We start from the raw sequence: 72,089 nt of genomic DNA, 5'->3' as shown, positions 1-72,089 counted from the left end.
GGTTGCTTGATCCGTTCGATCATTGATTTGATTCTTAAAACCTTGGTCAGAATATTTCATATTGATATATGCTAATATTTGGATAATGAAAAATTATAAAATTAATAAAAAATATTCAAAATCAAGTATTTTTTTTATAGTTAGACCAGTGGTTGAGCCGATCAGGCTGCTGGTTTGCCAGTTCGACAGTTCAATCTAGTCTAATTAAATAAAACATAAAAAGATTTTAAAAAGTTGGTTCAACCACCCGGTTCCTAGGTCAATCAATCTAATGGTTTTCTCTAGACTGATAACCTTGTTGAATTCGATCTAACTAGTCCGACCGACTGATTCGGTTCAGCTTAAGTTTTTAATTTTTTTTTATAAATTTATGTAAATTTAAATATTTTTTATAAGTTTTTAAGATTTTTTATACATTTTTTTGTTAATTGTAAATAATTTTTATAATTTGTTATATTTATAAGTTTATATTACTTTTAATAAATTATAAATTATTTTTATGAAATTGTAATATTTTGTATGGGAAAATATTGGATTAAACTAGAAGCTGCCAAGTGTCACTTTTTGACAAAAACCGTTAACGAAAGGGTTTTTTTCTATTGACAGCGGGGACTTAATTGAGTGTAAATTTAATGTAGGAGTTTAATTGATTTTTTAGTATTCTTTTAAAAGCTTTTTTTTTAATATAAATGGATTGACAGATTTTCAAACATAATGATGAATAATATTACAAAAACAGTGTTTTATTTCCATATCTAAATAATTTTAGAACTTTGGTCAACCAATTTACATAATCATTTTTTAGTTATGGGGATTCAACATAATTATGATCTTTATGAATTTTTCCAACCACAAGATAAGTAATTTCTCTTCTAAAATAAAAACCAAATGAGAATGGTAGTTCTAAAAGGTTTCCAAATGCAATTTGTGACAAAATTGTACTTCTAATCATTCATCTCATTTCTCACATAATACGTACAAGAATGGTTAAATGATCACAAACAAACAAAACTTTGATGAAGCTTCTTGTTTCGACTCACTAACCCTCATCTTCATCCTCACCAATGTATCTATCTTCTAGCAACAGGTAAGAGATTCCAAATGAGCACATACTCATATCTTTAAATTATTCAAAAATGAATCTAAAACTAACATCACAATCAATCAGTACAAGTATTGGCTAAATAAATTGGATCTCACCCACTCATGATTTACACTGACGATATTGAAGAAATGTTTTGCTCACCATAATTCAATCCAATTTTTTATATTCCTAGATATAGCCCAAAGAAAGTTTTACTGAAACCTAACCTCAACAATTGAAAAACCAACTCGTCTTACCTCGAAACCCTTCTAAGGAGAAGGCGAACCAGTTACAATTCTTAAATGGGACTTAATTTTTAACACTCAAAATTTTCAAAACATCAACTTTACCATTAAACCAAAATTCCATTTACCTAACAAAAAATTATGTTTAAAACAAATTAATTAACATATATTTTCATCTAAATTCTTATATCTTCTAACCCTCCATAATATATAAATATTGCAGCCATCTTTCATGAATATTATATATTTTAAAACCCTAGTCTCGGATAAGAGTGGCATGAAAATTAAAAAAAGGGAAAGAAAAGAGAATTGGCACCATTAGAGGGTACAAGAGAAGAATAAAATAGGTTTCACATTGATTATTATATCTTAAACCAGATATTAAAGTACAGGTTAAAGGAGCAAGCTTTTGCTTTTAAAGCAGAAACATAGGCTAATTGGGTGATAGACCAAATAAATGATCCTTAAAAACACATTAAAAAACAAGGACAAGAAATCTATGCACGTTTAAGATATTAGGGACTGAAAGAGTGGGGAAAGAAGATCATTGCTCACAAACAGAAGCATAGAGCTACACCATTGGACAGTTGGATTTGAGATAGCCCACCTCTGAAGATTAAAAAAGAATCTTAAAGTTTTTTTGGGGTTTTTTTTTTTTTTTTTAATTTTAATGAGTTATAAGGTTAGGTGGTGAAAAGGATGGCCACTAGGTGAAAGGGGGAACCCATGGTTGAAGAGGAGTTGGAATCCACTTGAAGTGCTTTGAGTTGAAGACGTGGGACTTGGATTTTTAATGGGGACATCCAACACATGCTTTCAAGCCATGAAACCTCTCTCTCTATATCTCTGGCTCTTTCATATGTGTAAAGAAAGGTACCACTAGATTCAACCCATCATTAGGTCCTTAAACTCAATTAAACTAAGTAGCCGAAGCCTCCAATTATTGGAGGAAAAGAAACCACTTCCCTTCCACAATCGAGTCTCACTTAATGGTCCCATTTGATTAAACAGCTCTCACTTGGAACAGTTCAGGACAATAGTTACATATTTCTCGTAAATAAAACATGTTGAATTTCTTATAAAAGTATGTTTTCAAGTATAAATGTAGGCACATTTTGTTTGTTCAAATGATTTTATCTAAATTACAATGACAATTATTTCGGCATTAGTTCAATGGGATATTAAAAATTATTATGTTCAAATGATTTGATCTTGTTGATGTTTCTCTGTGCTGCGTTGGCTTGATGGAGGTTGCCTACAAGACAAAAGAAATTAAGAGGTGCCGAAGCTTGTGTACACTCCGAAGGGTTTTTTTACAAAATTATTATAAAAAAATAAAAAATAACCAAAATATTATAACTTTTTTTTTATTTATCAAAATATTATAATTTTTTTATTTACCAAAATATACCAAAAAAATAAAAAACAGAAAAAAAAAACCTGACACAGCCTGATCAGGCCAATCACATTGGCGGCACTAAAGGTGCCAATGTGATTGGCGGCACCAATGGTGCCAAAGGACTAAAATGTTAGTTAAGGGTAGTTTCAAGGACCTGACATGCAAATTTACCATTTTGAATTTTGAAACTAAAATTGAAATATGGCTAATTGCCTTCTAAGCCCTCCTTATTTATTATTTTCTTTTTATTCCCCTTCAACTCACTTTTTATTTAATAACTCTATTTTAATTTATTAAATTTAATAGTTTATGTTTATAGATAAAATAGTTTATGTTTCCATTATTTTTTCCTTTTGATTTAATATTAGTTAAGGAATATATTAAATTTATAAAATTAAAATAGTTTAATTTAATAACTCTATTTTAATGTAATAAACTATTCTATTTAATAACTCTATTTTAATTTAAAAAATTAAATTAAACTATTTTAATTTTAATCCTCTGAATTTAATATATTCCTTAACTAATATTAAATCAAAAGGAAAAAATAACGGAAACATAAACTATTTTATCTATTTATAAATTTAATATATTCTTAATAGACTTATAATATAAATATGTTAGACTAAATAATGGAAACATAAACTATTTTATCTATTTATAAATTTAATATATTATAAACTATTTTATCTATTTATAAATTTAATATATTCTTAATAGACTTATAACATAAACATGTTAGACTATTTTAATTAAAATAGTCTCTTAAGATATTATGAAGCAACAAATTTTATATTTTAGTAAATTTTATATTTTAAATGAAAATAGAGTTATTAAATGAGAATAGTTTATTAAATTAAAATAGAGTTATTACTGAATTAGAATTCTAAGTATCTTAATTATCACTTAACTAATATTAGATTTAATTAAAAAATTAATAGAAATACTGGCATGCCTTCTTGAAAACCGAAGTAATAATAAAACTGATCACCCATAAATGTAACCCAAATAGAAAAATAAATTATAATTATATTATATACTCTTAATAACTCTATTTAGTAAATTTTTAAATAAACTATTCTCATCAAATTATCAAAATAATACATAAAATGCGAACTAGTTTATACTTTTTAAATAGCTTTATTTTAGGTAAAATATATTTACTTTAATAATAAAATAAAGGGCTTTTATGAGTAAAATCATAGATTAATAGCTTATTTAACTACAAAAATAAGTTGAGGCCTTGTTTATTAAATAAAAAAGTGAGTTGAAGGGAAATAAAAAGAAAATAATAAATAAGGAGGGCTTAGAAGGCAATTAGCCACATTTCAATTTTAGTGTGCCCCAGCATCAATTCACTTTCAAAATTTAAAATGGTAAATTTGCATATCAGGTCCTTGAAACTACCCTTAACTAACATTTTAGTCCTTTGGCACCATTGGTGCCGCCAATCACATTGGCACCTTTGGTGCCGCCAATGTGATTGGCCTGATCAGGCTGTGTCAGGTTTTTTTTTCTTTTGTTTTTTGTTTTTTTTTGTATATTTTGGTAAATAAATTTTTTTTATAAAATTTTGGTAAATAAAAAAAAAGTTATAATATTTTGGTTATTTTTTATTTTTTTATAATAATTCAACGTTTCAACAGGGTGTCAGGTTGAAGATGATCATGGATCAAATATAAAACAGAGAGAAATCATACCGGAAATGAGGTCAATGTTTGGTATTTGCAGTTGATTCTTGAGCTTGTATGTTTGTTGCCTAGATCTATCTCTTGGTTAACGTGATGTCTCCTATTTGTTTAGGTACGTTATTAGCTCATTCTTCTGTTACAGGGAGATGAATCCTTTTTGCGCCATGTGACCTTACTACGCTAGTTGGTGATCTTGTGAGCCTTAAGGGGTTTGAGTTCATATCGGCATTATGCATATTTGAGCCAAAGCTCTCCTAAGCTTCTTCTTGGGTCGTATTTAAATGACAATTATTTCGGGATAAGTTCATTAGATGATTAAATAATGATTATGTCTATTCAAGATTTTTCAATTATGAAAAGTTGTACAATAATTGGAAGTGCCGATGTGTTTATTTAAGTAGTTTTCTTGTTACATTGTACTTGAATATATATTATTTAATATTTTTGATATAATAATTTACAATCATATCAATAATTATGATTATAATTGTGGACTTGAACTAGTTGTTGAAGTTACAAGAAACAAAATATGAGAAGTGACAGTAGAAGTGGTCATATGTTGTGTCATGATTGTGATAACCACAATAAAATAAGAGAGAATAAATTGTTTACGCAGTTTGGTTTCTTTATATTTGGAGAGTCTAATTCAATGGGATAAATCTATTGTCTTTGAAACAAATGCAACAAGTGAACCTAGTTCTAACAAACTCCAGTGAAAAGTTCTCACTCTTGTACTCAAAAGACTAAATCTCTCACCACTAAATCCTCTCCCAAGAACTTAGCTCGTAAAACTAACAACAAAAGGTTTTACTTTCTCAAATACACTCTAAAATATAACATTCCTCAATAAACTGATAAGTGCTCTCAATATTCAATACATCAACCTACACGAGTCTCTCCAATATATATATTTACGAGACTTGGTAGCATACTAAAAGGTCAATCACAATCTCTTTTAAACAGTAGTTCAAATAACTAAATATAATATAATAATGACCACAGCAAGGTGAATTGTTGGTAGATAAGTCTTCAAAAAAATCTTCCCAATCCAACATCCTTGATCCAAAGGAGTTAATTAGTATAATCTATCCAATCAATTTCAATCCTCAAAATATGATTTTTCAAGTGAATTAATCGCTTGAATCACTCAACAACTACAATATTAAATTAGCACAAAGATTTATTTCTATAAATCCTGTAAAAAAGACAATTGATCATTTGCACATACAACAAACTTCAAATATTTCAAAACCTTTTTTTTTCGAATTGTTTAAACCAGCCAAGGTGCCTGCCTGGTTTCCACTATTTCCGTATTGACCTAATATATATAGACCGTGAAAAGGTTCCCACTTCTATTTAAAAAGTTTATCTTTTCTATTAATTATATACAAAACATAGGGGCACCTGGACTTAGATAAGGTGAGATAATTGGTACATGAAAATCCAGATGGTTCTGTCTTAAACCTTGCAGTGTATCTTTTGTAGTGCTTCCTTATTATCTTGTACCTAAAAAACAGATCACAGAGAGAGAGAGATGGACATATTTACAAAAAGGAAGTCATATTAATATAATTAGACAGGGAAGCACACACCAAACAGGCTGAGATTTCTGTGCCCGTACAATTTTTTTACGAAGGTTCGGGCTATAAGTGATGAGGAGCCGTGGAGATAAGAGGAGGAGGACGGTGGTATTTTACGATCAATAGGGTAATAACTGAGGTGGCGGTGGCCTTGCATGCATGGAAAGGTGGTGCATGCAGCTCATGAATTGCGTGCATGAGACAATAATAATAATTATAATAATGGAGGAATTTGTCTCATCGTTTTTGTTGATTGAAATATCAAAAGGGTAAATTAAACCATTAGTTACTAAACTATGGGTAAGTTTTTGTTTTAATCATTTAACTAAAAAAATTATAATTTGGTCACTGAACTACTTAAAAGTTTCATTTAAGTCACTAGGTTGTTAAAATCGATGCTATATGGCTTTCTCTTTGCACTGTCTATACCTATCAAAAGCTCTCTTTCCCTTCTCTACTACAGTTCAATTTTTTTTTATGAAACAGCTTTAGACGTCACGAATCTGCGAATCAAAGTTCAAATAGCTTTTTCTTCAATCTTCAACATTGACCGTCAGATTGAATTGGATCTAAGGTATATTCTTCTACCTGTCAATGGGTACTAATACACTATATCGATCATCAAATCGTCGCTTGGAGCTCACTAACAGAACCTTCTTTTTTGAAAGAAAAAAAAACCTTAACAGCCTAGTGACTTAAATAAAAACTTTTGAATAGTTTAGTGACCTTAAATGGGAATTTCAAATAGTTCAATGACCAACTTGTAACTTTTTTTAGTTAAGCGACCAAAGCGAAAACTTACCTATTTAGTGATTAATGGTGTAATTTACCCATATGAAAATAGGTTTTTACAGTAACATTATATGCCAACAAATAAATAATTTAAATATGAAGATGTATAGAATTTTGTTTAGAAGTTATAAATACAAATATTGTAAAATACCAAGTAACAACAACATATAGTCAAATATACAAATAGATAAAGCGAAAAAAATAAGCCCAAGCTTAAAAGCTCGTCCTTCCAATCTGAGCCCGTAACGATCTAAGTCCGAGAAAACCCAAGCACGTGGCATATATGAACTCAAGAAAATTTGAGTCCGACATAACCTAAGCTCGAGAAAGCCCAAGCCCATAAAAATCTGAGTTTAAGTATCTGGCCCGAGCCTGAGATAAATCTGACACACAACCCAAATTTATAATTGAACAATCATAATAGACATTAATAATTAATTTAATTTTATGATATTACTTGAAATAAAAATAAATAATAATTATTTATTTTATGAAGTCGGGGTTCATAAGCATTACATATTTATATTAAAATTTTATTAATAGCAAAAATAATCAATAATAATTTTTATGTTAAATTATAAAGTAAATTTTAAAAACATTAATTGAATAAAAATGGTTTAATACTATAACTATATATGTACAATAAATAGATGAAATTAATAATTATTAAAATCTATAAAATTTAAATTTAACGATAATATAAAATATATATAATAACATAATACATTAATTTAATAATACAATAACTAGTGTTATACTTATCACAAATGATAGAACATGATTTATTATGCAATATTAATAACATTACTAATAAATTTAATTTTAATAATTTTTTATAAATATTTAATTTTTATTAATATTATTATCTTTATATTATATTTTAATTTGGAACGAGTTTATTTTTATTTAGGTTGGGTTTTAAATAAAGTTTAAATTGGGCTTAGGCTTCGGTTTAGGTTTGGATTTGGATTTGGAATTGGGTTTAAATATATATTACATGTACAAAGTTGATTAATTTGGTTTAAACGGTTTTAAATTTTTAAAACCGAAACCGAATCAACAACATTAAATCAATCGGTTACCTAACCCGACCATAGTGCAAATACATAAAGTATTAATATATTAACTGATTATATTTAATCATTAATGCATATATATAAATTGTTAATATATGATATAGCATTATATAATATAGTAGGAGGGCTAATTTATAAATGGACAAAGTATATATAGAGGGACTTAAAGCATATTTCAACCAATATAATAATAAACAAGAATATATAATAATTACTATATTATGTACTACTATTATAGTATGTGATATAGTATTACACAATGTAGTTTTAAAACTATTGATACATATATATAACTATTAATTGGTCCAAAATCAAATTTACCAATCAATTTGTTTAAATTGCCTTAATTTAGTCAGTTAAATCGGTTTTAATAACTAACCATAATAGATGATAGACTATTACATAATATAATAATATATAGTATATAATTACGACTAAATCTATTAATACATATAGATAACAATCATCACATTATAGATTATAAGAAAAGAAATTTAGAGTTTTCGGTAACATTAAACAAGTACAATTTGATAAATTAGTATATTACAATACATGCCTATAACTAGTAATAGATAAAATATTATTAAAAATTAATATCTTAATAAAATAGTATTTTTATTAAATTAGATTTTAAATTGGATGTTAACTTTTACAAATTGTATTTGGATATTGAACTTAATTTTTATTTTGGACTTGAGATCTTATAATTAGTTTATAAGACACATTTGAATGTGTTTTTCATTATATAAAAGTAAAATGGGTTATTACATTTGGAATTAAAATATTTATAACTTGGAAAATTTAAAATTATTTGAATCCGTCAAAGCCTACCCAACTTGATCTGAGCTCGAATTTAAAAAAATTCGAACCCAAAAAATTTAATTTTGAAAGGGCCCGAGCTTGAGAAAATCTAAGCCCAAATTGATCCGAGTTCGAGAAAATCCGAACATAAAAAAATTCAAATAAAAAAAAAGCCGAGTCTGAGCCTACCCATTTTCCACCTCTACAAATAATTAAGAATCGAAATAGAATCCAACATATTCCACACATAACAACTATGAGAAAGTAGACAAAGGGGTTTAAATTTTATGAAATTATAATTTAATATAATGTATTTTAATCCTTCTAAAATTTGATTCATTTACAACTCCCAAAAAGTTTTTTTTTTTTTTTAGCTTCCTCTCTCCTAAAGACTCCGAATGGCAGTTACCTATGATAATCAAAACCGAATACTGAAGGACTCAACCTCACTTTCTTCTAGCAATGCTAAGATCTCGATGGAAATGATCTAATATATATGTAGTTTGAATAAAAAAATAATCTTTTTCATCAAATAATTCCTTTGCATTAAAAAAATTAAAATCAGTGGACCATGCATTAAAACTGCAGAAACTACCAAGAAATAAATGCTTGGTGGTAGGCAATTTCCAAGGCCTAGTAAATCAGATTTGGTGTCTAAATCAGCCCAATTGGTTCTTTCCATTGTGCCTTTAATGATTAGGTGTTGCAATTGTGCAATATCAAAAGAAATGTTGGATTATGAAGTCAAGAACTGGATTGGACTATTTCGAAGCTTAAAACCAAAGCTCTCATTCTTCCTATACACAAATTGGAAATATCTTGAAGAAAATTAAGGAGATTGTACATGTTAGAGTGAGAGGAAACATGTTAATAGGATTGATTCTCTTGATATATATATTTAAAATGGGATCTGATCAATTAATTTCCCTAAAGACAAAGTCAATAGTTTTAAGCTAGAGTGTAAGAAAATGAGGACTGAGTCAATGGTGTTTAATGATATTCTTGGATATGGTTGGAGTTTTAGAAAATCAATTACCCTTTAAACTAATCTACAAGATACTGTCTATTATTTAATACATAACTTCCATCCAACTAAACAATTATTTTTTTCCTGATTGGACAATCTTAACAACTTGCCGGGTAGCCTTTAATTATTTATTTATGTATACTATGAAATTCATCTCCAGAAATAATTTATATTGAAGCCGAGTATTTATTTTAGAGTGTCTCACTTCTTCAACCATGCAAGTATTGTTCTTGGGGTGGCTAAGAGAGTCCAAAAGACTTCACCAAATTTAGGCTTTGGTAGAGTTCGAAAGTAAAAAAAGGTCCAAAGAAGGTCGGTCGAGTGGTATCAAGTATGTTAAGTTAAGGCATTTAAGCCTTGGTTGATGGTTCTATCTCCCGCAAACACAATAAGCATAATTAATATTTCACATAATATTCGCACATCTTTTGTGAGTTTATAGGTCATATCTACATCAACCGATATGCTTCTTATAATTTGAGACAAAACCCCAACGCGGAAACAATACCTTCCGTTGAGGGTCCAAGACCAACCTCTCCTCAATAGTGTAATCTTTATTAAAGATACATAACATTTTCCAATTATATCTGCTCTATCTTATTTTATTTGAATTTAATATTTTTTTAAACATTACCCATTTATATAAACCAAAAATTGGTTGATTTGATCATGATTTCAGAAATTTCTTAGCCAAAATATTGTTTTCAATAGCCCTGTTTCAAAGTCGTGATCAAAGAAAATCTTTTAAATTCAACATAAATAAATTATAATCTTAATCGAAAAATAAAATCAAATGAGAGAATCAATGGGATAACTAAAACGACACCGCTACGTTTTTTGATCATGACGCATTACCCGCCAAAATTTATTAGGGGCCCAACTGTTTTACAGGTCAACGGTCAAACGTACTCCACCACTATTTAATGCCTTTTTATTTTTGTCTAATTATGATATAGTCCCTGTATTCTTATACAGTTAAATATTGGTCCCTTAAAATTCAATTTCAAGAGTTTAGTCCTTACTCGTTTGATTTTAAAATTAAAATTTAATTGATAATATTATTAATTGAATTCGGTTAAATTTGAATAAATGAACTTTAATTTTCACAATACAGTTAAATATTGGTCCTTAAAATTCAATTTCAAGAGTTTAGTCCCTTACTCGTTTGATTTTAATATTAAAATTTAATTGATAATATTATTAATTGAATTCGTTAAATTTGAATAAATGAACTTTAATTTTCACATTACAGTTAAATATTGGTCCCTTAAAATTCAATTTCAAGAGTTTAGTCCCTTACTCGTTTGATTTTAATATTAAAATTTAATTGATAATATTATTAATTGAATTCGGTTAAATTTGAATAAATGAACTTTAATTTTCACATTAGGCAATTAAAAGATTAAATTTCTAGAAATAAAAAAATATAGGGACTAAGTTTCAAAACTCTGAAGAGTACAGAGACTGAGAGCAATTTAAACCTTTTGTTTTTATTTCTTTTATCATTAACTTCAAAGCTTTTTTCTTTTTTCTTTTTTTTTTTCCAATTTGTATAAATATCGAAGTGCCAAGCATGAACCAAAAACTGAAGAAAAGAAAATGGACGGCTTTGATCAGCTACCGGATTCTCTGATCCTCCTGATCTTCAACTCAGTCTCCGACGTCAAAAGCCTGATACGTTGCCGTTCCGTCTCCAAACGATTCAACTCTCTCGTACCGCAAACTGATTCGATCCTCTTGAAAATCGACCGCGTCATCTCGTCGGAGTCAGACTCCGACTCGTTGTTCCTCACCCTCCTCAAGTCCTTTTTCAACTTCATCCTACCCAAGCCTACACAGAGTCCACTCCCGAGCCGGACGCACACTTACCCGGCTCAAATCCTCTCCCGGTTCCAACGAATCAGGGAACTCCACGTGGAATTACCGGCCGGGGATCTTCAATTAGAGAAAGGCACGGTGGTTAAGTGGAGAGCGGAGTTCGGCGAGGCGTTGAAAACCTGCGTCATATTCGGGTTCCGTTTGGGTCATGACGGGAATTACGAAACGGAGTTCGCGGGAGGGTTGAAGAGGCGCGTGATGTGGACGATAAGCGCGTTGATGGCTGCTTCCGTTAGGCATTTCCTGTTACGGGAAGTGGTTAGGGAACACAAGGGGATGGAAGAGTTAGTTATAACGGACAGGGAAGGGGAAGGGGAGGTGCTAATGGAGGAACAAGGGCTGAGGGAGTGGAGGGAGGCACGTGAGAGTCACGTGAGGGTGGAGGAAGAAGAGGAGGAGAGAGGGAGGACAGTGGTCCCGAGTGTAAGGATGAGGATGAGGCATGAGCCAAGGTTGGGGGCGACGCTGGTGGTGGTAAGGGCGGTGAAAGATGGGACCCACAATGGGAGGGAAGCAGACGTGGAAGATGCTGATTTGGCAGTGAGGGCTTTCGGGAATGGCGTATATGGGGATGCTGTCAGGGAATTGCTTAAGGCGAGGAGCTATCTTCTGGAAATGAACTCGTTTTAGTATTTGTATTTGTATGTATATACTCCACTGTATGTAGCTTTGTTTATATACCAAAATGGAAAAAAAAATACGATTGGACAATGCAATTCTTGTGTAATAAGTGCCCTCTGCCATCATTCTTCCCAAAGTTAAAATTTGCTACTTTATTTTTGTTTCTTCTTAAAAATATTCTGTTTAGCAAAAATAGTATTTTCAGATATGGATATTTTTGTAAAGAACAATGAAATGGTGGAAGCAATACAAATCTAGAAAGTTGGAAGGAAGGAGGGTACCATTAGTCTCAAGAGATTGGATGCAAGGACAATAATACACCAATATGCCACAGGTTATGCCTAAAGAAAATTGAGGGCCAAAAGAGTGCCGGCATGACTAATTCACCTTTTAGAAGGCTAGCCAGATTGGCCAATTGCCCACACCCCATGATAGGTACCTTTGAATGTGTGGTGAAAAGTACATGGTTATGTGATTTTTTTAGTCTTAGCTTTCACCCATACCAGAATGGGTTTTAAATATCATACTCTGTTTTTATTTTTTATTTTTAATAACTTCTTTCTTTATACAAATTTAAATATCCAAAAACGTCTCTTATCACAACTTTTAATATCCCCTCGCTCACAAAATTCCAGCTCAACCATGCCCAATCCATCATCACCATCCTATTAGAGCATCAACATACAGAAATATTCAACATTAATTTCCTACTGAAACCCTTTTGGTGCTACTTATTACTTCGCTCCTAAAATGACAGTTTTTCATGGATTTACTTCACACTTTCTCTTCGTACCATGTGTAAGATTGGAAAAAGGGGTTACTAGAACCAACATTTTTGGCCCAAATTTGTTTTCTAGCACGCAAACAATTAGTAAAAGAGAATATTGAATGCACGGGTATGAGAATTCAACTTCAACAGCTCTAAAAAGGAAACCAAAAAGAAAAAAAAGTCATTGATGAATTTAAAGCAAGACAGGGTCAGCCATGGCCAAACCTTTTCCAAAACTTTAATATCAACTTGGCGGTAAGCAAAGTTACATGAAATTATATATACACAAAATACGAATCTCTATACTTTCAAACAAACAAACAAACAAAATTACTCTCTCCCATTCATAATCAATTAATCATGTTTTAACAATGGTTTTGGATTATGAAATAAAGGGTGTCAGGTTAGATATAACCTTCGCCACTTTCCTTAAAAGCACATGTAGTTCAAAAGATTTGTTCAGCTTCAATCATGTATTTTCAATCATAAGTTAAAAAAGAGGTTTTTATGATACTTTTTTTTTTGTGTATTAAGAACTTTAATTAAATTAATCTTATGGTCGCCTAAGCAAGTGGGCTATCATCACCAATGACCATACTTCGGTCACCATCATTGGCTCTCCACCTTGTCTTAAATGGGATGAGCCGACCAACCTCACGTCAACCAAACCTTGTATGAACATATTTATTGGAAAAATCTTATAGCAATCATAAAAGGGTCTCAAAGTATAAGTAAAATAAAAATGAATGCAATTTCTAATGAATTTTTTTATCATGAAACTGAGTTCGACGTTCATCAATCTATAGCATACATGATGATGTAGATCAATTGGTGCCTTTGGAGTTTGCAGTTTTGAGTGCCATAGATTAATAGTCAATAAGAGTTGCTAGCATATCTTTGAAATCTTCAAACAAATTTGAAAACTATTACACGAAATCTGCAGCATTTTGGTTTTTTTTTTCTTTTCCTTTCCCTTTCAGCATTGAAACTATAGTTTTGGTAACAGGGCAAAGCCAGAACAATTTTCTTAAAAGGGGCAGGATGAAATTTTATTTTTTTATAGTTTATATCTTTATAATTTTTAAAAGATTAAATCAAAATTTTATAACTTTAAGGGTGAAAGTATAATTTTATCTTTATTAATTTTAAAAAGATTTAAGAGAACAATTTTTTATTTGAGGGGGCCCGCGCAATGCCACCCCTAGAATCGCCTCTGCCTGGTACCTATTAATTAGGATGCACCTAATTTCTTTTCCAGTTTTGACAAAATGCTCTATTAGTACCGTATGCAATAGAAAATAAAAAAAGTAGGGACGTGGGAGATCTAGGGTTATTTGCTATGATGGTTATGGAATTACAAAATAAAAAATCAGCACTTCAAGGATTCACATATCATAAATTAGTAAAAATTGAGAAGTTTGAGCTTAACATGAAATATAGAAGCTAAATTTTGATTAACTTTCTAGAATCAAATCTTAATCTTGTCGGCGGAGGCATCAATCTCCTAGTTAGTTGTCGGTAGGGGATTTTTCAACTCTATTCTTTCTTAAAATATTGTGTCGGTTTTTATTTCAATCCATTTTGTTTCTATGAAAGCAGTTGTTGTTTTTATTTTTGTTTATTACTCCATTTTTTTTAAAATTTATTGCGGTTGTTGCCTACTATGCATATATATATATATATATATATATATATATATAAGATTTGTCAAGACAAATTGGAAACCATTCTCAAATGTTCTTGTAGTATTGGATACTTAGCTCTTTGTTCATCATTGATGTATTGACAATAAATTTTTAATTGATCGGAGTTCATCATCAAATTAATCTTATAATAGTAGATTAGAATGTAATTTTTGATGTATTAATTAAGGTAAATCTTGCTTAAGTGAAGATGATTTAAGGGGAGGCATAGAAAAACCCTTTGGAGGGGCTCCTCTCTATCATATTATCCGCAAGCAAGGAGCTTCTTTTGTCTGTTTTCTTCATATTCCTCACCATCTCCGATCGAACAAATTAGTCAGAACAGGTATTTATTGGATTTCAGTTTTTTTATTATTTTTTCGAAGTTGATAAACTATCTGGGAAAATAAGTAATAAGAAGAAAGTATTGAATTAAATTTTATTTTTCTTTATATTTATATATATTAATTCTCTACCATTTCTTCCGATCCTAAACTATGTCAATGATAATTATATCGGGTATTAATATTGAAGAATCAGATGTTGTTGGGAAGAGTAGTCACAAACTCTAAAAATATAGTCTATCCTTTCTATAACGGTCATTTGATATAATAACATTTCGCTTTAAACAGCTAAGTTTCTAGTAGATTCGATTTTTATGTTTTATTCTAACACTCTATAACAACTTTTCACTTATAATAGCAATAATAATGGTTAAGAAGTACATTCTTTATGGCCTAAAATTTTAACTAAAATTATAGTTATTTCATATAAGCAAGTCTATTAATCATAATTTATTGAATAAAATGTTATTTCAATAATTTGTTTAAATTTCACATGAAAAGATATTAATTAATCATATTTTATTAAGTGAAAATAATATTCAATTAGTGAAATTAAAGATATCAATTTAATAAACTATTAAATTCACTAATTAAATATTCTATTATGAATTTGGAACATTATAAAAATATAAATTGATTACTTGAATTTGATAACTCGTGATATTTTAATTTGAAAACTCGTACTGATTAATTGAACTCGTGATAAATATAAAGGAAGTACGAATAAAATTCTTCAAACTTTCACAAAGTTCCCAATGTCCATGAAAGGAAGAAGAAACAACAGTTTGCACTTTATGCAATTTAGTCTTTTTTCCATGAAATCCACCATTTCATCCAAAATTCATGAAAATTTCTAAAGCCACCAAAAAGGAAAAGTGAAGTAGAGATCCTAGAGAGTTTGATTATCAATTTGAAACTAAGACATTGGAGTTGGAAGTGAAAGAAGTTAAGAGAAAATAGGAAACCAATGTATTCAGGCTTGAAAATGAAGATGGAACTGTGAAAAAGCACAGGTATGTAAAGAAATTAGTTAAATTGTAATAATTAATTTTGTATAATTATATATTTTCAATGTTCTAAGTAAAGATAATATTATGTTTATGTATGAACAGAACGATGGATGATTTTAAGTGAATAATTAAAAGAAAGTAAGTGTGAGTGGTTTAATTATGAAAATTTGTAATTCAAAGTTTATTAGTGCGGATGATGAATTGTGTCTTTATGATGTTCAAAGTGGTAAATAATTATTTTGAATATTATTTGGATGAGTAAATTGAAAATATTTTTGTTAGACGACAAAGCACAATACACAGGACATAGGCGGGTGCCTGATATGGCTATAGTCTTGGGTGCGGTAGAGAATGTCATTTTTTGCATCAGTGAGTCACCAAACACGTCTTCCCACTTGTAAATAGGTGATAAAAATTTAAGCATTACATCAAGAATTTTGCTTTTTTTAATTAAAATTTGCTTTTTTATTTTATATATTAAGGAGTTATTAATTTTCAAATATTTTTAACATAATGATATATATAAAATATATATTTCTATTATATAATTACATATTTATTATTTGATTTTATAAATAAAAGAGACATTAATTAAAAAGATGAATAAAAATAAAAAGACTTGAAAATATATTTATTAATTAAAAGTAAAAAAACTTAAAACAAGATGAAATAAAATTACAAATGTGTTTAAAAGAGAAATTGAACCTAAGACTTAAGAATGAAATAATTATTGTTAAACCATTTAACCAATGGAGTTTATGTATTAAAATATTAATTAAAAAAAACTTAGAACAACATAAAATAAAAAAAATACAATTGTGTGTAAGAGAGGAATCAAATCTAAGGCTCAAGGATAAAACAACTAACATTTAACCATATGACTTGCTTTATTTTATTTTAAAAGTCAAAAAATGCGTTTAAAGGGAAAATAAGTCCCGTTGGGCCCACTTTTCTGCCAATTGTGCAAAAAACATGTTCCCACACTCTCTCCAAAATTGATTTATTTCTCTAATTTTTCAAAATTTCAACCTATTTTCAATATTATTTCTTTTCCTGACTAAGTTAGCCTAGTACCTACTTTCCAATGAACAAAAGAATATTAAGTAAAATAAAGGTAAATTATTTGTTAGTATTTCTCATAAACATATATTCTTTATTACAACTAAGCTACAAAATGATTTTACTTTGAAACTTGAAACGAATATAAACAAATAAATATAAGATACATCTTATCTTATCTTATCTTATCTAATCTAGACTTGATCATAAATCTGACCTATAACACCCTAAATCTAGCCTAAATGTTATGGCCAGATCAGAAAGTGTTACCTAATTTTTTTTGGAATATTCCAGTTTTCATAAATTTGAACAATTAGCATAATCCCTTAAAATTCCAAATTATTCGAAAACGTATCATGTCTGATTTTATTACGGAAAACGTTGTTGGTTTATTTTTCTAAGAACTTATTATTTTGCAGCGAAGACTCCTTAAAAGGGTGACCTTTTGGAAAACACAGTTTATTGTTGGAAAACCATTAATTTTGCAGAAAAACGAATTTTGTTGACTAAATGTTATTAAGCAAAATATGGAATTAAAGTTCTAAAATCCAAAACAGTCTAAAGAGTCCAAAAGTTACAAAACTCTCAAACCAAAATTTTAAGTAAGTCAAATTTAAGAAAAGATTATTTTTATCCGAGCTCCCAATTGCACTGATCTGCCTAAGTCTGAGGATTACCTGGAAATATCAGTCAAACAGAAAGTGAGTTTTTGAAACCCAATGTATAACGAATAACTTAAAATAGTTGATGCATATTAGACAAATTAACAGAATCAGATTCATATAAGAGCAATTCAGGTACAGACATGAAATCTTACCTCCACCTACTACACACCAACTCCGACCATCCAACACACCATGTAGGGTATGAAACACCCACCCAGCCCTACTCACCGCTTAGTGTCGATAAGACACTTTACAGAAATTTGAAGCTGAGCTGCCAGATAAATAGGCGAATTATCGCCTTTTACAAAAACATTTCCTCCACATAATATATAACCCGTCCCAGATGCAAATATAGAATGTAATAGATATTAGACATATTTTCAGTATATACACATAGCATAGTAAATACAAAACATACATAGCATTTTCTGGTTTTCTTTTAATATATTACGTAGTTTACTCATCATATGACATTTCAATTTTCTGAGCAACTATCGAGATTCATGCAAACGTACGATTGGATTTCATATTATACAATCTATTTGAACACATACCGACCTACGGAAGGTCCACGGTCGATCAAAACAAGGTGTATGGCCTTAGAAAAAAATTTAGAATTTTTGGCCCACACGGTCCAAATGGCCATCCCGTATGACCCACACGCTTATGTGGTCCACATGACCCAAATAGCCTAAACCGTGTGTCACACATGGTCCAATACACGGTCTGTCACATGACACACGGCCTGGCACACGGAAAATTTTTCAGCTTTCGTCGTTTGCTGTTTTTTTGTGATTAGCGTTACACACCTAAATTGATTTTTACACAAATGCACATACGACACTCCCGAAACCTAAAAACAAAATTTAATTCATCAATTTAGCGATGATTCACGATATTAAAACAAGTAACTGTATAACACACAACGCCCTCAAACAATTCCCAAAACACAATCGAACCCTTACCGAAAAATGTACAACACCAAACGATTCAAGTTGCTGGAGGGACACCAACCTTCTCACCACCTTCTCCTAAAACGATTCAATTACTTTAGTACAATACACAAAAACCCGAAACAACAGTTTTCCCAAGAAACTACTCACAACAATTCTAATTTAAAGAACAAAGAAGGACAAACGACTATTTACCTTCACAACCTGAAAACCAAATAAAACGAGTAGGCTCAAGCACAACCGTAATAATCGTAAGCGAGCAAGAAGGCCGCAAGAACAAAAGGAGAAATAATGGCAGAATGGGGAACCAAAAGATTAAAAGTCAAGACAAACAAAGAAAAGAATGAGCAAAGATTTGAGACAAAATAACCATATCAGGCTTATTTACTAAACATAGGCAGCAAAATAAACCCCACTTGCTTGCGCACACGAAGACTCAAACACAAAACTTTAAGTAGATACACCAAGTGTTTAACCACCCAATCAGTACACATCTAAACTTTAACGTTTTGGGCTAAGTTTCAACTATCTTAGTATTATTTAAGTATAAACATTTTTAATATATTTTCAATTTGTTGGTAAATATTTATTTTAATATTTTTAAATGTATTTAATATATTATATTTTAAAATTTATTTTATATAAAATTTTAATTTGGGCTCGAGTTTAACATTTTTATTTAGACAAAGGTTTGGACAAAATCAAAGTTAATTTGTTGGTCAAGTTCTTTATTTGATGTTTGACACAATAAAAGATTGCAATGTGTTAACATGTTTTACCATGTAATTTACAATTTTTATGGAAGCTTTTGTATTCTATATTTGATTGAATTTCATCATTAATTATTAAATTTAAATTATTTGTTACCTTTTTAATTTGACTATTCAAAACTATGTGTTTCGGTTGCATTTGAACGTATTCAATTATTAATATAAATTGCACAATTGCATTTGATGTCTTTATTTCTTTAATTACGTAAGATGTAATAGTGATATGAAAGGGGCGCTAACCTTCCTTCAGAACAAAAATATATCACAAATATCTTTGGATCGATAAGGAACAGTGATGGCAGATTGATGCTCTGCAGCTGCATCAATCCCTCCCTGCTCGTTGCACCACATATTAAATCTTATGTACTCAAAACTCATCGTTATAGTTGACCCAACGCAAAATACACTTGCCATTGCCCAAACCAAACAGAGTGCCACTCCTTGGTGGATCCACTGAAAATTCTGATGACCATTTGACCGGCAAATGTTTCTTATCAAGCAAATTATATGCCTCCAAAGAACAGAACTCACCAGAATAATTATACATGACAGTATACAGCACATCGTCCACGATTGACGCTGGGTCAGACCAGTAACAAAATTTTGGTTCGAGGCAAACCCATGATTTACGATCATAGTAATAAGCGTAAAGAGAACCAAAATCTGAGATCGGGGAGAATCTAGGAGAACAGGACCACATAGAGCGATAGCTTCCGGAGGGGGCGACAATGGTTCCCAAATATCCCCACTTATATCGTAAACGTCGCCAAAAGATTCAAAACCCAATAGTTCGAAGACGTAAATCTTTCCTTCAGCAGCAAGAACCAGGGGAAAAAGCCCTAGGGAACAACATAGAAGCAGTTTTTCTCCACCCACGTTCAAGGTCCTTCCAATCTAATTGGAAAACATCGTTTACATCATCATAACCACCAAAAGTAGCATCATTTTTGCGTATTCCCCCAAGAACGTAAACGTGGTTGCCACAGGCAACGGCAGTGGAGATAAAGGAGCATCAGGTGGCATCGCCCTAATAAAGACTTCATCGCTTTCCAGATCCAAAAAGTGCAAACCGAGCGTCATTTTACCATCGGTACCCGGCCATTTCTGGACGTGGGTCCTGATCAGTTCACCAATGTAACTGGAGGAATCACTAGTATCGCTGCTCATGGTTCACCCTCAGCTTCGCCTTTCCAGATCCAAAATCGCTTTTAGTTTTAGGTTTATATATATTTTGGGTTATCCCCTTTTATTCTGTTTGAGTTTAGTTTAGTGGTGTCTATGGCAGGGCGGCCCGGCCCGAATTTGTAAATTTTTTTTCCTGACTATTTCTGTCTTACTTTCATCTATTATGATGATGCTATTAATTTGTTTTTAATATTTAGATATTGTATAACTTTTATCTTATTATTAATTTTTTTATTTTAAAGGTATTTAGTTGTTAAGTTTATTTTTAATTTATTGAAAAATATTTATTTTAATATTTTTTGTGTATTTGATATATTACATTTTAAAAAAATTATTTAAAAAAATAAAAATTAATATGGGCGGTCTAGACCCGATTTTAACATTTTTATTTGGGCTGGGCTAGGTCAAAAATTAGGCCCATTTTTCGGTTGGGGTGAGCCTGAACCTATTAATTGAGTCTAGATTTTTGTTAGGGCCTAGCCCGACTCATGGACACATCTAGTTTAATTTATTTGGGATTTAATAATAAAGGGACTAATTTGATGAGATTCCACCTCCTAGGTACTTTACCGTATATAATTTAAAAAACTTATATTTGGCAACTCCCTTTTTTTCTAAAAAAAATTGTTCAAAATGAATGACAGGTATGGAGGAGAAAGTGAGTAGCATGTTGAAAATCATGGATTATGATGGGGACTCATTTGCAAAAATGGTAGAAATTTATTTTAAAGAAAAGACCAGAACATGTAATTTAATACGTCAAATTAGGCTCTCCATTACACTTAAGGAGATTATTCTTGAACAATTTATGTGTCTTTTATTATTTTTGCTTAGTTTAAAGTTCTTGCTTTAATAAATGTTTAGTGTGTTTTCATGTTATTTCCGTAATAATCTCGTTCAAAAATTATACTAACGCGATCTTCACTAAAACAATCATAACTTGAGCTCCTAAATTCGAAATCAAGTGATTTAAAGTGCAATACTAAGCTTAGAGGTAGATATTCAAACATTATGAAGGCAACTCAACCCAGAAATATTTGGACCCCATCCAAAAATTCGTTGCAAGTGGATTGATTTTTCCAAACTTAAAAACTAGTGCTTCGGTGAATGCAATTTAATAAATTTCACTTCATTCGTGCATGTATCAAATTTTATATTTAATGTGTGAAATTAATGATTTTCCTAATCGAATTTATCGAACGTAACTAAAGGCGACGCCGAGATGTCCAAAAACAAGGGAAAAACGAAAGTCGTTGACAAATAGTAATTCCCGTTTGCACTCTCATAATTTTATTTCAATTTATGCTTAAATAGGTAGTTTAATATAATCGAATAATATCGATGTTAAGCATGACTCGAGGTATGTATAAACTTGATTGATTGAGTCGATTAGATTACGCTTGAAATATGTGTATGTATGGTTGTGACAATGAGATTTTATTATGATAATATCATATAATCTTGAATTATAATGTGTTTCAATGATTAATAACGATGAATGATGCCTATTAACAATATCAGATAGAGTTTCAAGTATAGTTGACATGTCATACAGTCTATTTTGTAGGTGAGAGATCTAGCGTAGAACATGTATTACTATCTGATAGTTCTCCAATACCCTGGGAGTAGGAGTGTATTCTGGTGTGATTGGTGGAACCAGTGCATTACACCCGATTAGCAATTATGTTCGTATTATGGTGTTTGTTGGTGGTTCAATCTGTGCATCCATCCTTGAGTCAAAGTCATTTGATAGGGTCTGAAATGAGAAAATAAATGTGAATTATAATTGATAATTAGATATGTTTAAAATATTTTTAATGAGTTTATATTTTTTCTATACGAAACGAGACGTTAATACTCTGAGGGGTTGTTGATATTTTTATATTCGTTAATGTAATACGAATACCTTGAGGCTACCCTAAAAATGCACGATGTCTTGAACAATAATAATAATGAACAATAATAATACAAATATATGGCACATAGTACAAACCAATGCACAAATGTCTTGTCTACAAAATAATCTCAAAAATAGATAATGACAAATTAAATTAAAATTTTAAATAAATTATTAAATTTTAAATAAAATGTTATTATATTTTTATGGTTTTATAAAAGTTTACAATTTTTATATTTTTATGATTTTTATATATTTTTTCTAATTTTAATAAAAATAGGGTTTTTTGAAAAAGTTTGAGAGTGTTTTTGATGCATTTTGAAAGTTCAAATATCCAATTAAGTGCAAAAAAGAAGGGTTTAATTATTTTTTTAAAAGGTTTGAGGGACTTTTGATGCATTTTGAAAGTTCAAGTATCCAATTAAGTGCAAAAAAGGAAAAAAAAGAGGGGCTTAATTGTTTTTTTTTTGGAAATAATTTGAGGACTTTTTACACCCTTAAACCTTTAATTAAATAGATTAATTTTTAATTTAAAAACAAATAAATATATTACATTTAGTTATTATTTACCTTGAATACATCCCAATGAAAATGATATCGAGTAATAAATCTATTGTTACCTTTCATAATTCTAGTATTGTATTTTTAAATGGGTTATATAGGCAGTCAAGAGCAATACACGTGTCTAGAATGCATAGAGTCTACTAAGAGCGCCAATTCTATGAACATTAGTTATGTATATATATAAATATTCGGTTGTCCCCTCTAATGAGACAGACGAAAAATTTCTAAACAAAATGATGTTTTAAACTCAGATTATTTTTTAAAAAAGCACACACCTAATCAATAAATCATAATTTGAGAATCAAATGTATTATTAAATTAGTTGTTCTTTTATGCATTTAATTTATCATTATTTAAGTTTTGATAGGGTCTGGGTTGCCTACCCGCAACCTAGCTAGAGCCCACCAGATGGATACATGCAAGCCTTATAGTATGAAGCTCGCAAGGGGAGCTCACGCACTCAACTTGCACATGTCAGGGGGTGTTCATAAGGGGAGCTCATAGTCTCGGCTTGCAGATGCCCAAGGAGTGTCCAGCAGGCAGCCTAGAGCAATACACGTGTCTAGAATGCATAGAGTCTACTAAGAGCGTCAATTCTATGAACATTAATTATGTATACACATATAAATATTCAATTATCCCTCTAATGAGACAGACAAAAAATTACTCAACAAAATGATGTTTTAAACTCAAATTATTTTTTAAAAAAGCACACACCTAATCAATAAATCATAATTTGAGATTCAAATGTATTATTAAATTAGTTGTTCTTTTATGCGCTTAATTTATCATTATTTAAGTTTTAAATAAAAATAATTTGAAAATTGAAATATTAATATTGTAGTTTTAAGTTATTTAACAAAATTTATTATAATAATATTATTTTACTTAACAATAGTAATATAATATTAAATTTGTATACTTTTAATAACATAATTAAAATTTTCACAATTTACTCTAGTTGTAACTTTTAAAATGTAAGTCCATTTTTCCTGACATTATTGAAATTTTCTTTTATATAATTACAAAAATTATATATATTTTTACCCTAAAAAATTATATATTTATTTAATACAACATTTAAATAATTAAAATGTAATGAAACCGATTTAAAATTTTAAACTTGAAATTAAATTTTAAAATATGTAATAGATTAATGAGATTAAACTGTTTAAATAAATTAAAATAGAGATTTAAAAAAAATTAAAAACAGATCTAAAAGACACTATTTTAAAAACATCTCTTATATAGATTTCATAATTAGTTTTTAAAACCAATCAATAAAATCGAAATTTTGTAATTTTGAAAATATTTTAAAAACATTTAAATAAATTTACAATTTCAAAGATCAAACTATATTAAATCAAATCTTAAAAATAAATATTGAAAACATTTTTTAATTTAAAATATCATAACTTTTTTAAGCATCGATAAAATATGTACATTAATTGGATGGGGATAACTTTCGAGAATAGAAATGAAACTTACTAATAGTTCTCAACTGTAAGAAACAAAAATTCGTTCTTGATGAAACATGCCCTCCTGAAGCTTAGCCCAAAGCGAGAAATCGCTGGAGAGATTCTAACTCAATTGATCAATGTTATATGTTAGCGAGCATGAGTAACGTGTTGCAAAAGCAACACAAGAATTTTTGTATTGCCAAAGAGATCATGATAAATTTGGAGGATTTGCTCGGAGGCCAAGTTGCATTGGCTCGACAATTCGCTATTACAAATTTGATGAACTTTCAGCAGAAACCCGACACTCCGATCAAAGAACATATGCTTAAGCTTATGTGATTTTTTTGTGAAAACGGAGGACAATGGGGCTGAACTAGATGTGAACACTCAGATTGAAATAGTGTTCAAATCCTTAACCTAGGAGTTTTTTGGCTTTAAGGCCGCTTACAACTTGGGGAACAAGGCGCTTACCTTGATTCAACTCATGAAGGAATTACAATATTATGAGTTGATGTTGAATGGTGGTAAACTGGTTCAGGAGAAACCTAAGGCAAACTTAGTTGTAAGCCTCTAATCCTCTAAGAGGAAGCTGGAAGCTAAGGGAAAGAAGAAACCGACTAAGTTTTTTGTTCCACCTCGTGTGGATAGGAAGAAGACTAAGAAGTCAAAAGATACTAAAAGGATCAAATGGTTCTTCTACAATAGGAAAGAGCATTTCAGATCAAACTGCACGAAATATTTGGATTACCTAGCCGAAAAAGACAAAGGTATGGAATTCTTTGTGGTTGAAGCTTACTTAGTGGAAGAATCAATTAATAACTGGGTTATTGAGTCTGGAGCCACTAACCGTGTGTGTGTTTCTTTACAGGGGTTCAGCGAAACGAGAATTTTGTGTGACAAATGCCTCTTGTTGCGGATCGGAGATGAGAGCTATGTTTCAGCCAAAACAGTGGGAGAAGTTATTTTACGTTTTGATAATTTTAGGAAGATTATTTTAAAGAATGTGTTTTATGTACCTTATTGTAAGATGAATTTAAATTTTGTAGCATGTTTATTTTATGACAGTTATACTGTGACATTCAATAAATGGATTGCTATTCATAGATATCATTCATTAATTTATAATGGATGGATGAAAAACAATCTCTACTTGGAAGTTAATCTTCCACAATGTGAATATTGCTTGGAAGGTAAAATGACTAAGAGGTCTTTTAATGCAAAAGGTATAAAGGTCAACCAACCTTTAGAATTTGTGCACACTGATGTATGTGGTCCCATGAGCATCAGTGTCCGAGGGGTTATGATTATTATGTGACTTTTATCGACGACTATTCTCAATATAGATATGTGTATCTAATGCACTGCAACAACGAAATGTTTGATAAAATTTGAGAGTTTCGTACAAAAGTGAAAAATCAATTAGGTTTATCCATAAAGAATCTTCGGACTGACCGAGGTGGGGAATACTTGTCTGACGAGTTCTTAGGATACCTTATAGAGAATGAGATTTTATCCCAGTTGACTACACCGGACACTCCACAGTAGAATGACGTAGTTGAGAGAAGGAATAGAACCTTACTTGACATGGTTCGTTCAATATTAAGATATTCACAACTCTCTACTTCCTTTTGGGATTATGCAATACAAATGACTTACTATATTTTAAATGTTGTGCCAACCAAGTCTACTTGCAAGACACCTTATGAATTATCGCATGGAAAGAAACCCGCTTTAAATTACTTTAGAATATGAGGTTGTCCAACACACGTTCTAAATAAGGATGCAAAGAAGTTGGGTGTACGGACAGAATTATGCATATTTGTAAGATATCTGAAAGAAACAAAGGGTGGATTATTCTACAATCTGAAAGATAATACGATCGAAGTTTCTACTTGTACTACTTTCCTCGAGGAAAGCTACATGGATAACTTTAAGCCTCGAAGTAAAGTGATACTTGAAGAACTTTTGAGAGTTGTAGAATAATCACCAAGTTCAATTCTCAACTTAAGTAAATAAATCCCAACTTAACTAACAAAATTTTCTTGCTAAAGCATCTGGGTGGCTTACACTTAACAAAAGAGTCTGTCAAACCATAGATCTACACCAAAGGTAAAAGTTCGTCAAGTGACGCATACAAAGAATCCTATACTTAGACAAAATAAAACTATACTTACTCATATCTACACTTATTTTACCAAGACTCCAAATAGTAACTAGATACCATGACTTCGCCAGACAGGCTGTTACATGATACATGTGTTTCAAAGTTTCGATACATGAAGACTTTGAAGCTAAAAATGAATAGTAATCTAGTACATGTTCTAAAACTTATGAATAAGATATTGATACCTTTGTTTTTTAAATCATAATTTGGCGTGAAAATATTCTAAAAAAAGAAATTAAGGTTCTCTAATCAAAACTTGATAAATGATGGACTTTTGAAAGAGATTATGGAGTTAGAAAAGTAAATTAGGGTTAGAGATTAGAATTGTATATTTTAATGTGACACACTTTTTCTGTAACTGTTAACAGGTAGGATAAAGGGTTCTACACTGACAATGTAGTCTAAGATTGCCCAATCATTAGTAATATAACACTTTATTCCCGGCCTGATCGCCAGGTCTAGGTATCAGATGATACAATAACCAAAATAACTTAACGATGTTTTTGATTTTGCTTAATTTACATACGTAAACGACATAAATTTTACAAAATCTAACTATTATTAAAGCTTATATAGAACCAATGGCGTGGCCTCTAGGGATGCCCCTCTATATAAATGAATCAACAACCACACCCATCTCTTGAAATAAGCAATGTCTAGCTTGGTCCCTCCACTAAAATTTCCCAGACATAACTTAACCTACGTAGAAGCAGAAAACGTTATAAGTTCAAGAGAACTTAGTGAGATCCTATACTTTGATTTTCGTGGAAGATTTCCTTTAAAATTAAGGAACATGAAACTTAAAGCACAAATAAGAAAGTCCTTAGAATGTGTAGGAAGACCCGAAATTTTATCCATCGTAGCCATTAGCTTGTTTTCTCCGAACGTGTAACACCCCTATACCCGGTTCAACCCAAGGAACCTGATATAGAAATATTACATTTGGTGCCAAAGTGATTTTAGCTAAACACTAATAAAATTAAATGTTAAGAAAAAAATAAAATTTTCATTAAATTAATTTTATATTATCATTCTCAATGTTCAGGGACATTACCAGATATTATTCTATGCCTAGAAATGTTTAAAATATGACTTTTGCACAAAACATGGGCAAAATATCGATACCTTTGTCTTAAGTATCGATACTTTTCCTTCATTATCGAGACCAACCTAAAAATCGATACCACAAGTGCATTCTGTTTTGGAAATTTTCAAAATCAAGCTCTAGGTATCAATACCTTAGGTAATTTTTGTTGGAAAAAACACTTGGAAAAATTGCTAAAAATCCCCTGCACAGTTTTCGAGCTGTTTCAAAGTTTAAAAACCAATTCAAAACAATCCCAAATCAACCTTATTTAACATGTATCCCATCAATTATGCATGTATGCATTTAGATTTTTATTAATCAATGCAAATATTACCAAAGTTCATCTTTAGACTCCAAAATAAGTAAGGTTTTTATAACTATATTTTAGTCCCTACTACTTGGAATACACTTGGTCTTCCAAATTATGAAATATACCCTCTTGGCACTTAGAGATGTGATGAGATGGATGTCCATGACCTCAACTACGACACTTCAAAATCACTGTACCTACGTGTTGAAAGTAAACTCGTTAAGTCGGTGAAGACTTAGTAAGTACCCATGAAATTCAAAATCTATTAAAATCCTTAGTTCCCAATATCTCTTTTCTTTGTTTATTTACCATATTACATCCAATTTCTTATTATCATATTCATTTGTAAATTTTTACTTATTTCACATTTTAGTCCTTAAAACCTCAATTCAACCCATAGATATTACTACTTTTTTTTAATACATGTATCATGTTTCACCGCTTAGTATAATTTTTCATAATTCAATCACTATTTCTTTCACAATTTATTTTTACATATTTAACTTACTAGTTATTGTCTTTCTTATACTCCCTCAAATACATTTGATTTGCTTATATCTTTTCTTTACTGATTCAATATTTCGAACATTAATCGAAGATATACCTTTACCTTGTAACAAAAATTGTTTATTTGTTTTTAGCAGAGGCCCAGTAGACTAAACAGAACACTTAGGATATATGAAATTGATATAGAGCTGCACTAATAGAACTGTAGCACCCCAAACCTGGCCTAGACGTTATGGCCGAATTTGGCGATGTCACATGGAATGAGATTTGAAGACAAGATTGTCGAGTTAAAACCGTTACAGTTAGTTAGCTTTTATTTAATTCAGAAAAATAAGTACTAGTTGATTTGCTATAAAACTTGTCTCTTAGTGGAAGCTTTTGCCACCAATTAATTTAGGGAAAATCGTTTCTATTTACAAAAACCTTAGTTTTTAGAAAAACCATGTTTTTGTTGAGTTACAGTTAAAAAAAACCCATAAAAACAGTATAAAGTCCCAAATTTAAAGCCAACCATTCCATAGTCCAAAAGTTACATAAAAAACCCTAAATAAGTAATAAATTCTAGACATTAATGAAAAATAGTCTAAAATTTACGTGTGACCGCCGTCGAGTCCTCCGCTACACCGACCTGTCAAGTCTGGGGATTACCTGTATAGATCAAACAGAAAAAAGGGTGAGTTTTCGCAAATTCAGTTTGTAATCTCCACAGAAAACATGCATACAGATATTCAACAGAATTTAGTTAGATACAATCTGGGGCCTGGGTCCATCACAGAATCAATTTGGGCCTTACCTCGTTCAGATACAGTCTCAGAAATACATTAGGGCCTTGGCCCATATCAGATACAGAATGCAGATACAGTAAATTAGAATCCTACCCACTAGCCTCTACACACCATCTCCGTGCAACCCTACACACATAGTGGGGATTAAATCAACCCACCCATCCTTACACACCATGCTGTACTGAAATGCGGCACATAATCAATAGGTTGCAGCTGAGTTGCCAGATAATAGGCTTAATAGCCTTTCAGATACTTTCTCCAAATATTATCAACCCACCTCGATGCAATGCAACATACAAAATATGACATGCCATTATGCAATTAATAGTACATACATTCATATATCATAAGTCATGCTCGGTATAGAAATCAGACCGATAGATCACATATATAGGAGTCTAAGTAAAGCTTACCGACCCTACAATAGGTCCACAGTCGACTTGGGCGACTCGTGAAACCTTACAAAACTTTTCAAAAAATGGGCTCACACGCTAATGTGGCCCACACGATCCAAGTTGGCCTTGGCCTCGTGATCCATTTTTAATGTAACCCGTGCTAGCTAAATATTCATATATGTTTTCACTATTTGCTTGTGTGTTCCTTCAAAGTTGTCTACTTGAGTCACTGTTACTAAATTATTTATATATTGAGCTACAAAATTCCAAATTTAAACCTGCTTGATGTCTTTGAAACTAGACTCAAATACCTTTCTACAAAAAAAAATTTAGATTTTTTAGTTCAGCCAATAAGTACAGTAAAATCTTCAAACTTACCCCTGTTTTGCTGTCTGACAGCTTCAACCCTTCTTTGCTAAAATTTAATTATCTCTTAGTAAAAAATTTGGATGAAATTTCCATTTGTTTCTATTGAAAATAGACTCATTAATAATTTAAAATTTTAAATTTTAACCCCTAATTATTTTTCTCCAATTTTTGATGATTTTCCAAAGTCAGAACAAGGGAACCCAAATTCATTCTGACCTTGTCTCACAAAGTTTATTATATCTCACGATTTACAATTTCATTACTTACACTGTTTCTTCTATGAGAAATTAGACTCAATAAGCTTTAATTACATATTCTTTTCATCCTATAATTCGATTTCCATAATTTATGGTGATTTTTCAAAGTTAGCCTACTGCTGCCGTCCAAAACTATTTTAGTGCCGCAAGCAATTTCGGCTTTTCGCCGAATCTCATTTTCTGCGTTTCGGGTACACACCTGGTTTCAATTGAAGCTAAAACGATCCTCGAGCACTCCAAAACCTATTTTTGACCATCCAAATACCAATTTCAGTCACTTAAACCGATACCAAACTGAATTATTAAGAACAAACCATCCCCAAATATTTTCAACAACTCATACCTTGAACATACAATAACGAAATCGCACTTCCTTGGCACCGATTGGAATCCATAGCCGCCAAAGAGTCTCCTAAACACGAAATAATTCCATTAATTACTGATTCAAGGATATCGAAACTAAAACATGCTTACCCAACTTACCAAAACAGATGAAATCGATGGATACACCCAGAGAGAAGATTTGCAAAATAAAGAAAACAAAAATGGTGGGGAAGGAGAAGTAAATTCGGCTATAGAGACAAAAGATAGAGAAAAGAGTAGCAAAGAAAAAAAACTGGCAGAGGAGGGAGTTAGACGTTGGTTACAAAGAGGACTTTTGGGGAAACTGATTCACTCAATCTCACTACCCACATTATCTCAACCACCCACTATTCAATTATCAATCATAACTCAAACTCTCAGTCACCAAACTAAGCAAAAATAACTCTCTCTTGCCCACGTAGAGATTCAAACACAAGAGCTCCTTCACACCAACACTCCACTTATCCACCAGACCATCAAGCCCATTCTATTAATTATTTTCCAACTTTTACTTAAAAGCTTACTGACCAAAGATAGGGCTTATTCATAAAAATACCAAAATTTGCCCAAGTTCTGGCTTGAACTTGGGACCTCCCAAACACACCCAAAACACATAACCACTAAAGCAGACAAATATTTTGTGTCAACCATTCACAATACCCAAAATTAAAATTTTGGGGTGTTACAAGAATAGTAGGCACCGAAGTGCAAAACAATAGGCACTATAGTGCAGAACGATAAGCATTGAAGTGCGAAATAGTAAGCATTGAAGTGCGAAATAGTAAGCGCTAAAGTGCAAGACGATAAGAGCTCTAAAATTTCCTTAATGGCATGCCATCTATATCCCAATAGTTCTAATCTCATCTACTCGGGCAAATTATATCATACAGACATATCACTTTTACACTTTTATATAACAATTTTACTTTTTTTTACAAATTTTGTCCTTGTATCAATAATCCATATACTTATATCTTCCACTATCTTTAATACATGTAATATATCTCTAAGTTCAATATTCATCTATAATTCACTAATAATCCTTATCATGTATTTCACATATCACTTTTATATATTTTGTAATTTAGTCCTTAGCATAATATCTCATATAACAATATATTTTACTTTTAATAACACATATAACATTATTCAATACTTATTAATATTCTAAAATTTACTACAACATCACTTTTTTCTCTCATTTTAAGTGTTATGCACTTCTTTTTTTCTATTTCTAATATGAATTTTCCCAAATTTACGATTTAACCTTTAATTTCCACAACTTAGGAAATAATTGTAGTTTGGATTACAAAATTCATATATTCTTTTATTTTCCACTATGTGCTTTATTATCAATAGTTTCTTGTAAACTTTTATCCAATTTAATCATTTTTTCCATAAAAGTTCTCTATTCATTATTAAACATTTTTCTTTCTTTCACATCTCACTTAATTCACATAATTAATTCCACTATCTCAATTTCCACATCAAATTTCTATGTATTTCACTTGTATTATTTCCACCACATGTATTTCACATAAAATTTAGTCTTTCAATTTAGTCATTGTTTCCATAAAATTTCACATTTTTCCCATGATTTTACTTATCTAAAACCTTGTATATTTTTCGATAGCAAATAACCCAACTATTATACTTTTATTATAATTTCCTACTTCACTTAAGAAATTATTTCACATTATTATTTTTACTTAATTACCACTTACTATACAAAGATCACATTTTAATCCTTAAATAACAAGGAAGTTCATGGGTACTTACATTTTTTCTATCAAAATCTCTTGTTTTACTCTTCTCCTACCACTTGATTCACTTACTCAACTTCTCTCTTATTGTAACACCCCTAACCCGTATCCATCGCCAGATTAGGGTTACGAGGCATTACTGATCATATCACAGTTCATACAGATAATCATTTCAGTTCACAATTCAAAATTCAATTACATCAATGCTTATAACTTAATCAAATATTGAACACTTAATTTAAAATTTTGTATGTTTCATTTTATAAACTATGCATATAAGTAACCATACCAATCCGTATCACATGGTTATATTATCATTAACTTATAAAACCTTTAACTAACATTAAGACATAATTCTATGTACATTTAGCTTTATTGAAATATGTGCAAGTCACTATAAAACCATAGCTATAATAAATCATGATGCGTAATTATCCATAATAACCTTGAACAAATTATGCCATACAATCATAAACTAAAAATATGTCATTTCCTAGTCATAACAAAGTTAATCATTTCACAACTAATGATTCATAGACATAAATTGTTAATTTAACCTATTACAAGCCAAATATAAACCTGCATTAATTCACTTATTAACTAATCATGAAATCAAACCAAATCACCTTAACTCATAAGTACAAATGCCGAATCAAATCATGTTTATTACACATATTATGCATTGTACCAAATTATCACACAAGACCAATTGCTTCTTATCCATTCGGCTAGCAAAATGAACCTAAAACACTTTCATTGATTGACATTTAACACCCAACCTTATATTGCCAATTCACATTCAATACACACTTATCATACCAACTCATGCCAATCCACATTATAAAATCATACATAATACTTCCAAAATAATCTTAGACGATGATCAATTTGCACAGGCCCTAACATCATAATCAAATATAAATTCATCATTTTACCTCATTTAAGGTCGAATTATAAACTAACCATAAATTCAAATCTAACCATATAACAAGCATGCTCGACGAGCTATTACAAGGCATTCATGACATATGCTAACAAATAATATAACCAAATTACCATTCATCCAAGTTATGAAACATACTTACCACAATAAGCTTAAACCATAATCAAACATAACCAAACTCAAGCATAACTATCAAGCCATTTTTGCATGGTTTATATATATACAATTTCAACTCAAACATGATAAGACTAGCTTATACATGTATACGCTTTCAAAACCAACCTAAACAAATGCTAGCCTATACATGCCATAAGTTCATAATTCAAGCTTTTAAAAACACCAAAATAGCGTTCGATAGTGTGACGGATTTCCTTTACGATCCCCGAGCTCGTAACTAGCTTCTAAAATCTATAAAACAATGAACGAACAAACACACAGTAAGCATAAATAGCTTAGAAAGTCATAAGCAAATAATTTATCAAAGAACATATATAATTCATACAAGTAGGCCGAATACTCCCAATCTTAAACACACACACATATATATAATCATATTTAAGTGATTAGTTCACATTTTCCTGCTATACCACAATACTTACCTTTACTTCCAAACTTCATATAACTCAAACATACCTGAATCGTTTAATTCGAACTCACATTCGGTTTTGCCGTATCATTTCCTGTTGAACCATTCGAAATCAAAAAGGATACTCGAATAGTTCAAAAAGCTCGTACAATGCCAACGTCCCAGACGTGGTCTTACATGTAATCAAATAACGATGCCACTGTCCCAGACAGGGTCTTACACGAAATCATATACGATGCCAATATCCCAGACATGGTCTTACACGTAAATCTCAAATCACTGCCAACGTCCCAGACGTGATCTTACATGATATCACACATCAGAATCCTATGGTTCGTATGGGCTTTCAAATGTCGTAATTCATTCGAATTAAGCTCGTAAACAATTCTCCCATACTTAAAAACAACTCGGCATTTACACATATATTCATTAAAATTCAAGTCAGCATCTATAACACATATACATTCAAATTTAACGACATTTATTTACTTACAAACTTACCTCGGACGATGACGAATAAACCGAGATGACAATTCGACAACTTTTGTATTCCCTTAATGCAAATCTGATTTTCTCTTTTCTTGATCTAATTAAATACAACTTTGACTTGTTTGACCATATATTTATTCAAATTCATCCAAAAACACATAAATGGGCAAATTTCATTTTAGCCCCTAACATTTCACATTTTTCACAATTTAGTCATTATTTCACAAAACACAAAATATTCAAAATTTCACCACACCCAAGCTTGGCTGAAATTCACTAAGGTCCGTAGCAGCCCATTTCTTTCATTTATTTTGCATTTTGACCTTTAAATTTACAAAATTCACAATTTAATCCTAAATAAGCATTTTTACTAAAAATCACTTAATTAAACATAATAATCTAACAACTTATTTATAATTTTCCATCATCAAACAACAAGAACAACAATCTCTCATCAATGGAAAATCACAAAATACATAACCAATTCAAAAATTCAAGCATGGGCTAGCTAGTATTCGAAGCAACGATATCAAAAACGTAAAAATTATCGAAAACCGAGCAAAACACATACCTAATTCAAGCTTCCAAAGTGCCGAACATTTCAAAGCTTTCAAAGCTTTCTTTTCTTCTCTAGTTTCGGCCAAGAAGATGAATGTATGGCCACTTTAATTTTTTTTGTTTTATTTAATTTCATGTTATTATGCTTTTTACTATTTTAACCTTAATGAAATCTTAATATAAATCACTTGAATCATGGACATAAATATCCACTAACCTTTTAATGGTATATTAACCTTTTAAGGACTTAACATAAATCAAATTAGCATATTAACAATGAGAATGCCACTTTTACTTTTTATGCGATTTAGCCCTTTTCACAAATTAAGCACACAAACGGATAAATTAAATCATGAAAATTTCACACATGTCAAATTCACATACTATAATCATGGAAAATAATATTAAAATATTTTTCTAACTCAGATTTGTGGTCCCGAAACCACTATTCGACTAGGGTCTAAAGCGGGTTGTTACACTTATTCTCTTTAAACCAAACTTTAACTTGACTTTCTCTCTCCTTCAACTTCTATTTTCTTGAATATAACTTGATATTCTAGTTCCCAATATTCTTCTTATTATTTTTCTCTCTTGGTGGCTATGGAAATTCTTTTGATTTCTAAGTGAAAATGGTGGATTTTTGGTGAAAGGACTAAATTGTAAAGAAAAGAAATCTTTCTTTTCTTCTTCTCACGTTAGAAGCATGGAAAGATAAAGAGAATTCTTCATCTTTCTTTCCTTATATACTAAGTAAAATTAATAAAATATAAATAAATGTAAAATCAAAATATTAATAAAATAATATTTATCTATTTAATTAATTTAAAATATCACCAACATCATCATTACTCTTCAAAATATCTTTGATAAATGATCATTTTGCCCCTTATGATCCTTCAAAATTCTTCCATTGAATCATCACTTATTTCAGGAAAATTACGATTTAACCCCTCATACTTTTTCCACTTATTCAATTTGGTCCTAATTCATCCATTTTCCTTATTTTCTAGATCATTCCACCCTTAAAATATTTTCACTATTGATCCTTCAAATTTTCCATATTTACATTTTAACCACTCAAATTTTTAGTATTTACTCTTGGGCAACAAAACTTTTCTCACTTTTGCGATTTAGTCCTTTACTGAATTAATACATCATAATATACTTCCTAAGAAAATTTCTTTACATAACTCAAAATAGCCCCTTTTTTCACTTTATTTCCTTATTTTACTGTATCAAGGATAGTATCTCATTTTCTTACTATAACAACTTTCGGGGTGTTACAGAACGTACTGTCAAAGGGCATTATCACTTGCAAAACCATCTTCAAGCTTTTCTTGAAGCTTATTTTACTGTATCAAGGATAGTATCTCATTTTCTTATGGGCCTTAACCCTGTTTGTCGTTATCTCAAGATTTTCTTGAACCTATTAGGGTATGCCTTACTCGGAAATCCCTTAGATACATTCACAGGTTTGGCAACTTACTAGCATTTTAATTTAGACTTTGCCACAACTGTGAATCCCTTCCTTGATCCACCTGGAATTCATATCATCTTATCCCCTTACTTCAGCGGAGATAAACTTTTGACTTGACCTATGCCTGATTCCTCATTTTCTGGATAAGGTCTCCTTCTATCATTCTATTCTGCGAACTCAATAAGTCAGTTGGCTGAATAAATCAACACCACTTCCTTCCTGGCGGGCTCACATCCGTAACGTGACCCTTAGAGTGTTTACTCTCCTTGGTCTAACCTTTTTAAGATGCTCCAAATTATTGACTGTCCCTAGCGGACTATTTCTACCCAAAAATTCCTGGCGGTCTCCACCTTTAATAAACCTACATAGTCTTATTCTAACACCCTTTTTTATCAAATCATTGGTGAACTTACTGCTCTTACCCTTTATCTTAGAATCTACCTTGTTGACCCACTTATTATACTCAATGTTCTATTACTCGCTAACCACTGGTGAATTAATAATGACAGATACCCTTTACCCAGAATAGGATACCCCTTCTATTTCCTCTACCTCGATAAACCCACATTTAAGCTCAATTCCTTTTTCTGTCAAACTTGGCAGGTTCCCATATTAGTAAGCTTACTCGCATTCTTGGATATTTCTTTCAACTATTCTCTTTATAGTTTGGCAGATTTCCTTACCTTCCCACTTACTTGCGTTCTCAGACTTGCCGTAATCATCCAATTGTACTACTCTTCGCATGTGTCTTATAATGATTCCTCTTTCTTTGCTTGTCTAGTTTCTTGGTTCACCATCCCAGGAAACTCTATCTGGCACCATAACCCAGCTATAGTCCTACATAATATACCCAATGTTTAATGTTCTGGTGGACTTCACATGTTGCCATAGCCAAGCTATGGTCTTACATACTATACACCATATTTAATGTTTTGGTAGACTTCACATGTTGCCATAGCCAAGCTATGTTCTTACATATTATACCCCATATTTAATGTTTTCGTGGACTTTACATGTTGCCAAAGCTGAGTTATGGCCTTACACATTATACCTCTTTTGAGGTGTTGCCCCATAAGACCTATAAATCATCGTCGCAGTGTGGCTCCATAGAGTTGATAGACTGTCGTCACAGTGTCACTTTAGCGAGCCAGTCGATACCATTTTGCGATGCCGCCCAATCTCCTTTAAATCTCCATTTTAGTTTGCCCATTCCTCTTTTTCGCCAATTATTCCTATCTTCAACTACCCCGTCATGGTACTTCCTTCCGTACCCTGCATATCGTATATATTATAAGCAATTCACATATATAATTGTATTTACCATTAGCGTGTAGTACGCCATCCATTAATACTTCAATCGTAACTAATTAAACATCCAGTATATGTACATTCAAGTGTACTCAGTCACCATGTTCATACACAACTACGATTTAGACAACACAAAACAAATATAAACACATATTAATTAGCAATTTGATATTATCGAATACTCAAATATAAAGCATAGAAATTCACATTGCTTCATTATCCTTAATCAGCTTAGCTTGCCCAACCGCTAGAGCCTCATTTATCTTGACAGCTAAGCATGATAGTCATATATCAATTACTTCGAAGGTATTCAACCTTAAACCCATAACTCAACTTTTCAAAAACTTATTAGGAGTTCTATCCCTCATTCTTTTCTTAAGATCTTGAGCACAGAAAAGTTAAAAAGCTTACCAATTTTCTTAATTCCTCTACTTCTAGACTTCACTTCTCACGTCATCAGCTCCATGCAAAACTTTTCTAAGTTTTCATCTTTTTCGAAACGAAATTTTTGGTAGACAAATTTGAGAAGGAATTTTCATTCCTTTAAATTGTCCACTTTTCACCTACATATACAACTCCTATACATGGTCTCCCAATCTCTTTTAGCCAGTTATCAGTAATTATTATGTCTCCCACTCTAGGACCAGTCAGTTCCTTCTTAACAAAATCAAAATTGAAATCTAATTATTTGCCTAACAAACACAAGGCTTTCCAAAAATTCCCAGTAGAGTCTATTCTTCTACTTTGCTCAATCAACTACCAAAACTTCTTTAAATCTGGGTCCCTAAAGAAATCCGTGTGTGATAAGTAAGGTCTCTTATTTCCAAGGTAGCTAGATTAAACCTTTTGGTGAAATTAGTGAGGGGTTCCCATTGTCGCTATCTTAATGCTAAAAGGCTTTGTTTTGATTTAAGGGTTGTCTTGTTGGCGAGGAAATGACCCACAAAGATTTTGGCGAGCTCATCAAAGCTATTAATAAATCTTGGCTGTAATGAATTATACCAGTTTATGGCATGACCCTGGAGAGTTAGTGGAAAAGCCTTGCACTTTAATTCCTTCGAAGCCCCTAATATTTCCATGTAGCTCTTGAATTGAGCCATGTGATTCGTATGGTCCTTTTTTCCATCAAACTTCATCTTTGGGATTTTAAAGTTTGTTAGATACCTTGTAGTGGTGGTGGTATGTGGGGCTTAAGGGTTATTGGCTTTAAGGGTCCACTCTGTGTATATAAGATGTGTTGCCTACAAGTCTTGTATCTCCTTTTGAAGGAGTTTAACCTTATTTCTCCATGCCATTTCTCTGGTGGAAATGTGTTGGGGGATGTACTTTAGGTCTTTTCGTAGAGGTGCATTTATATCGATCCTTAGTTTAATATTTGCATCTTTTTGTCTAGGTGATCCTCGCTCGGGTTGGGATTTTGCTCTTTTAGGATAAATGAAACCTTTTCTAAATCATCATCATTATCACCATCATCATTATCATCATAATCATCATTATCTTTTTATGTCTTGCCTGTTAGCAACCAAAAGATCTTGTATATTACATTGAAGTTTGAATCTGAGTGGTATTTTGGGCATGATCTTGAGTTTGTCCAATTGGATTCTGGCCTCTGGGTTGGCCATCTAAAATTTTGAAAGATCAGACAATGGAAGTGGTTTACACTCATTGCACCAATTGTTAATGGTGAGATTAGAGAAAACGAAGATGATGATGGTGTTAGGTGGTTCACCTAGCTTATGACAACGTGAAGAGTCGTCGTAAATGGAGGTTAGAGCCTAATGAGTGGCTTAGAGAAAGAGAGAATCCCCTTCACATACGAGGCTAAGAGTTTATATACACTTATCCATGATCCTAATGTGCCACATGTCATCTTTCTATTGGTGATCTTGGAGTAGGTTATTAAAGTAGTTTGCCACCATAGACCTAAATAGGGTGGTGATTGGACATACTATCAATCATTTTAGATGGGACGTGATAGTTGACATAATAAATGATGATTACCATATAGGCCCCACATGGATTCATACTTAATGAGTTATTTTGAAAAGATTACTTTGAGGGATAATTTCGAGGAGTGAGTGTGTGAGGAGTGTGTCTGAAATGTAGGGGTATAACAATAAGATTTCTTAATATATATTTAGTTTAATTTTATAAAAATAATATCTAGAATTTGTGGACAAGACATGGTGAAATAGAAGAAACCATTTCATGTTAGAGTCAAAATTGAGGACAAAAATATTAAATAAAGTTGAAGGGAGGGCTTATTCTAGAGGTGCTCATGGGCCGGGCAGCCCGGCCCGATAGCCCGCCCGAAATATGGGAGGGTTCGGGTAAAAATATAGGCCCGAAATATGGGTTTGGGCAAAAAAACGAGGCCCTTTTTGACCTGGGCCCGGCCCGACCCGAATATATTTTAAAATAATTTTTTTTATTTTTTATTTTTAAAATAAATTTTTAGTATTTATTAAAAAATAGGCCGAGCCGGACCGGGCTTAAGAGTTTTTTCCGGGCCGGATCTAGATAAAATTTCAGGCCCATATTTCAGGCTGGGCTTGGGCCTAGGACGTAGGCTAAAATTTTTTCTGGGCATTGCCTGAACCCGGCCCGGCCCGGCACGGCCATAAGCACCTCTAGCTTATTCAAGTTTGAATGCTATAAGCAAAAGTTAAATTGAGATTGTAAGTAGACAAAAAAAATCCACTTTACCCGTTTGTCTATCTGTAGACCTAAAAGGCCTACGTAAGTTGTATATAGGCTTTGCTTTATGCATACCAAAATGGAAAAAACAACAGAGACGCGAGCGGATCACGCAACCACACTTATTCAGAAGCTTTCGGTACGCAAATTGTAAAAATCTGTTCTAAGCACTGCATTCTTTTACACCATTTTAAACTATTACCATCTATGAATATCTCATGATATTCAGAATTTTAAAGGCATAGTGAGGAGGGACAACTAAAAGCTGACAAGCTTAAATCCAGCTTTAACTTAAGATCCAACGTTAGGGTTGTCGAAACATTCTAGAAAAAAAATTACATTCGCCAAATAACCAAGTAATATTGCAACACTAATTAACAACTTTGGTACAAAACAGAGCATCTCTCCATAGTTCCTATCCCCCACTAGTCTCTCTCTCTCTCATGATGATAATGATAACTATAAAATGAACAAGAATAGATTGATTACTTATATTTCCACGGTCTAAAATAAAAATCACAAACAAAGGCAAATCAAGTCTAATCTTAAAGCAAAGTGTTAGTGGATGGAGGGGGCCATTCTTTCCCCCCCCGCTCTCAAGTGCATTAACCCCCCTCCCCCCTCATTATACCTTCCTTCAACTTTTTTCCCCTTTTTTTGTTTTAAATTTTCAACCCAATTTTCCCTCCCCTTAAAAATCTTCCGGTGTGTTTACTCCTTTTTTCCAAATCACATGCTGCATTTTATCCAAACTAAGAATATTACTATATGAAAATTGACCAATCTGTTTATATATTGTACTCTTTGTTGGTTGTATAGGCAACTATGGCAAGTAAGGGCATGGGCTCTTACAAGTTGAGGGTATGATGATGGGAGCATGAAAAAAAGCTTGTGGACTTTAACCTTTTCTTTTTCTAATTTGATTTGTTTTAATATGTATTAGTAGATTAAAAAAAGTAAAAGTAAGGACCCAAAAAGAAACCCCACTTGTGAGCTGTGAAAAAGTGGCCCCATTTTGAAAGAGAGCAAAAAAGAGTTAATAGGAAATTAAAATGAGATACATATTTAAAAAAGGGTAAATAAAGCTGTCCACCATCTCCCTCCTTTCTATTTTAAAAACATAATCTTAACCCCACAACACTTTTCATTAAAAAAACACATAACACTTTGGTTTAATAAAAGATTTTGATATCTCACGTTTAAATTTTATTACATATGAATTTACTTTAAATTTAATTTGAATTCTGAATAGTTTATAGATGAGTCTTAAATTTGAGTATTAAAAATTTAAAATTTTTTCTTTTATAAATTGTGTTGACTATTGATTGACATGTGAGTTAATTTATGTGTATAATATATGTGTTTATTTTTCAAAATAAATTACAAGCCAAGAAAAAGTTGAAAAGTGCCCATTGTCCAACATGTCAAAAGAAACCATTGAAGTTAGTTGAGCAAAGAGAATAAGAGGGAAACAAAAGAGAAACAAAATCAAAACAGCCCTGCCATCACCATGAAAGGAAGAAAAACCAAAGGAGCTCCTTCAGCAGATTTGCTAGTATGTTTCCCATCTCGATCCCGTTTAACCTTAATGCCTAAGCCCATTTCTAGTCCAGCAAGGCCATCGGAACCCGACATCCGCCACCACAATCACCGCCATCACCACCACCCTCTCATTAAGAGATCAAGAACCAGGAATGGTAGTGGAGTAGGCTTAGCTAGCCCTCTTCTATGGGCAAACAACAAGCAAATGAGACCCGAGATCACGGAACCGTCTTCCCCTAAAGTCACCTGCGCCGGGCAGATCAAAGTCAGGTCTAAAACCACCTCATGCAAAACCTGGCAATCAGTGATGGAAGAGATTGAAAGGATTCACAACAGCAGGCGTCACAAGAAGAGACCCGGTTGGATCGAGTCCCTTGGTTTTAAAAAGGAAGTGATGCAGTTCTTTACCTGTTTGCGGAGCATCCGTTTCGATTTTCGATGTTTCAGGTCATTCCCTCAATCCGATATCACTACCGAAGATGATGATGACGAAGATGAAGAATCTCAAGAAAACCATAACCATATCCATGATGATGACAAGGAGGCATCGAGAACCGTATTCTCGAAATGGTTCATGGTGCTTCAAGAGAATCAAAACGACGGACTTTTAAAAGAAGAAAAGGGGAAGTCCCATGACGTTGACGTTGTTGATGATGATGCTCAAACTGCAGTTCCACCTCCAAATGCCCTCTTGCTTATGCGCTGTAGGTCAGCTCCTGCTAAAAGTTGGTTAAAAGAGAACGTTAAAGATGAAGAAAACATACAAAACGATGATGAAGAAGAAGAATGCAAGAAGAAATGTGAGAAGAAAACAAAGAATTTAAGGTCATTAATGGAAGAAGAAAACAGAAAGACAACAACACAAAGCTTGGTGGTGATGAAGTACGACCTTGGTTTCTACAAAACTTGTTCTTCTGATACAGCCAAAGAGACATGGGTTGTTGGTGGATTCAAAGATCCATTATCTCGAAGTCGAAGTTGGAAGAGATGATTGGCTTTTTTCTCTCTTTTTCTGTGCTTTATTTTGAACATTTTCTCCTACTTGTATCTGAGTTCTTTTCTAGGAGGAACTGAGAATTGGAGAACTTAATCACCACCTATAGTTTTCCATTTGATTAGTGATAATATATTTTCCATTTCTATTGTATGATTTGAATGTTTGTAGTTTCTATCATGAAATCTGTACAGCTTTCCACTTCTTTTCCATAGGAAAAGATTTTGCTGCCATTGTACATTAATTGTTCTTACATCCCTGAATTCTGAACCTTTATTTTTCTTTTGATTTTTATCCAATAATGTATAAATTTCTATCTCTAACTTGTATTATTTTTATCTTTCATAAAATTATTAGATTTTTGATTAAATTTGAATTAGATTTGAAGTTCAATCAAGTCGATTTACGCAAAGCAAAACTCCTCCACTATTATTTTTTCTATCCAAAAAACTCCAACCTAAAACTTTACCTAACAAAATTAGATTCTTTATCATTTTAACCAACACATTTAACTATTATTGATGTTTGATCACTTTAACTCATGAGAAAGGGTTGTATAAAACTGTGATTTCACTTCATCTCTGTCTCCTTTCAATAAGAGAATGATAAATCAGATTTTTTCTCTTAATTTTCAGCCTTTTTCTCCTGGTGTTTATTTATTTTTAATTTTATGGATTTGCTTGAGCTAATTTCTATCTCTACAAGGGATGTTATAGCACCGTGAGTGGCATGATACTAAGACAATAATGAAAGAACCAGCAGAGTGTGCAGCAATACTCAATTGATCTTCAATGTAACCTTAAAACATGTCTATAATGTATATGTCTAGAAAACATGGAAAATGGACATCTGCACTTACTAATTACCAAATCTCATGTTTTATCATTAGTACTTATTAGAATTGGCAAGTTCATTACTTTGGAGAAATTTGAAATATATTTAAAATATTTTAAATAGAAAAAAAAGTTAAAAGATAGTTAATGTAACATCTCATTACTTGACCCGATCATCAGATTCGAGTTATGAGATGTCATATTCCCTGCCGGAACAACTACGACCAAACTATATTCGATTTATACTATTAAATGATTAATTTCAACTAATACAATCATACAATACAATATATAGTTGTTTCCGGGTCTTAATTATATGAGCTTACGAAAGTTCTAAAGTCAACGCAAAGCCGAATTAAGACCAAATTATAAAGATTTCAAAACATTGGGTTGATGTCGTGACGTAACATACTGAACAAGCCTCGTCACAACAATCAATACTCGATGTCGCATTGTAAATGACAACTTGATCTCATCATGACGACAAATATTCGACATCGTGACATGACGTATTGTTTTTTTGTTAAATTTTGATACCTATTTGCAATCATCTAAATCACATCAAACTCATTTGCAAATATAACTTCAATCAAATCTACATATCCAATGAATCCCATTAGAGCTAAACTACCATTTATGCATAAAAGTTGTCACCCATTTCGACAGATTCATTCAAATTCACATTACTATATATATCGGTATTTAGATACATTACCATATTTATTAACATTCCATAAGTTATACCTAACCAAATGTTATATTATTCTCCATTTCATATATATATATATATAAACATATGTTCAATTGAAAATGCTTACCAACTTTTCTTAAGAAAACAATTTCAAAAAGAAAAATTATTATGATGAGTTCAAATAAGTGTTTTTTTATTATTTGCATAAGCGTTTTAATGTCATTTCTTTGTCATAAGACTACCATATGAATTTTTTTTAAATAATTTCAAAATATCACACCACTAAATTTAACAAAAGAATTTTAGCGAGTAACAACTGGACCTGAATTTTAAATTCAAAAAGTACAAAAACTAAATTCTTGAACATAAAAAATATTACATTTCAAATGTACAAAATGCATAGGGACTTGGAACATAATTGAACCTTTAAATTTTTACTCTATGATTTATATATTTTTAAATTTAAAAAATATATTTTTAGATGATGATATAATCATTATCATGCGTCACTATTGGCAAAGTATTACATATCTCAAATTTAAGGATGTTACGAAAAAATTAAAATAATAGATGGAAAATAAATCTATGTACCAAATTGAATAAAAAAAACCAATCAATAACAGTATATTAGAGTGAGATACTTAAGCAATTTTTTATTACCTGGGATATGTGGAAAACTAAAAATAAAGAGTGAAATTAGAATATTGGTTGTCCTAATAATAAGGGTTGTCTAGTTTATGAACAAGAAGAAAGAAAGGATGTCTAATTTATGTGGAAAGTGATGCATGAACCACCTGGTTGTTGACTTAATTATGTGCTGTACATTGTCGTTGAATATTTGTTAACTTCATTTATTTGGTTTAAATCATGAAGAGAATAAACCCCGCATGGGACCGAGTAAGTTCCATTCAAATTAATTGTGGGTTCAATGTTTAGGTCAATTTGTATTAGTTGCATTATTGTTAAAATTTTATTCTTTTCTCGTAAAAAAAATTAAACCAAAATAAATAAATAAATAAATAAAACCGATGGGATGCAACAATTTTCACCCAAGGTTAAAGAGATTTTGAAGGATGAAAACTTAGGTGAAAGTCGATTGAATTATGAGTGAATTTGTATAAAAAAATAAATTGTATTCAATTTTTTTAATATTTATTTGAAATTTGATTTTTAAATAAGTTTGAAAAAAAATTTGAGGAGATCTCCTAATGGCCCTTTCGAAAGAACTTTATTTTCATTGCGGTGTATTTAGTTTCTTCTTTTTTGTCTTATGCTATAGTATTGTTAAAATATCTAATCTTATCATCATCACTGTTTGTACACTAATCGTGAGTGAATGCACTGCCTATCTAAAATAACCCTAAATATTAAAAAAATTATAGAATGGTAGACAGTTTTGAGTCATTGACCCGAAACTGGGCCTAGAATTTGAGCTCTAACATCTGTTGTATTTGGTGGCCTAGAAGCATTAATCATTTCAAACTTTCTTGATGCATTTAGGGCTAGTTTGGATAGGCAGTGTGTTTACTTCCGGTGAGGTTAAAAACAACAGTGGCGGTGAGATTAGTTATTATAGCGGTGAGATTGAATACTGTAGCGGTGAGATTAGAAACAATGGTGGAGTGTGTGTTTGGATTCAAACGCAGTTGTAGCGGTGAGATGAGAATAAAAAATGACTATTAAGGACCTCAGATTAGAATTGATATATAATAGAATTTTTTAAAATTATTTTACTTTTTAAAAATTATTAAAATATGTGAATTTATAAATTCATTTAATAAAATATTAAAATGCTTCTTCTAATATTTTAATGAACTATATAATCAATTTAAATTATTTATTAGATAAAATGATCATTATTTTTAATTTTTTATAGTTAAATTATTTATTAGATTTTACAAATTTAAAAGTTTACAACCTACTTTATTATCATTACTCACCACTAATTTTTGCCAAGTACCCCACTTATTTCTGATGCAGAAACACCATTCAGTTCCTTCAACCTTTCCTATTTGAAGCATATATATGCTAATTTTTGTTGCAAAATTTTTTGGATGTAGAAAAGAGAAGATAGAAGAAAAAAGCTGCAGTGAGTGAATGCAATCCTACCTCGACATTGGGTGATAAATACATTTTATTATTGTGCTTTTGAATATTGTTAGTATTTGCTAGTCTCTAAATGCTTGCCCGAGAGTTGTTTGATAAAATGCCTGAGAAAGGTTGCTTGCCGAATGAGTTTAGCACTTTACTGCATGGCTACTATCATAAAGGGAAGTTATCTGAAGCAAATGCTATTATAAATGAGATGATGAGAAATGGTTCTGTCCCTAATACTTGTAATATTTTGCTGCATAGCCTATGGAAAGAGGGTAAAATATTGGAGGCAGAAGAGTAAGGGTATTTTTGTCTGTTAAAAATACCAACAGTTGAAATCTCCAGCTGAAATCTCCTGCTGATTTTTAGCTGACCAGCGTGGTGGAGATGCCTGCTCACTGGACTGACCTGCTGAACCAAACAGCATACCAGTGAGGTTGGCACCATATTTTCCCCCCAACTGCACCTCACTGGCATTAAAAGCCAAACCAAAGGAAGCCTTAGTCAGGCCTAGAATTCGATTGAGCCATGTTGGAATTGACCTACAAACTATGATCTTCTTCAACTTTTAATGTGAGTTTTTTTCTAAATAAGAAATTAGTTAAAAACAACAACTATTTTGACAAGTATAATTTCATTTTTTAAATGACATTGAAAAATTAGAATTTTAAATTAATATGCTAATTGAGTTTTAGCTCGACTGACATGGGCATGGTTGCTAATGCAAGATGACGTAGGTTCGAGTACGCTGAAGCATATAATCCTTCTATTTATGGATTGGGGAGGGACTAGGGATAGTTCTAAGCATTGTATCAAAAAAAATAAATATGATCGGGAGATAAACGATATAAATCTAAAAACAGTTTGCATCTAGAAACATGGATAACAGAGAGATAATCGATTTGAATTGCTCATCTTCGTAAAAAAAACAAGAAAAAGAAATAAATAAAGTGAATCACTCAACCTTGAAAAGAAAAGCTCGAGACCATATTTATTAAACTAAAATCTCCATCTTTTTATGCTTGGTCAAGCCAAATACTTAAATGCTTTTAATATGCTATAGTTTAAAAGAAATAAAAAGTCGTAAAAACTAAATAAAATTCAATTTTACAAGTTGAATCTCCTAAATAGGCTTTCAAGTAAGATAATATCCTCATAAACCATAATGAATGAGTTTAATTTACAGGTATTTCTAAAATTAAATATAAAACTCATTTAAATAATTAAAATCTTAAGCTAAGATAAATATCTGTTGAAAAATATTGTCATCTTGTTGGATTGCAACCTTTGAATCTTAATTGATATGGAACCTTAGAACCAAGAAAATTCAGAAAATCAACAAAAGAACATGATTTTAATGTAAAATTAAGAAGGAAATCTAATCAACTTGTGACTTAGCAATAATGATAACTAGAAAATATATAAGGTAAATGGCTAAACCTTGGAACTCAAATCTCCATTCTTTAATGCTTGGCTAAACTCCTAACAACTAATTAAAAATTGGCTTTGCAAGTCTTATATAATTGAATTCTAAATAAATAAATATTTAATGTCCTAAATAAACTCCTAAGACATACTAAATCATCCAAACCAACCATAATTAAGGACTTTTATTTCTAATAATTAAATATAAAACTCCTTTAAATAATAAAAATTTTAAACTAAGATAAACAACTCGAGTCCTACTTGAATTCATATAAGACCAACTTTCTTTTTGGTGACAAAAATATGAGAGTATCTATTACAAAATAATATTAGTATCGGCAAGACTAGGCATCAAGAGTCATCTATCTAATCGTATATGGTCCGCAACCCTTGAAGGAGATGCATGAAACATTTTGGGATCAATGGGTAATTCGTTCATCAATCCGACCAGAATTGTAACCACCCGATAGTCAGGAGTGTCGGAAAGTGTATTTCCAAGACTCCGTTACCGTAAATTGGACTTGTAAATATTTACTATAAATATTTGCGAAGCTAGTTGTGTGGTTAATTAGGCTTTGGTTAGGTAAATTTGTATGAATTAAGAGTAATTAGGTAAAAGGACTAAATGGTATATAGGATAAAAGTTGAATCATAGATTAAAGAAAAATTAAAGAGACCAAAGAAGAAATTATGCCATTATCTTTAAATGAGGCGGCATAAGGATGAAAATATTATAAAATTTTAATTAAAATATATATTATTATAATATATTTACCTTAAGAATTAAGTATATATATATTATATTATATTATAATAAAACAAATAAATAAAGAATGAATAAATAAGAAACAGAGAAATCCAAACGAATTAGAAAAGAAAGAAAGAGGAAAAAGAAAAGAGAGAAAGGAGAATGAGGAAGGGACTTAGGGGTTTCAAAGTTTTAAGTTCAATTGGTTAGTCAATTTAGTCCCTTTTTCTTTTAATTTTTATGTTTTTAGAATCCCGGTGTTAAATACTACCCAACCTATGCCAAAATTTTAGAAATTATTGAGTTTTTAGGTGTTTTTAATGTTGAATAATTTTAGTATTAGAGATTAAATTGATAGATTTTAAGCTACAAATGAAAAAGGATTAAATTGTAGAACAAATAGTAAATTTTGTGTAATAGGGACTAAATTGTAAAAAATTTGAAATTTAGGAATTTATGTGAAAATAGGGAGTTGAATTTAGTCTAAAGTGGAATTTACATGAAAATAAAGAATCAAATGTGAAGAATAAAAGTTAGTCTCGGTTTAGGGACTAAATTGAAATTTAGGCAATATTTGAGTAAAAATTGAAATATTCAATATGAAATTAAATTGTGTTGTATTGATGATTTTTAATTGTTCTAATTCTGTAGCTAACGTCGTACCGGAACCCTCGACTAAAAAGGGGAAAGATAAAGTCGACGAGGAATAGCTCAGAATTTCTAGTTTGTATTTCTATAATATGAATTTAGTTGTTAATTGTTATAATTCAATTTAATGTATATGGTAAGTGTTGAGGTGAGAATTATCGTGTTTTGTAATTGAAATTGATTGATTTAGTATGTGATAAATTTATTGAATTTATATTGATTGAATTGGTATATATATTGAATAAATTGATTATTTGAAAAGTGAAATTAAACCCTATTAACTGTATCGGGTTAAGTAGGATATAGATGGCATGCCATAGGATTGGAAGAGTTCAGGGATTTCTTCGACTTCGAGTCGATAATACACTGGGTGTCAAATTATTACTTCGGATATATTCGATGAGGCAATGGGTGCCAATTTACTTCGATTTAGCCGATGAGATACTGTGTGTCAAATTATTACTTCGAATTATCCGATGAGACACTGGGTGCCAAACTGGTTTGTTTTGGTTGGATCCATATATCCGTGTTAGTCTGGTCGTGTTAATAGGGGTAAATGAATAATAAATTTTTATAATTGATATTGAAATGGCATGGTATGAGAAATGGAAGTGAAATAGTGAATTAAAAATAAAATGTGAAATATGTTGTAAATACATGGAATATATGAGTTATATACTCATGAATTGAATATGGAATGGATAATGCCGTTGTTTAAATAAAATGTGAAACAAGTTATGAAAAACTATTTATATAACAAGTATGAGAATTGGGATATTTGTGAAACAAATGAAATATGATATGCTATTATGTATGAATTCAAAGAGTTGGCATATGGTAGTTATGATTTTTAAATAATATTAATATGTGTTTATATTTCAAACATACATTTTTAATCTCTTATCTTTAAATATTCGAATTATAGAAATATCATTGAGTTTATACTCAACGTACGGTTTTGTTTTCCATCCGCAGGTTAGGTACTTAACTTATGATCGCCGATTCAGCACCCAACAACTATCCCTAACTCAAATGTGGCGATGTCTATCTTTTGTGTCGGCATGTACCTAGGGTGTCAAATTAATAGTTATTTTGTGGATTGAATGTAAATGAGGTTATAAGTTTAATATTGGTTTGGTATATATATACATGTGTTTGTTTTTGAAGTTTTATTATGGCATGTTAAATTGATGTTTAAATATTCATAACTAGGTAAAATGAATTAAATTAGGTATGTTTATAATTTGAATTTGAATGATGTTTTGATAATACAAATTGATGATATAAATGTGGTACCAACGAGGGTACATTGGTTAGGCACCTTGGATGATTATTTTGATATGTGTTTGAATGTGTTTTGAACTAGTTAAACGAATGATTTTTGAATTGCTTAATGTCCAAGCTTGCAGGGAATGGTAAACTTGTTATTTAGGGTACATTCTAGCCATATGGCCGTGTGAATCTTGCAGCTTTGAAAATTTTATTATTTTTCAAAAAATTCTCTGAGTTTCGAATTAGTCCCGATTTGTTTCTAACACGTATTTTGGACCTTGAGGGCTCAAATAAGGGACATTATGTATGAATTTAATTGGCTTTTGACCTGAATACTATATGATATCAAGGTTTAAATTTATGTCTGTTTGATCGATAAGTTTCGGTAATGCTCTGTAACCCAGTTCCGACGAGGGATATGGGTTGGGGTGTTACAAGAATATGATGAGCAAATTTTGCATCCTTTGATATTTTCTTAATTTCCACACGTCAATCACATTTGCATAGTTATTGAATTCTTAAATTCAAATCTCTGTTCGACTAACATTTGATGCCTTTGTGAATCCCCTTGATGGCTAGAGCACAATCAGTCTCAATGATATATCTATCCCAATTAGCATCCCAAGCCACCCGAAGGACATCATAGATAGCCCAAAGTTCTGTTTTCTCTACGCTACATCTTTCAATGTTATGTCCTATCCCCCACATCCATCTACCATACTCGTCTCTTGCTACTGCTGTCAAAAAAGCCAATCCCAAGGACAGAATGCGAGCTCCATCAGCATTCAGCTTAAAAGAACCAGGAGGTGGTGGATTCCATACTTGATACATGATACGATTCCTAGAGGAGCCACCAAAATTACTTGGCCTTTGCTTAATAGATCTCGTGCAATACCATGAAGACTGAATAACATTTTCAACATTAAAAAGGTCACCTTGAAGAACTGCAAAATTCTTTTGTTTCCAAATCTTCCAGCATACAATACCAAATAAGGACTGCCAATCTACATCCTAAAAGATTAAGCCGACTTTGTTCCTTAAATTAGCCAAAAGCCAATCCATCAAGGGGTAGGACAAGAATTGAGGCAAAACCCTCGACGGGATAATTTGCTTCCACACCTCTCGTGCATGACAATAATCCCTAAGAACGTGAAGACAGGATTCATCGACACTCCCACATGTCTTGCATGAAGGATCTTTCGAGAGACCTTTTTTACATTGCTCCGCATTAGTTAGCAGTCGTTCCTTAAAGACCAACAAAAAAAATGACAAACCCTTTGTGGACCAACAAGCGAAAAACTTTAACTATATAAATAAAGACCAAATTATGCTATTATACCATACATAAGTTGTGAGTTTAATTTATGTACCTTAATGAAGTTATTTTAGTTTCTATACTTTTTAAAATTTGAAATCTTAATCTTGACAAAAACAATAGTCATTAAAGTTGTTAATATCTATTATTTTTAAAATCTTATGTGACAAACATTTTATTACATGTATAATACCATGTCAGCTTGCTATTTCCACATAATACTCACAAAAGGGCATTGCCATTTTAGTTAATGGATTTAATGGTTATTATTTGAGTATGGACTAAAATTTGGAAATTATAAGAACTAAAATGATCAAATTATAGAACATTGAATAAATCTACCACTTAGCATAGTACAAGACTAAGGGCACGTTTGGTTCGCTATAATAGAATAGAGGTGTAATGGAATAGAGGCGTAATAGTAATTCAATTGTTTGGTTGAATGGAATGGAATGGAATAGAACTGTAATAGTATTCTTGTGTTTGGTTGAATGGAATGATGTTGTAATAGCATAAGGAAAAAAACTAAAATGACTAGAATACCCTTAGCAGAATTTTTTTTGGTAGATGATTATTGTTATTGTTATTAAATTTTAATAAGATTATTAATATAAATAATAAATAATTTAATCATATTTTAACATAATTATTATTAAATATAATTTAATAAAATATATAATTTAATAAAATTCTTAATATTAAATATTCTTATATGAATTTACTAAAATCATAATATATAATACTATAAATATAATTAAAAATAATAATTATTAAATATAATTTAATAAAATATATAATTTAATAAAATTCTTAATATTAAATATTCTTATATGAATTTACTAAAATCATAATATATAATACTATAAAATATAATTTAAAATAATAATTATTAAATATAATTTAATAAAAATATATAATTTAATAAAATTCTTAATATAATTATTCTTATATGAATTTACTAAAATCATAATATATAATACTATAAAATAATATATAATCTACTTTATTATTTTTAAATTGCAATACATATTTAATGTGCTAAAATATCATTAGTGAAACAAATAATTTAATTATTCTACAATGAAAAAATATTAGCAGAATAAATAACTTGAGAATTATATTTTGCATAAAGATAATATTCATATATTAACAAAATGTTACATGAAATTCATGAAATTCTATGTCATAATACATATGTTATACAGTTTTACAACATCAAAAAGTTAGAACATTGTAATAACATACCATCTCAAATATTACAAACAGAAAAAGTTACCAAAATATCATCAACAGAACCATGATTTTTAATGGTCAGCAAGAAATCTTCTGACCCATTCCAACCGCACATCAGAAGGTAAACTAAAGAAAATGCTCGATAGCGCTCATCCACAGTTAAACTTTCTATTTCACATAAGGTTGGATATAAATTTATAGCTTTTTCTTGGATGATCTGGAATTCTTTTGACTTTTGTTGAACTACCACATTTGAGGCAATACTCCTGCTGATTTGTTCGCCAATGGCCCGCATGTTTTCCGCCAATAAAGTGGTAGCATCATGAAATGAAGAAATATGATCACTTGCATCAGAATTCTTTTTTTTCTTCTTTGATGATGTGGAACCCCCTTGGTGACTATCTGGTTGCGGTTCTGTAGTAGAAACATCCATGTCATCCAAAGAGACATCAGCTTCGCAGTCATAGATTTCGTTTCTTTCTTCATTAATATCTGTAGTAGGTACATCCTGAACATTTATTTCTTCAATAACATCAGCGGCTATTTGAGCATCTTTCCCAGTCGCTCGATCTTTTGCGTAGATGGTAGTAAGTTGATCGTAGTAAGGGCAACTACGATGTCTGAATTGACTAACTTCTTTATGACTCTATAAAAATGAGGAAATCATATTAGTTATAAGTTTGGTCAAAATAAGATAATAAAGACTTGAAATAATTCTTACATTTAAATAAGAGTTCCAAACCACATCTTCAGCAACAACGAGCTGCCTATGCTTATCTCAACCAAAACCGCTATTGTTTTGGCCATTAAGCATGTCATACACGATTGACCAATCCCTTTTCAGTACCCTAATCCTCAATTCAATATTAGGTCTAGCCTTCAACATTGCATTGGGTAAAGCTTTTTCTAACATTTTTCCAACTCGTTTAAATAACCGGCTTTGAACCCCGTATCAGCATTAAAGGTTCCAACATTGTGCAAGTCCACCATACGAGAAACCAACGCTGCATCTTCTTCTGGAACCCATTTCCTTTTGGTTCCTCGAGAAGTTTGGGAAGAAATATTTGATTCTGAAACACCTGACATAATTATCATAAGAAAAAAAACAAATTAAAATTAAGTTTAATATCATGAATCAAAAGGTGAACACTTTATAAAATTAAAATTAAGTTCAATATCATGAATCAAAAGCTCAACACTTTATAAAATTATAACACATGATGAATTAAAAGAAATTAAATTATAATTCAACAAGTTTAGTACAATACAATAAACAATTCAAACACCACCAAAGTTTCACAAACTAGATACATAAAATAACATAAACAAATTAACTCAAACTCATTTTGTCCCTAAACCTAACTAATTTCTAGATGCTTGCCATTCATCGAACATTTGGTTGGCTAGTTTCATCCTCCAAGTAGCACATGCATCCGATGGATGAATATTTACGATATTCGGTTCATCGTCATCTATCACATTACTAGGTAATCCTTCTCCCAACTCCGCTTTAATAGGATCAATACTCATATGGGTTCGAATAAAATTATGGAGCAAACAACATGCAATAATGATTCTATTGTGCACCCTTACAGGATAGAATGATTGACTTTTAAGTATTCCCCATCTAAGTTTTAATAACCCAAAGCATCTTTTAATAACATTACGTGCTGAGGCATGTTTCATATTAAAAAATTATTCTGGAGTACTTGGTTGATAACCTTGACGCCACTCATTCAAATGATATCGTTGTCCTCTAAAAGGTGCAAGAAATCCCTCACAATTTGTATATCCAACATCAACTAGATAATAACAACCTACAAAAAAAAACTTTTTTTAAAATGATTAATTCCCTAATAATGTTTGATCTTAAAGAATAATTCAAAGTCCTTTAATTTTGTACTTTACCAGAGGAACTTTTAGTCTATGTCTCCTACTAATGGCATCTCGAAGAACCTGTCCATCAACAACAGAACCTTCCCAACCAGGAAGAACATATACAAATTGCATATCATGTGTACAAACACCTAACATATTTGTTGTTATGTTACCTTTTCGCGTTCGATATCTAGGTTTATCAACTGTTGGAACCTTAATCTTGATGTAGGTTCCATCTAAAGCACCTAAGCAATTCTATAACACATGTCCAATACCTTAAACCATTTCCATCTTGGGTCTGTAGAATTAACTGTAATTGACTCTGCCTTTTTAAATAACACATCTTGTAAACGTATGACAACATTTAAAACATGGTGAACTGATCTGCTAACAGTTTCCCCGGACCTATTAAAGTGATGCTTGATAACTCGATTTTTAAGGTGATGGGAAATGATATGTAAAAACATTACCACTTGCTCATCAACAAGCATGTTCCTTGACGACTTCAATCCCCCTAACGTTTGTAACATCTCACATAGTTTAAAAAAGGAAATTCTATTCATCCTAAGTTGTTCAATACAAGTCTCGTCACTAGCATTTATAAGCCTTTTCACATAATCTCATTTTGCATAAAAATCTAAAATATAGGACCTAATCCTTGGTCTATAAGTATGTAGGCTATGGATGGCACCCAATGTAAGTAAGAACCAACTCGCAATTCTACAGATTTGCAACCATATTGTCAATACAATACCAATTCTTTTACGCCTCACACTTTGTCCTATTAAAGGCAGACGAGCCATTACTGAAAGATATTAAAGTGTTATATATCTTCAAATCGTAGTAAAAGGGTCACATTTCTCCATTACTAATTTCAATAACAGTAAAATAAAATTAAAGAATTTAATTGCCAAAGAACTTACAGTGATTTAGTGAATACAAGACGCTCAATTGTGGGTGGAGGAAGCAATCAAACATGCCAAAGAATTCAAGTTGCAATAACACACTATCAAAGAAAAATGAACAATACAAATTTAGAATCTTTACGAAGCAAAAAATAGAAATTAAAATTATCTTTGCAACTTGAAATTCATTTCTTTATCAAATTAGTTGTCATGATATAAAAGCACTTTAGGCCTCGATAATACAATCACAGATGCCATGCCTTTGTCTATTAACCAAAACCTTATGTAGAATTAGACTATCCTTGTGAGGTGAACAAATTTTGAAAATAGTCTAGAGCAATTTGCATAAATTATTCGTCCTCAAAATCTTTGATCATGTTATTATGTTGATGCTTTGTAGGTATATGAATAATTGAGCTAAAATTAAAATTTCATCTATATATTGAATTAAAATTAAATTTATATTTATACAACTGCACCAAAATAAAATTTTTAAATCACATTCTACATCAAATTAAAACAATTAAAGACTTTGTAATTATTAAACAGTATTTAATAATTAAATATATAATTTAATTATTTTATTTTAATACATTGGAATATTAAAAATAAAAAATATTTAAAATAAAAATATAATTTAATTATTTTAATTAAATATATAATTTAATTAGTTTTATGCATTTAATTATTTTTATTTTAACAAATGCATTATTTAATAAATTGAAATATTAAAATAAAAATATCCAAACTTTACTTGAATTGCAAAAATAAACAAATGCATTATTTAGTAAATTGAAAAACAAATGCATAAAACCAATCCATAACAATAAAATTAAAACTTGAATAATAATTGAAAATAATAGTTAAAATTAAAAATAATAAAAATAAATTGTTTTGCACTAACTATTACAATAGTCACTCAAAACTGATTTGCATTAACTATTACAACCTTATTAGTCAACTAAACAAATAATCGAACAAGAAATGAAACAAACAAGCTAGTCGAAACACTAGTTGCGCATATTCTCAGTAGAAATCAACTCTTAAAACTTGATCAATCCCAATTAATCATCTGCTAACAGTTTGACTTCTATGCTTATCAAACAGTTTACTAGTGTTTACTAGTGTAGATATATAACAATATGACTATTCTCGATTAAAATGAAACAAACAAGCTAGTCGAAACACTAGTTGTTCATATTCTCAGTAGAAATCAACTCTTAAACTTGATCAATCCCAATTAATCATCTGCTAACAGTTTGACCTCCATGCTTATCAAACAGTTCACTAGTGTTTACTAGTGTAGATATATAGCAATATGACTATTCTCGATTAAAACAGTTTACTAGTGTTTGAGAAATTCAATTGGGAGACTAATAAGACATCTTAATTGACCTATGCTATCATTTTCTCAAACATGGCATAGTCAAACACTTTACAATGTTATTTGTTTAAGAGCCGCGAATTGCAATCTTAATCAACCTCAGGTTCTGCATGGCATAGAAAAAGGAACTGCATAGAAAAAGTAATCCATATACAAGAGGTATCTTTAGATATAAAAAGTAATCCATACTGTTTTGCACATACATATTTAACTTTATAAAGAGAACAATATAGCTCATGGTGAATAAATAAAAAACAAGGCAAGTTTCATATTCATTAGGCGCAAGGTGAGCAGATTCTCAGTAGAAATCAACTCTTAAAACTTGATCATTCCCAATGGATCATATTTAGCCCAACCGAAACTTATATAGGACCCAAAACAGTGGCATAAGCAAAGAAACAAATTTATTATAACGGTACATGAAACGAGCAATAACAACTTTCCCAACATTATTGATATCTTTTTGTTGTAAATATAGATTATTATGTGAAGGGAACAAATATATATACCGTGACTGATAGATATCATGTCCGTCTCAAGTGTGTAGTTATTTTTCATTGTTTATTTTTCCTCACAATTAAAGACTAGTATTTCGAAAAATAATAAGGAGCTCCATAGTTGTAAATGAGCTTTATTTTACTAATACCTACAACTAATGAAGAATGGCAAGAAATGGTGTAAGTTATTTATCTAAGAGTTGCGAATTGCAATCTTAATCAACCTCAGGTTCTACAAAAGTGCAAATAATTTCTTTCTAAAATGAGAAACATATTGTCAATACAAAATCTTAATCGACCAACTAGCATCAGCATCCTCAATAAAAAGACTTGTCAATGATTAGACCCTTAAAACATTGATAGGAGGTATGCCTCAATGGGATCAGTACTTTAGTTTTAACATCTATAAACTGCTTTAAATCTAATTAAATCAAGAAACTGCATGGCATAGAACACAAAAGAAGGGCCAAGTAGAAAAAAATCATCCATATTAAACTCAGTAAAGGTTTGCAAAACTCTATATGGCAAGCTTAATGAACATAAAGCGATAAAGGAAACGCTATATTAAACTCTATGTTAAACTCAGCAAGTGTAGATAAAGGAAACGCGGGAATCCTGGGGTGGGGTTAGTCATAAACTAATTAGAGATCAAAACAAGGTTAAGCTTTGAACATAGCATCCCGGGACCATTGCATAAATATAGTCCATGAAAAATTTTAAGTGTAAACATAAATTTAAGTGTACACATGCATGATGCACTTTCACCTACTGAAATCTCTTTAGATAAAAGGTTGCATTTCTTAAAACCCAAAAAGCTTTTACATCCCACATATCAAATTGGATATGTTAAAAACAATGTTTAACACAAAATTAAGAAGAAAAGCATATAATCTTTATGAAATGCATCTAAACTACTTTGAAGCAAAGCCAGTTAAGAGAAATCAATACCGAACTTCTTTTTCTTTTCCAATAAAGAAATTTCATATACAAAGCATACCAAATTTATAGATCCTAATTTTTTTTTCCTTCCATATCCAAGAAAAAGGAACATTCAAAGTGAATATCAAATTTGCAAATTTGGGTTTGTCTTATTTCACCAAGATATCCAAAACAAAGCACAACCACAATAGGAAAAATTCACATTTGCAGAACGAACAAACTTCTTTGAAGCTAAAGTAATCACTTTTAGCATGACAAAGACCTTTTATTCTTTTTTCATTTTGAACATTTTTTATACCATTTTCATGTTCATATTTGAAGTTTGAATGGATAAATACAAGCGATAACAGCAACAAAAAGCGAAAAGAGACGGCCCAAGAAGATGCATAAAGTATATCAAACCAAATAATTGGAAACAACCTTTGCTTTGCTAGTTTATATCCAAATATGAAAGCGGAAAAGAAAAGTTGAAAGAACTGAAATAACTTTAACTAAAAAAATCAGAGAAAAAAAATGGAATCAAAGGCACTTACTGTAAATAAGGACGTTCAACTAGAAGGAAGATGAAGATGAAGATGGCGAATGGATGATTGATTTGTCGTCGATTAAAGAGCTAATTTCTGGGGTTCAGTTTGGGGATAAATGTTGAGGAAGAAATCTGCAGAAGTGAGTGAAAACGATGAAGAACAGACGCGTGCTATTTTGGTCCAAAAAGGGGAAAATGTTATTACGGGTGGTTTGGAATAGCAATTCAGACAAACGTGCCCAGAATGGCTATTACAAGATCGCACGGAATAGGGATGGAATAGAATGGTTGACTGAATAGAAAATTGTGAACCAAACATGGAATAGGGACGGAATTACTGTACCGCACAGAATAGAGACGGAATGAAATACCAATTCCATCGAACCAAACATGGTGTAATAGAATTTGATTTAACCTGCAACATTTATAGTTCTGTTTACATTTACATAGAATGTATAAACATAAAATGCTAAATTTGTTATCATACAAATTAAAATTATGTACAAATAACTGAAAGTATTAATGTCGCGTTGATCGCATATCAAATTGATAAGATCAAATTCTTTTAATTTTTATAAAAATAAACAATTTGCTGAAAATAAAAAAATTATTGAAAAACTGGGAGGGAGAAAGAAAAGTGTTAACCTATGTATAGTAGAAAAACTGAAAATAAAAATAATAGCATACAGTTCCTTTCTGGACATTCTTTTGGCATTTCCATTACTGGCACTAATCATGACCTTTCCATTATGCAATCTTTCTGCTAAAAGAAACAAACCAAATTTTCTTTTCTATCCTCACACTTACTATTTTTTCTTTTTTGGTTCCATTTCTATAAATGCAATATACACAACTCTTTGTTTCTTTCCTTTAAAACAGTAAAAGAAGAAAAATAAAATAATAAAAAATAAAAATCTCCCTTTTCCATATTTAAATCTCAAGTTGCCGCCCAAATTTCTCACAGCTTTTTAGACATGTATGAGTCTAATGCTGGTAAAGTGACTGAGCAGACATGATTAAGATTAGCCCCATCATTAGCATATTTTATTAGGATTAGCCCCATCATTAAAATTTCTCTCTCTTGTTGAACCTGGCTCTCTTTCTTTGTGAACAAAGAGGTGACAAATCTCCCTGCATATCTTCTCTTTGCACTTGCCCCATGATGTTGTTTCATTCTGTCCTCAACTGCTGTACAATTTGACTGATCTTTCTAGCAATTCAGGGTCATTGCCTGGAACTTCTTTAACCCTTGATCCGTTCTTGTATATCTTGAAAGCTGGAATGCAGGTTAATGCCTCTGACTTAGCTAAGTAGGGATGATCTTCTATCTCCACCTTGAGGAAGTTGATTGATGGGAATCTCTTGCACACTTGTTCCATAATTTGCACTACTTTCTTGTGTTTTGTTTTGTTACAGAATAGCACCACAGTCATCCCTGTCATTTGAATAAAAAGCTTTATCTAATTAGATTTACCAATGAGCTACTTACCAGGTGAGGTTACAAAGTACCTGAAGCTATGGCTACTTACCAGCTGAGGTTACAAAGTGCCTGAAACGCTCGTTGCTAGAGACCAAAACTAGATTTGACCCAAACTTCAAGTCCTCAATGTCTTCACCATGCTGCTTTTTGAGTTGGACCTTAGCCTCGAACAAAGCTCGAGCCACCTCCTTATCTCCAGGGGTTTCCCTTATCAACTTCTCATAATCTTGGATTGCAGTTTCCCATCTTTCAAGCTGAAAAGATGAAGGAAAGAAACAATAATGAATAATTATGTGGCTCATGATTAGGCCCTTTGATTATGAAGTGTGAATTATTTACCTTGGAATTACAATCAGCTCTCCTTAGCCTTGCCTTGCTATAAGATGGTTGAACATTGAGAGCAGCTGTGCAATCTTCAATGGCTTTTTCAAATTGGCCTAACTTTGATCTGCAAGCTGCTCTGTTGCATAGCAAAAGTGGATTGTATGAATCGTATTCGAGTCCTTCACCATATACGATGCAAGCCTCTACAAATTTTGATGCCTTGAAGAGCAAGTTACCGCTCAATCGAGCTGACGATACTGCTCTAGTCCTCTTTACCACTAGGCTTATTTCCTTGTTGCCTGGATCGAGTCTAGCCGCATGCTGAGCTGCTGATACAGCCTCATCTAGCCTATTGTCATCCCATCAAGTCTACAATTAATTATTGAACTACAATAATCTGGGCGCATGCATATGTATAAAATAGACAGTCCGCATGCTTTACATAAAAGTAATCACAAGCGTATAATCATCTAGAGTTCTTCGACTAACCTGCCAGAAACCATGTTTACCAGTGCTTTGATCATTAAAAGATAAGCACTAACAGTCAGGCCAAAGAAATTAATACACGATTCAATGGCAAATTTTGGTCCTTTGTTGTAAGTTATACAAGCCTCTTGATGCTTGTTGATCTTCAACAAGGCCTCTGTTTGTAAAGCATAGACCTGGAATAGATCACAAAGAACAACATATGACCATAAACAACTACATACAGCATACGATAAAACTCGACGTATATAAATTGTAAAAAAAGCTGACCTCGGGTGCAGAATCGACTCCTGAGGTTATAACACATTGAGTCTCCTTGAGTAAAGTGTTCCATTCGTGTGATTTTCGTGCATCAGAGCATCTTTTGAGACGTTGGATTAGAGTTTGAGCTTCAGATATGTGATTAGAGTCTGCATGATTTCCGGCTTGTTTGTAATGATATAATGCATGTTCTGGGTCTCCCAATCTGCATTGCAAGCAATACCAATTTTAGATTTTCCTTTCTGTGGATGATCATATAAAGTTTTACACTATGATTGAATACTACCTCAAATAAATTGTTGCCAAACGGTGATGAGCTCTGCAATAAGTAGGATCAAGCTGGATAGCTTCTTTGCACTCAACAATAGCCTCCATAAGACGGCCTAAACCTAACAAGGCAGCGCTTTTATTACACCGATATGTCGCCTGTTTAGAATCGAGAGAGATTGCTCGTTCGTATAAAGCCAATGCCTCTTCAAACCTTCCTTGCTTGTATGCCTCATTTCCCTTGTTCTTCAGTGTTTCAGGATCCAATCTACCTGTTAGACCGTGAAGCTGTTTAAACTCATCACTAGGTTGCCTTATAATATTGCCCATCACTGAACCACCAAGTTTACCAAGGCTGTTTTTTCTTGGTAGTTTATCCAAAGCTTCGATTGTTGCATTGGAACCATTGTTCCCTACAGCACTCCCAGCTCCAAGCTGTCTTAAGTTTCCCAACTGGCCTGCTAGCATTATATTACTCGAAGTTGCTCGAATAAGAGCTTTGCTATTGTTTGATTGCTGTTGATCACTAGTGGTTACCTTAGCAAGCTCCTTGGAGTGATGTGTTGAGCCAGACGAGGACGATGTCGAGCTTCTGCCGGTATTTGAACGTCTCCTACTGTCTTTCACAGGGTGAGAATACGAAACCGAGTTTCGCGGTGGCAACAACTCGGACTTCCTTACCGGTTTCTGATCCTGTTCCGGTAAAGGCTTAGCCAAGTTGGATGAATCCAGGAGGACAGGCTCCACGGTGCTGGTACTCCGTCTCCTCCTGGAATCATCATTGTTTGAAAGCTTCTTAGACTTATCAGTAACCGGTTCTTTTGAAACCTTGTTCATCCCTTTTCCGGGCAGTGCCGGCACCGATGATTTTTTCGACCAGTTGCTCCAACGTTGTAAAACTCCCCCCATTAGACCACACCCTAGCTCCTGCTCCATTGAACATTTTGTCATCTTTGCCAACTTTTCCACTTGAAAATGATTGTTATGGAAGATATATTGAATTAGTCTAAAGGCAAAGAATTTGTCAACAGAACAGAGGGAATCAGAGCAATATTAATATAACCACAACCACTACGTATGTACAAGAAGAAAAATATGAACCAAAAGAATTCAAAGAATCAAACAATTGAAGCAACAATAAAAGATGACTTGAATTTGAAGGATTCGTTCTATGTAACAGGCTTAGTCCTAGAAGATGTATTTATATCCCCTCTAGAGTGGCTTCCAAGAAACCTACTTTATCTTTATAGGATACTGAGGAAAAGGGGATGGAGGTTTACACACAAATTTTTTTTTTGAAAATAATGTTTATAAATATGGGGATGAATCCTACCCTTTGATGATTTTTTTAATCTCTAATGACCACATGATTTAAATTAAATGCAAAAAGAATGTTTTTGTTCGGTTGTTGCATATTATTGTGATTTGACAAAAATAAAAGGAAGAATTCCAAACAATCAATTGAATTGGCCCCATACAAGGGGTGGCTATGGTTCTTTTTATCATACTAGCTAGTAAACAAATATGATCAACCAATTTCCTAGCAACAGCACCCCCCCCCCACTTTTTCTAATTTATGGGTAAATTAAAAGAAAGTTGTTTGGATTTTAATTTATAAATTTATGATGTTTAAAGATATTTGTCTACTGCAGACATAAGGCCATATACCAGCGGTTTCAACAGCCCAATGACTTAAATAAAAACTTTCATATAATTTAATAATTATTTTATAACTTTTAAATTTAAGTGACAAAAACATAATTTATCATTAATTTATTAATCTTTTAAATTTATTCTATCAAACCTTAAACCCATTTGTATTTCAAACTTAGCACGAAACAAAACATGAGGAAAAATACAATATATTGATCGGCGGCCAAAGAGGCATTTATTTGTTGTTTGTTCAACATAGCTGTTGGTTCCAACACATTGTTTCGATTAATAAGGAAATTCAACTGTGCTATGAAACTAGCATGGTATTAATGGACTGAAAATCCAACCAAACTAGCCACATGTTTAGTTATTCGAGCCTAAATTTTGGTACTTAATGATGGGTATTCATTATAATACATACAGAAGCTGTTGACAGGGGATGCCGCCACTCTACTTGTTTGGCTCAAACATTGAACTCTTGTCATATAAAAACATTGAATGCAACCCAAAGATTGAGAAAGATTTTGTCCGGGTCCAAACCCTACATAATTTGTTTCAGTCGGTGCCGGTTTCCACACTGTTTCTCCTAGACCCACCAGCTTGAGACGGCAGCCTGCATATTTTGATTCTACCATCCTTCAATTATATGGGTCAAAATATTTAAGAAAATAATTAGCCATAAGTTCCTCTATGATTGCTCTTGATACATTTATTATTGACATACACAAAACTTGTGACAAACACCCAATATGATATTAGAATCTTTTCACCCATAGAAAATGGTATGATGAAATCGTGTGGCTGGGGATTGTTGCAGTTGGGTTTTTTTTATTAAAAGTTGAAAACAGGGTCAGAAATTGAATAAAGATGGGGTTTTGGTCTCTTTTAAGGGGTTTAAATTCTACCGACAGCATTGAAAATTTTTTGAAATCAATTTCACAACCTGCTTTATTTCATGGAAACACAAAATATTACAAGTTCTCAGGGCTTTCCAAAATCCACTCGAATCATGTTTTCTGTTCTCGCTAAAAGCTCAAAAAAGTGGTCCAAAGTTTACGTCTTATACGGAAATAAAAGATAAGAAAATAGGTCAAATTCTTGTTTTGGTCCTTCTATTATACTCAAATTTGAGATTTAATTTTACATTTTAATTTGGCACAATTTGACCCTCTACTTTTATAACATTATTCTCAGGGATGGAGATGGATCAGGACAGATGCGAATATTGCTAAATTCACTATCTCTCCACAATTGGCATACTTCGTTCCACCATCTGTCTCGTCTTATTATGGATGTATAATCTTAAAAACCACTATCACCTTCATGGATGTTGAATCTATCCATCTCACCCCACCTCTTTCTGCTTCAATTTAATTTTTTTTACTTATTTTTAATATTTTCAATCTTATTAAAAGTAGTTAGATGTTTGAACATAATTTTTCAAAAAAAATTAAATATAAAATATATGAATTTTTTCTTTATTATATTATTACAGTTTTACCATTTTAATAGTTTATATATACAAGAATAAAACGATAGTTTTATATAGTGAATCGAGGCAATCAATTACTATAATCACTCTATATCCACTGTCTAAATGAAAATTTTCACTCTACCCCACATCCACTTTTTAAAAAATATGTTCCATTTTAGCAAAATCCGTCGTAAGTTTTTTAAGTTTTGCTATTCCTAATTATTTCAGTTAAAATGCTGACAAAAATATGTTCCAATTTGAATTTAACAGTTTAACAAGAATAACCAACATTAACAATTTAGACTAATTAAAGATATTATAAAAATAAAGAGATATGTCAAACTATACAAGAAAAGAAAAATAGCAAAATCAAAATTAAAGGAAAAAAAACTATAACGTAAGAGCACTTTCCAGTTTCCAATCCTCTGCTTAGGTTTCAAAGACGATGTGTGACGAACTCAAAATTCAATTCAATTGGTTGATAAGACTATATTAAGCTACTGGATTAGGTGAGGGATTTGTCAAATTTCACATGTTTTCCTTGTCTATAATGAAGACATGGAATTGCCAGATAAAACTTGGAATTATTCTTTTAGACCAATCGAAGGTAAGCCTTGTTTATGGCGCAATCTAAAGAGAAAAGCACATGTGAATTTTGACTATTTCAAGCAAATGATCAAAAAGGGATCTCTCTAATTTAACCCCATTTCTTTGTATCTTATGGGATACTCAAGTTTCAATACATTAATCTTCAAACAAATATTAATTAGTTCATTAGTACCCCATATATATTAAAGGTCGACAAAGAGAAAGTTGATGCCAACCAATTGTGGGGGCACCTGCAGGGCTACATATGCTACAATTTAAACAAAGTGTTCAGAAATGGACAATTTGAGTGAATCTTTAAGGATTTTAGAGCTTTGCTTTCTTGGATATGAAAATATATTTTAAAGCTGCCTTGGCAGGTTGTAAAAGTTTTCCTGGATTAGATTAGATTTGGGTTAAGTTGATTATATGTCCACTCTATAGCTTAGTTTGGTCAAATTTTAAATTTTATTTAAATTTAATTGCATTTATAAATAGTTAATTTAGACTTATTAATCACAAGGTGTGGCGTGATAATTATTCACTTCGTCTCTTAAATCATGTGGTTTGGGGTTTGATCCCTATTCATAAGAATGGAGAACATTTCATGGCTAGCAGTTTACTTCTTCATAGAGCAACCATGACGAGCAAATTAATCACTACTACCACTGTGAATACTTTAATTTTGACAAAAAAAAAACTCAAGCCTATTTAAATCCATCCATACCTTTTTTTTAAATAAAATGTATGTTATTTCTTATTTACTATTTTCTAATTCTATATATTTTTCTTTTATTAAAATTTTAACATTTATATTATATTATATTATATTATATTATATTATATTATCATACGTTTAATTTTCATATAATATAAATTAAATAATATATAAAGAGGAAAAAGTGAAAATATAATTATAAAATTTTAAATGGGTTAGGCCAAGCTCGAACCTTAAATATTGGAACCTAAGTTCAATCCATAATTTAGACGAATCTAATATTTTTTGTTCAAATTTATTTTTTAAATTTAATATTTTTATTAAAAAATTCAAAATATCGAGTAAGCTTTTAAACTTGAATGGATCATGACTAAGTAAAATTGTATGAGAATAGAATTGTGAAGTTTCTTTTGTCAATATCCATAAGTAATATTCAATCTCGATTGGGAACTTGGAATCTTCGAAAGGAAAAAGAAAATAGGGAAAAACTGAGTAAATATTTGGGGGGTTAGGCTTGGAATGCAAGGCTCAAAATGAGTGGAAACTAAGTACCAATAATACATGGAGATTTCTTCAAAGTTTTGGCACATGAAATGAAACTTGGAAATGACACAGCCTATAGCTTTTCACTCTTGAAACTCAAGGCTTAAACAAAAAAATAAATAAATAAAGGACTGCACGTGGGGTTTTACGTAAAGAAGAAAGATGTGGGTGCGTGATCCAAAGATTTTTTAAAGGATACCCAAAACTTCAGCTATAAGCATGGAGGGGTCACATTGGGATCAGCTTCAACAAGACATTCCGGGCCTTCTCACTTCCCTCTATGCACATTTTCATCTCTATCCAGTTCACAAAAACATTATCTTTGGTACTACAAAAACATGCATGCAGTTAATCGTCCAATAATTGTTTAGTTGAAAGCCCACATGGTCCATGCTTGATGATTATTAATGTATGTAATCTGCACTGCATATCATCGAATCATTAGGCTTTTTCTTACTCGAATATCTCTTGATAACAATTGAAGCTATATTGCACTTGCTTTATATTTAGTTTTTAATGCACCGATGATCCAATTTATGTAGTTTTCAATTTTTTGGGCCTGGGATCCATCCTAATAGTGGTTGACTAACACACACCTTATCCAAAAGGCAAGCATCGAACCTGTTCTTCTCTATATATATCTGTTCCATTATATGGTTAGGCAACTACCGCCTGCCATGTGAAAAATTCGATACCCTTGTCACGCTGTCAGCACTTCATTATCAAAGTTTAAGTTGCAAGCATCTTAAACTACTATTCAAATCATGATATAATAAGCCTGAGAATATTCGGTAGACTCTCTCTCCCAACTTATTTATCATGTAAAAATTTGATGGTTTTATCACACAAAAGATTTGCCCCCACAGGCGTAGTACATGAGGGGATTTTGCACCACCTTGATTAAACGGTACAATTAATTGTTTTTTTAATCGGAGAAATACAAAGCTTAAGGAACGAGTCTAGGAATTGTACACTGCACAAGGTCAACAATTCATCAATTCACCAAGAAGCTTCTGCTGTATTCCATCAGGTGGCAAAGTAAAGATCAACAATTCACCAACCCTGATTCCAGCAAGTCGACGAACTACATCATCCACTTGGTTTCCTTCTCCATAAGTGTGTATTAACCGCACCTCCCAATCATGATCCAACATCCTGCTAATAGCTTGGATTACACCACTCATATGCTTAGCCTGACCAAGATCCTTAAGCGAATTCACCACCTCTCCAAGTCTGTTTGAGACCCTCCACAGCACCTCAAGCTTCTGCTTCACTAATAGTGCAATTGCCAATGCACTTGGCAAACCCCAAGAGTCAAGGTTCTCATATGGTCACGAATCACCCTACCAACAGTGGCCAATTGATATTCTTTTTGAAATGTGCCTTCCGCGTTGATTTTATACCAAGCTTCTGGAGAGGGGACCAATTAATAAGCAACATATGTGGTAAAAGTTTGTCTATTCCATTAGTATATACCCAGCCCTTGCACTACCTTTAAATTCATGGAAGAGTCTTAAGCTTCTGTCCCATATGCCTTCAATATCAACATGGTTAACACTTCCTCGTTATAATGATGCCAAACACACCAGAAAATGACACTAAACTTCAGACTCCAATCCTAGCTACCAACCGCGAATTGTTTTGAAAGGGATAAATTAATGTGCACCCAATCCTGAATTTCTCGTTAGAGGAACTCGTTCAGTTTGCTAGGTTTGATGAGTCTCATCCAAATTGAGGTAGCAATAGTACATTCTCGAAGGACATCGATAATATCTTCTCTAGTATCACAGTATAACATCTACGAAATTCACATGGTATGTGTCATTTGTGGCAGCAACCTCCCTATTTCAATTTTTCTCCTCTCTCAAAATAAAAATAGTATCAGAGCCTTCTAGTTCTCACAACCCCCATCACTGAAAAGCCTTGCCCCAATCAACCCTTCGACTGAGAATTAATTTAAGAAGCTGCATAAGTCCTCCTTCGACTATCGTGCTTTGTCACAAGTTCTCCAAGAGCTTAGCCCAATCCCGTTGACTCTAGTGGTGTTGACATTATGCAACTTTGCCTTTGACTCTTCTCATTAGTTTTCTACTTCCAAAATAGATCTTTGTTAGGACCTCCATGGACGACCTTCCCATCATAATCAAAATTCTCGATTTTTTGCTTATGTCACTTAATTTCAAAGGGGTGGTTTACTACCATTACCTCTTACACAAGGAGTTAACTCTATTACTTTAATTGGAAAATATTAAGATGAATACCTATTGTATCAAACATCGAAACAACAATCTTTTTCCTCAATAGCTCTGATTGTATAGCATGGTAATTTTTTTGCTTTCCTAACATAGTCATTTTGAAATGGTTCTTGGATATTTGACTTGGGTGCTTTAAATCACATCTCTTGTAATAACAAACCTTTTCTCAACCCTTGTTTTTTTTCTTTTACCTGTTTTCCAATTACCTTAGTGATAGTACTCAAACTATCGTTAAAGGGATAGGAGAAATCAATCCTCCTTCATAAATTCCAGTAAAGTTAATATTGTATACCCTAGAGTATTCTTACAATTTAATCTCCATTAGTAAAATCTCACACTAATTAAATTGTAAAGTAATTTTTTATCCATTTTTGCTCCAAATTTCTTTTTTCCACTTCCAAAATAAAAGGACGTTATTGAAGTTCTCCCTATCCTTATTTTTCTGTCACTAATAATCCTCCTCCCACCAAACCTCTTCAAGTCTATTCTCAACGCTCCTCTAATGATGCTTTTAATCATTATTTCGAAAATACAAGTTAGGTGGATGCTCCATGTAACTTACCTTCTACCCTATCATATTTTCATCTCTAGTCATGCCTTAAGAACACATCCCACCTATTTCTCTCAGAAATGGTATTTATTCTTTTCGTAATCTTCATCTTATTTATAATTTTTTGAGTTATCATCAATTATCACTTTCATATTATGTCCTCACCTCGTATTTATCCAATGTATCCATTCCTAAGATTGTCAGTATAGCAAAGGCTAATATTGGATGGTACTAAGCTATGATAGAAGAAATGTTTAGACTTTAAGCTAATCATACGTGGGATCTTATTCCCTTACCATCGGGCAAATCAACTGTTGGTTGTCAATGGGTATATATAGTTAAAGTTGGTTTGGATGGAAATATAGATTGAATGAAGGCACATTTAGTTTCTTAAGGATTTACACAGGTTTTCAGTCTCGATTATGGGGAAACTTTCTCCTCTGATTGCTAAGAATACCTCAGTTCGACTCTTAATCTCTCTTGTTGCAATAAATCATTAGACTATTAACCAGTTAAATATTAAAAATGCTTTTCTTCATGGAGATTTGAAAAAACAAATTTATATGGAACAATCTCTTAGTTTTGTTGTTTAGGGGAAGTTTGGGCTACTATGTCGATTGAGAAAATATTTTTATGGTCTAAAGTAGTCTCTAAAAGCCTGGTTAGATGATTCGATGTTGTTATTCAACAACTTGGGATGAAAAGGAGTGAAACAAACTACTCAATCTATTATTGTCACAAAACTCGTCATAAGTGTATATATCTAGTTGTTTATACGGATGATATTGCTATCACCTGTGATGATCATGAAGGGATAGTACAATTCAAGCAACATCTTTTCAGCCGCTTTCAAACTAGAGACTTGGGAAAGTTGAAATTTTTTTGGGGTATTGAAGTGGCACAATCGAAGACATGCATCGTTATTTCTTAAAGGAATCATGTGTTGGATATATTATAAGAAATAGAGATGTTGGATTGTAAACTTGTTGATATGCTTATGAACCCTAATATCAAACTTATTTTGAGATAGGAAAAGTTATTACAAAATCCAAGTCAATATCGAAGGTTGGTCAAGAAATTAAACTATTTTACTATCATACATCCAAATGTTCTTTTCAGTAAGTTTGGTTAGTCAATTTCTTCAAGCTCTTTGTGACAGTTATTGGGATGCAATGAAGCACATCCTTCAATACTTCAAAGGTGTGTCTAAACAAGGTTTGTTATATAAAGATAAGAGAAATACATATGAAGATAAGAGAAATACATAGGTTGTTGGATATTTAGATGCTGATTGGGCCAAGATCTCCATCAAATAGAAGACTCACTTCAGGATATTGTGTCTTTCTCGGAACCATTGATAAATTAAAGCAAGGTTGGTAGTCAAAGGTTTTAAACAAAAACAAGGTTTTGATTACTTTGATACATATGCTCTAGTAGCAAGAATTGCTATGATTAGACTCTCAATATCACTTACCTCAATGTATAATTTGGTTGTTCACCAAATGGATGTTAAAACTACATTTTTAAACAGTGAATTAGAAGAGGAAGTGTACATGGAACAATCCGAAGAATTTATTATTCCAAGATAGGAGTATAAGGTAAGTAAGCTTATTAAATCTTTATATGGGCTTAAACAAGCACCAAGTAAATGGCACCAAAAGTTTGACAAGGTTATTCTAGCTAATGTCTATAAAATAAATGAATCTGATAAGTGCATATATGTCACATCCTGGAAATCAGGCTGGTAGTATTGACATTAAATTATAGATTAAAAATAGAGTAAATAGAAATCACGTTAGTAATTAGGACTAAATAGGAATAATAGCTAAAGTAGAGAACTTAAATAGGTAAATTAGGACTAATGATTAGTGGGGGATTTATTTAAAACAAGGGTAGAATTAGGAGGGATCTATAAGATAAATAAACCAACTTTATAAACGAATTTGGCTATATAAGTCG

The 72,089-nt window shown here is 31.6% G+C and overlaps 3 protein-coding genes across 4 annotated transcripts; 2 read left to right on the top strand and 1 right to left on the bottom strand.

Annotated features, from left to right (window-relative positions):
* The first annotated feature begins 11,227 nt into the window (after positions 1-11,227).
* Positions 11,228-12,289, top strand: LOC105774447 (F-box protein AUF2). Its single transcript, XM_012596944.2, has one exon. The coding sequence runs from the start codon at positions 11,295-11,297 to the stop codon at positions 12,201-12,203; it is 909 nt and encodes a 302-aa protein (XP_012452398.1). The 5' UTR covers positions 11,228-11,294; the 3' UTR covers positions 12,204-12,289.
* A 29,699-nt stretch (positions 12,290-41,988) lies between these two features.
* LOC105773948 (uncharacterized) lies at positions 41,989-43,462 on the top strand. Its single transcript, XM_012596174.2, has one exon. It carries the CDS (start codon positions 42,121-42,123, stop codon positions 43,141-43,143), a length of 1,023 nt encoding a protein of 340 aa, XP_012451628.1. The 5' UTR covers positions 41,989-42,120; the 3' UTR covers positions 43,144-43,462.
* Positions 43,463-53,318: 9,856 nt separating this feature from the next.
* Positions 53,319-63,566, bottom strand: LOC105774389 (TPR repeat-containing thioredoxin TTL1). Of its 2 annotated transcripts, XM_052632513.1 has the most exons (9): positions 62,372-63,566; positions 62,095-62,290; positions 61,828-62,000; positions 61,354-61,687; positions 61,064-61,268; positions 59,542-60,969; positions 56,207-56,289; positions 54,127-54,484; positions 53,319-54,051 (listed from the first exon to the last, which is right to left on the bottom strand). In XM_052632513.1, exons 1-6 carry the CDS (start codon positions 63,301-63,303, stop codon positions 60,716-60,718), a joined length of 2,094 nt encoding a protein of 697 aa, XP_052488473.1. In that variant the 5' UTR covers positions 63,304-63,566; the 3' UTR covers positions 53,319-54,051; positions 54,127-54,484; positions 56,207-56,289; positions 59,542-60,715. The 2 variants fall into 2 exon arrangements, with proteins under 2 accessions (XP_052488473.1, XP_012452330.1); XM_012596876.2 differs by lacking the exon at positions 56,207-56,289.
* Positions 63,567-72,089: the final 8,523 nt, after the last annotated feature.

The sequence above is a fragment of the Gossypium raimondii genome, chromosome 6 (genome assembly GCF_025698545.1).
Source record: "Gossypium raimondii isolate GPD5lz chromosome 6, ASM2569854v1, whole genome shotgun sequence".
Lineage (NCBI taxonomy): Eukaryota > Viridiplantae > Streptophyta > Magnoliopsida > Malvales > Malvaceae > Gossypium > Gossypium raimondii.
This window is presented reverse-complemented; position numbering and strand designations above follow the sequence as displayed.

Coding starts and splice junctions, on each gene's coding strand:
- LOC105773948 (XM_012596174.2), top strand. CDS start 42,121: ATGAAAGGAAGAAAAACCAAAGGAGCTCCTTCAGCAGATTTGCTAGTA.
- LOC105774389 (XM_052632513.1), bottom strand. CDS start 63,303: ATGACAAAATGTTCAATGGAGCAGGAGCTAGGGTGTGGTCTAATGGGG. Junction 62,001..62,094: donor GAGTCGATTCTGCACCCGAG/GTCAGCTTTTTT, acceptor GATCTATTCCAG/GTCTATGCTTTACAAACAGA. Junction 60,970..61,063: donor GCACTTTGTAACCTCAGCTG/GTAAGTAGCCAT, acceptor TTCAAATGACAG/GGATGACTGTGGTGCTATTC.
- LOC105774447 (XM_012596944.2), top strand. CDS start 11,295: ATGGACGGCTTTGATCAGCTACCGGATTCTCTGATCCTCCTGATCTTC.